At 40.3% G+C, this 72089-nt stretch overlaps 1 protein-coding gene across 2 annotated transcripts; it reads left to right on the forward strand.

Moving 5' to 3' along the window:
• The first annotated feature begins 23976 nt into the window (after positions 1 to 23976).
• Positions 23977 to 53921, forward strand: LOC131335994 (probable serine/threonine protein kinase IREH1). Of its 2 annotated transcripts, XM_058371597.1 has the most exons (18): positions 23977 to 24847; positions 26501 to 26571; positions 26686 to 26868; positions 26965 to 28359; positions 31426 to 31598; positions 32229 to 32475; positions 40025 to 40117; positions 40190 to 40330; positions 40411 to 40503; positions 42746 to 42950; positions 43227 to 43312; positions 50098 to 50186; positions 50338 to 50389; positions 50495 to 50551; positions 52655 to 52825; positions 52934 to 53011; positions 53350 to 53530; positions 53619 to 53921. In XM_058371597.1, exons 1-17 carry the CDS (start codon positions 24115 to 24117, stop codon positions 53431 to 53433), a joined length of 3951 nt encoding a protein of 1316 aa, XP_058227580.1. In that variant the 5' UTR covers positions 23977 to 24114; the 3' UTR covers positions 53434 to 53530; positions 53619 to 53921. The 2 variants fall into 2 exon arrangements, with proteins under 2 accessions (XP_058227580.1, XP_058227581.1); XM_058371598.1 differs by lacking the exons at positions 53350 to 53530; positions 53619 to 53921 and having other exon boundaries at positions 23983 to 24847; positions 52638 to 52825; positions 52934 to 53017.
• Positions 53922 to 72089: the final 18168 nt, after the last annotated feature.

Raw genomic sequence — 72089 nt, forward strand, 5'->3', positions numbered from 1 at the left:
TGTTAATCTGCCCTCCGGTTAGCAAACTTTCGGCCGCTCCCCTAGTAATGTCAAGACTTGACTGTAGGAGCTTTGGTATATTTTTCCTATAAGGCGGCACGACGATCACGCTCGAGGCGACTCCCTTGAGGTATACTTGGAATTTCTCCACAGTTGGGCACAGCTCATTGACCCCAAACCTGAACACGTAAACCTCTGGGTCCCAGAATTGTAGGGCTGCCCTCAGAAATTCGGGACGGACCCTCACATTGCGGAGAAAACGGAAGGCGGCTAGCCCGTGGGACCGGAATGACAACCAATCCCCAGCAACAAAGACCGTTAACCACGGGCTAATCAAGACCGGAAGATTGTTTGCCATTCTGGTTTGTGTGAAAGTTTCAACTGTGGAAGGAATGCCTCTCATTTGCAGGATGCTGGACTCTTTATAGCAAGGATGCAAAAAAAATCCTCCTTTCCCAGGGGAAACGGCCAAACAACGTGGCATTTTCTCGTTCAAAGCAAAGGTATCTGCAGACTGCCCCTAAAGTACTCTGATTGTTTAAGGACGATGACAAGGCTCGTTGGTCTTAAAGATTTGAAGGGGTCAAATGAAGGTGGCCTGGCACCGGCCGACCATCGCGCGATGATCTCATTCCATCGTGTGAGGGAGCAGTATCCACTCCATCGCGCGATTGTCCCACTTCGTCGCGCAATGATCCAGTCTGCAGTTTGTCAGATTACACCAGCTACTGTCCATTTTTGGTCATTCTTGGTTTCAAGGGTTCCTTTGCAGTTCTGATGGTTCCAACAAGTCACTATGAGCATATGTGACTGTACCCAAGCATCGGATTCAAGATATCGCGTTTATCGAAGATTTTGGACCCTCAGCGGCCCGTTTCAAGTTCAAATGGCCGTTTCGGGAAGTCAAAATTAATTTCAAAGGATTACATTCCTCTCTCTCATGCCGCACAGGTCATGACAGCCTTATATGACTGTACAGAGGTGTCGGTTTCAGTTCGGGACATAATAGAGTCATATTTTCCATCTTGTGTCCTTTCTAGCACTTTTCGGTCTAATTTGTATCTTAGGGTGTGTTTCTTGGTTCCGTTGACTCGTATAGGCCGTTTTGCACATACTTGATTTTATGGGAGCGTCAGTCTTATCCAGATTAGAATCTTTTGAGTTTTGGCTTATGAATGCCCGAAATTTCGTCACATTCCTCTGTGTCCTCGTATTCTGGATGTGTCCTAAGGTACATTCTTGTTTTTCTTCTGAGCGCGTCGCGTCTGTACTTATATGCGTGTCCGTAAGCAGTCTCAGTACGTTATCAATGCAAGTATGGTATTTGTGGTGAACTTTTGTCTACTCTAGTCCATTACAAGAGTAAATAAACTATGAAAATGCAAATTTTATTGCTAAACCATGATCTATCCATGTCAAAATGAAGAAGACTACTGTGCGTGCAGCACTTCGGCCAATCGAAAATCATCATGTCTACTGGGGCACATTCGCCCACCAAGTCAAAAGGGCACACAGGCCTCAAAAACATGTATCAAGTATCAACTAAGGCGCTCTGGCCTTCGATCTATCTACGCGGGCACGCAGGCCCAAGAGCAAAAATCAAAAGTGCAGAAAGTGAGATGAGGCTTCTTAGCAACCCTCAGTCTTCCCCGAACCAATCGCCATCTCCATCGTCATCGTCGTCGTCCCTCTTTCTGGGATCCTGTCTAAAACCAGGATCGTCTGCTGAGTCGTCAGAACCGCTACTGTCAGACGCCTCCTTGTCTTTTTCTCCCTCTTCTTCTTCCTCTTCCTCCTTCCTCCTCGGAGTCCTCGGGCAGAGTCAGCCCCTTCTTGCGGACCGGCTCATCTTGCGAGGGCCTTTGGCGCATCTTCAATTGGTACCTCTCCTCAGCGCGCGCAATGGCCTCTCGGGCTGCCTCCTCACTCGCGGCAAGTGGCTGTACGCCTTGCGTCTGTGGTCTAGTAGTGGGTGGAGGAGCAGGAGTCCTAGCTACTAGCTTCTTTTGTGGAGGTTCTCTGGCGCTTTTCCTCCTAGGAGCCGCCCGTCCCTGTGCCTGCATTGTAAATTTTTGTACATTTAGTATACATTCTACGTATTATATGTTTGCAAGCAGGTAAGATCAATTTCAAAGTCAACGACAATTAAAGTATACTATGTATCGAGCAAAGCGTGCATATGTCAAGTATCGAATGCAGGAATGTATCGTTTTTCTGAAAGATATACCTGGGGTCTCTGAGCCGCTAGTGGTGGGTAGCGCAAGTCCAAAGGCAAGCCACTTGCCGCTCTCCTTATCACATTCTCCAGTGCAAGCATGCGCCGAACAGCCTCGTTCACCCACTTATTGGGCACCTGCAAGAATAATTTGAACATAAGCAATTGGGCAATGTTTCAAATTTTATGGAAGTACAGTAATAAAGGCTACAATGTCTTATCGGCACAGTAACGGGCGCTGGCTCAACTATGGCAGGGGCTAGGTGTAGCTCAGCTGGATTGCCCTGAGAGTCTACCACTGCTATCTGCCACGTCAATTCTGGTGGCCCACCTCTCACTGGTCCACTCGGACCCTGTCTCACGCTACTCTCACCACTACTCTACTTCCCAATAATGGCTCTCCTCTCCTCAGCAGCTCCACGAGCCTGACTCCGGACCTCTCTGAACTCTCGCACTCTCAACGGCCCCGCCAAACACTTTCTTTGGTAAACTGCATAGTCCATGCCAGGACGCAGGTGGCGTGTCAGGTCAGTGTCAGGCCGCGTAAAGATCTCTAACTCGGCCAGCGTGTATTCCCCTATGTGTGAGGCCCGTGGTGGAAGCGGTCCGAGCACCTGGAACCCTGCATAGCCAAGTGATTGGCGTGTCACTCGGTCACCCAAGTACCACTGCCAACCAAAAGCCGACTCCAGCAACACCTTGCTCGCCGTCACAACCCTGCTCCTGGCCAGGTATTCAGGCTCTGGTTCTGCCACCCTCCAAGGATCCCACTCTATCTGCACAAGCAAGCAATGCAAGTATCGGTCAGCGACAGCATTAAAGCAATAAAAAGGGATGCATATTTTCGTTTGATAAAGTCATGTCATACTTGTGAGGGTCGGAGCTTGTCTAGGTATATCCTGAAGCCATTCAGGTCACATCTCCCTCTCTTCCTTCCCATGTTCTTCTTGCTTCAGATATGAGCACGCGGGAGGATCCCCAAGTCTAGGCTCTTCGTCACTGGACGACACATGTTCAAAACCTCATAGGCCTAGAGCTGCATAGTTATCAAGAGATCAAATCGTCAGCACAACGCAGAAATATTATTGAGCAGGTTATGTACTCAAATGGATAAGTGTACATTGGAAATGTGCTTTACTCTATTACAATCATACCTCCCAAATCCGCCAGTACCTAGCAGTGCTCATATCTGTCCTCGACGAGTCCCTCATAAAGCCATAAGCTGCGCCAAGTGCAGCTCCTCCCCAGTCAAAGCGTGAGGCTGTCCTCAGATTTCTCAGTGCAGGCAAGTACGATAGGTGAACCTTGCTACGCCTGTTCGGGTACAGGGTAGTGCCAAAAAGATACAACAGGTACGCCCGGGCCATATGCTCCGCCTCCCGCTCCGTCGTCACCTCCTTTTTGAGGTATCTGGTGAACTGTCCATATCTCGCCATCCCCTCCTCAACCTTGGGCACCTCTCCCAAGAACCACTCCAGGGCTGCCTCGTCCTCCTGAATGCCCGAATCAAACGGGATAGGATCGCCTTTAACCCTCAAGCCGGTGATCGCCGCAAAGTCAGTAGGCGTCACCGTCATCTCCCCGGGCGGTAGGTGAAAGGTGTTGGTGGTATCCCTCCACCTCTCTGCAAGTGCAACCAGGACAGCATGGTCATTTCTAACCGGGGTAAGGGTCTGTACGAACTCCCCGAAGCCTGCCTCATCCACCAACTGCTTCACCCTTTCAGGCAAACTCTGGTACAACACCAAAGAGCTACACGCGCCCCCGAAACCTCGAATGTCTCTCTGCCTCGCTTTCTCCTGCATCAGACATGAGAACAAGCAACAAGAAACAAATCAACATACAAAACTTTCATTTTCAAGTTCTAGGTAATCAATGCAGCCCGACAACAGATGGTTGGTTCAAGTTATCATGTTTCATGCATGACATTCAACGTGAAGCTATGGTATCGCCATTCGAGTCTACTTCAAGGATTACCTTACATCTTTCGGTATTCGAATACAGACATTGTATTTAACTTTGTAATCGCAAAAGGTAAAAAGGGATTTTCGAAAATTTACCTCAGACCAACTGCTCGAAATATGGGTCTCAGGGTCTCTCAGGACAAGCTCAGAGTCGTACTCCGCCTGCCGTGGCCTATATGCTGCAAGACCCGACGGTACAAACAAGTGTGGAACAGGTGGCTTGTACCCTTCCACTAAAAACGAAACGTGAGCCAAACCCTCTGCCTCAGACATCGCTGTCACCCTAGGCCCGTGTACCCTGGCTCCAACCCTCTCCTCGGTCTCTGCATCCCTCAGAGCTTCCTCCTCAGTGGCTCTCGCCCTCTCGGCCCTCGCCGCGACCTCTGAAGCAGCTATCTCCCGCTCTCGCTCCTCTCGAGCCTCTAACACGGCAGCCCCAATCATGGGATCCTCCTCGAGGAGCCGGGCTAATCTCTTGTCGCTCAAAAACTCCGTGAGATCCTGTCTCGTGATCGGTCTATGGCCTAACGATGTCGCTGCTGGCCGGAACAACACCTCCTCCTCAGGAACCTCTGTGGTACCCTCCTCCTCAGTTGATATACCCTTGCCTCTCGCCGGATCCCTCGGCCGAGTCTCGCTCGGCCCGACACCGCCACCCTCGGCACCTCTACTGCCCGTGCCCTCGGAACTACTACCAACCACCACTGAACCGCTCACGGCCACAATCGGGTCTAATGGTTCGACTCCAGAGCTCACGGCCCCGGCTTCCTCCATCGCGCGACAATCTGGTTCCGTCGCGCGATGCTCGACGCCGCCATTAACCTCCTGCATGTGCCCCTGGACGCCATCGCCGCCACCTACTCTTACTGCACCTGGGCCTTCGTTAACCCCCACCGGCTGCTGATCCTTTATTTCGATCTCCATTGGCCCTCCTTGGTTCGCCAGAGTATCAACAACTTCGCCTCTGCCACCACCGTCGCCGTGCTCCACCATGGGTCTCGATATGCATGTGGGTTCTTTGATTTTGGTCAGAAATCAAGGGCTTGAATTGATTTTTGAGAGAGTTTGAGAGTGAAAGGGGGTTCCAGGAGTTTGAAACCGCTGTGAACTGCTTCTGTAGCGTCCCCGGGAAGTTTAAAGCTGTCAATCGAGTATGGGCCCAGTCTGGGCTCGTTTCAGATCCAAACCCTAACCGGAAACCCTCGCACGATGGTGTGGCTTCCTCGCACGATGGACCAATTGGGCCTTTGACCAGGTTTAGCCTCTGGCTCGGCCCGATCTTATGTATCGCCTTAATAATGGCCTAGGAATCTTACTCAGGCCTTGCAATTGATTTCGGGATCCCTTCAAGATGTCCTTGATCAAAGGTACTTTATATCCCTAGCGATGATCCATCCGTCCAAATTCAAATCAGCGACGATCCATCCGTCCCATCTCAAATCAGCAACGATCCATCCGTCCAAATTCAAATCAGCGACGATTCATCCGTCCCATTTCAAATCAGCGACGATCTATCCGTCCAAATTCAAATCAGCGACGATCCATCCGTCCCATCTTAAATCAGCGACGATCCATCCGTCCCATCTAAAATCAGCAACGATCCATCCGTCCAAATTCAAATCAGCGACGATCCATCCGTCCCATTTCAAATCAGCGACGATCTATCCGTCCAAATTCAAATCAGCGACGATCCATCCGTCCAAATTCAAATTAGCGATCGATCTGCTCTCCGATCCCTTGGTGCACGGTATTTGTATATACTTGCTTGCACTTTTCGTTTAATCGGCTTTTGGGTGAATTGGATGGGTGTCTAGAAACCTTTGACGTTACCCGTACCAGCTAATGGTGCTCCGCATGTCGTCAAAGAGGGACTACTGTAGACACCCCAATTTGATTTCCTGATCGTTTTACTTTGTTTTTCGATTTCTTGTTTCCCCAATGATGATTCAGGTTGAAAACAGTCTTGAGAAAATGAAATGGCTTAAGCTGGGAGTGTGTATAACCCATCTTTAACCCTGAAAACCGTTGAGTTTGAGCCCTGACCTCAGTTTTTACCGTCGTGCGATCCACTGGGTCTCTCGCGCGATGATTTACTTGCCAGGTGGTGGTCAAAGTCAAAGTTTTGACTGTTGACCGTCGCGGGGCTAGTTGAACACTCGCGCGATGAAGCCACTCCCTCGCGCGATGGTTAACACCTGTCATTTTCACCTATTTCCAGCTAGATTGTGTGATAATCAGGGGGCTACAGGCCTGTGTAACCCCGTTGCGTCGACTGGACAGCGTTCTGCAGGGCTGCCCTTGCACCACCCTACCCCACTCTCCCATCACCTTTGACACCCCACTTCTCCACCAAGTAACTGCAACCAGCCTTGTTGGCTGGTTGTATTGCCTTGTTTAGCCACCAACCAACACCTCTCTCTTTTCTATAAGTACCCCCCATGGTCCATCTTCCAAAGGGTTACCAAAATTTTCAAAGGAAGAGAAAGAGACACAAGTCTAAGCACTTCTTCCATTCAAATCACTCCCACATACTCACTTTTCGATCTACACCACCTTATTCAAGCCACTTTCAAGACACTCAAGCAAATGTATAATCCTTACTATTTACTGTTTTGATCCCTGAGGGGGGCTGGCAAGGCCAAGGCTGGTAATCAATACCAGTCGTGGTCCTAAAGCCAGCAAAGTTACAAGTTGCCTCGGATCAACTTTCCCACGCGCGAGTGACCCACATCATCGCGCGACTATTCCAGTCAGCACGACATGGTCCTTGTGGGGATGGGATCCTGGTCCTTCTTATTTATAGGATTTTTCTTCCCTTTCGTGAAATATATTCAAAGTTGTCTCATTGTTTAGCATGCTAAAACTAATCAGCTTAGCTTACTTCATTTCTTTATTTGCTTTGGAATGCCCCTGGGTTGCTTCTGAATATGTCTCAGAGCCTAGGCATGCAAAGCAACTCCTGGAAGTCCAGTCAGGACACTCGCGGGATGATCTGACTCCATCACGCGATGATCACTCTATTTCCAGTTGTTGCCCTTGCATGGGCAATTAGGTTCTTGGCCCTGGTTTTAATATCCCCCACTGTTTAGGGGTTACATCTATTCCTGTTAATCCTGTTTGTAATAATTATTTGCTTTCAGTACATATAAAACTGCTTGGTTTGGCCTGGGTATGCACTGGTCCATTCCAGAGCCCAGAAGGGGGTGAAATTCAACCTGTTGGTGGGATACCAACACTCGCGCGATGGAGTGGGTTCGACGCGCGATGGTCGACTACATGCTGGCAAACCCATGCATGCAAGTTGGCCATTGTTCGTATCAAACCCATACACATACGCTGTTTTGGTATCTAATCTCAGTGTTAGACTTCATCTCATTTGTTTCTCGCCATTTCATCCATCCATGCTATTATCTATCACATCCTGCAAAATGTTACAGTTTTAAATCCCGATTAACTGTTCCCCCGCCCTAATTGGCTAAAAATTGATTAATAAAACAGAATCGCAAACAAACATCTTTCGCAAATGCCTTAGTAGAGACCAATCTCCGGATTGGGCGAGAGCGGTGCCATAAAATCATTCCCCTCTCGTAACCTGGCTCCCGAACCCAGATATGGCTATGACGGACTGGTTCCTTAACTTTTTCAAAATAAACAGCGCGGCAAGTGCTTCGAAATACGGTTCCTTGGGTGTCGGACCTTCAAACCCGAGTGGCGACTCTGTATTTTGCGAGCGCTTATTGTCCAGCTTAAAGCGCTCCCGCGAACCGGCAATTCCTCTTCAGGAAGGGAACGAAATCCTTTCCCGGAGAAGGAAAAGGGCACGCTGCCCACAGACTAGAAGTGTAGTATGGAAAACGATTGAGCTCTTTCATTCTCTTGGCAAACACGAACCGAGACATCGCTCTGGAACCACGTGAGCAAGCACATGATCACTGGAGATTAACATCCGCAAGTTTTGTTACATAAAAGCGAACCTTTCCCATTTTCCATACCAAACCTCAAGTATTTAGTTGAGAAAGGCAAGATAACCTTAAGTCACATGGCGTTAATCACCCTTTGACCGAGCCTAATCGACTACTCACACATATTGAAAAGACTAGAAAGCTTGCTAATTATTGAAAACATGTTTAACCAATAGAACCGAAAATAAACTTGATTTATGTGAAGATCCAACAAGTAGCTACAACTTTAATGCTTGGAAAATTAACAAACAACTTAAACTTACATGTGTTCTTGGAAGAAATAGCTTAAGAAAGCTTGGAAAGCTATGGAGGAGTTTCTAGATCTAAAAAATTTAAGTAATTTTGTATCTAGGTAATGAATGAGAGAGAGAGAGAGAGTGTGTGTGTGTGTGTGTGTGTGTGATATTTATACAACCCAACCCTTCTCTCACAATAAATATCCTAGAACTTGCCAAAAGTGGCAAGTATTTCATAAATGGAAAGTTGAAAAAGTAAACAAAACGTGGAAAATTTATGCAGGCAGTACCGGTACTGGCCGACATCCAGTACTGGTACTGGGTCTTCAATTTGCTCCCAAATGTAACTTCTGGAGAGTGGGTACCAGTATTGGCCAATTCCCAGTACCGGTATTGGGTTGGCAGAAAACTACTTTTGGCCTCACCTTGGTCGGAACGGCCCGACAATGACCAGATGCCCACTCGCCACTCATTTAATCACTCGATGGGACTTGGTGGGGAGCCGCCACACGGCCTTGGACACTTGGATGCTTCCGAGAGCGATCCTTGACGATAAAAACTGCCTTTAGTCCACGTTCTACCTGAAACTTAACAAAAACAACCTTCCGCACAAAATCAAATAAAAACGAAAACTTAAATACTAAAACGCTACAAAGTGGAGACTTTAAGCGCCAAGATTATGCAATCTTGGCCACTTATCACCTACACGACCTTTGTTGAGTTTTATTGCAAAGGTTTAGGCCTTACCATACTTTCCCCAAATATTAGCCATGAATCTGGGCCATGCTCTACATAAAGAATGGGCTAACAATCGCTTTGGGCTTGAGCTAGTGCCTCTTTTAATTTCTAACACTGACCTTTAGCACCTTTGTTGGCGTAAAAAACCATTTCCTTATTTTGGCCAAAATTGGGTGTAAACAACATGCCATTCTTGTTTGGGTTTTGGAAACAGATCTAATTGTTCTCTTTGCTTGTGTATCTTGACCAACAGGTTCTATCGAAGCTCTTCTTCTTTTTTGTCCTTTGTTTGGAGCTTTTTGTCTTATCCTTCTTTGGGACATCTCGTCTTTTTGTGTTTTCTTTTCAGAAGGTGAAAAAGTGTCTTCCTTCATGCTATCATCTTAAATTTTTTCTTCTTTCCCTTTAAAAGGTGATTTTTTTTTTGATAAGTACTGTCCTTTTATAATGCTCAAAACTCATATACAATATCTAAGGGGCATCCCCCCACAAAATAGAGCATCTGAGACAAATCTCAGAGTACCACAAGAGGAAAAAAAGCAACCCGAAGACACAAGCAAAGAAAGTAGCTCTATAAAATGTTCACCTAAACTATTAGTGTGGACCAAAAATTCTATTCGAGAGGCCCCAACTACAACACAACTCATTGTTCCTATGGGAGTGCTTTACATTTCTTTTCGAGTGCATCAAATCCCTAACAACATTTACAGTTTTAAGATTAGTTTTAAGAATAGCCTAATCATGGGATAAAGCCTTTTGTTGAGAAACCTTTTAATTCCTTTTCCCACCAGATGTTATAAACACAAGCAGCTAACACAGTCATCAAACTCCAACTCTTGAAACTAGATCCTTTCACATGCTGGATAAACCATTCAACCACATCAGGCAAAGAGTAGGGGATTTGACCATTCGAAGACTTCTGCTATACTGCCCTCCAAACGGATTGAGAGAAAGCACATTGAAAAAATAAGTGTACATGAGACTCTTGCCCATTAGCACATAACAAACAACCATCCTCCACAATCATACCCTAGTTCAATAACCTATCTTTTGTACTTAATTTCTACCGCACTGCTAACCACAACATAAAAGATCAGCGAGGAACATTTCTGCCATACCAAACTACCTTTGACCAAGGCTGGATAGGTGCTTAAACTTGATGGCCTCCCAAACAGAATGAACATAAAAACCAGCAAGATGAGGGAGCCACACAACTGAATCTAGTGAACCACCAACTGGTTTGAAGTCAAGAGGGGTATGATCCATTATAATCTGAGGGACCCTAATCCTTTGTCTAGGCCACCTCCACTCCCCTTCGTGTATAATCAAGGAAACCTTAGAATTCAAAGATCTACCAAGATTATAGACTACACACTCACCAAATTTATTAAAAAGAGGGCCAAGTGGATGCTAGTTTTCAAGCCACAGAAAAGTACCTTATCCATTGCCAATCACATACTTAATCAGAGGTTGAGCCACACTTTTGAGGTTCAATAGCTTTCTCATAGTCCATGAAGCATCACTTGGAATGTCCATGGACCACAAACATTACCCCTTGATAAAGTAGGTGTGAATCCACTTTATCCAAAGGGTATCTGCTTTGTGACAAAGGTCTCAAAGATGCCGAAGCATTCCTTAAGCCTCTTAAAACCCAAACCCCCTTCATTCTTTGGACTACAAACATGATTCCATCTCACTTTAGCAACAGAATGCTTCATCTCAAAACCTGACCGCAAAAAAGCCATCAAAGTAATTATGGACACCCTAATTTGGCCTAACAATTATTTCAAATCCCATCTTAGGGACCATCCCGATGATGAATGGATAATGTGATTGTTGATTGCTTCTTGTAAACCCGAGGATTTTGGTAAGTACTTTTAGCCACTTAGAGGACCCAATTCAGAGCCAAATAGTTTTTCAGACAAAAATACAACATCCTAGGAAAATACATCTGTCGGCTGCAAGATCTATCTCATGGCCTTAACTTCTTTCTTTCACCTATGAAATATGGTGTTTGAAATTCTCCTAGAGAGATCGATTCCTCACCCGTGAGATACATTCCTCGACCGACAGATCATCTCTTTCCAGAATTTTGGAATGTTCCGTCTTCATTTGATCGACGCACCAAAACCCTAGCAGCCTTTCTCCGATTCTTTAGGGCTACAAAAAGAGATTTTGAGAAGAGATCTTGTGATTACATACTTTCCATTTAATTCGTGCATTGTGATTGGTCGGATTGAGTCATCCCATGCCTATATAAAGGGGCCTTAGTGTGACGCCCCCAATTTCTGGGTACCTTAATAAGGCATTTTATTACATAAATAAAGAGAGTTTTGGCTCATTACATCATAATTCTCACAATAGTACATTTATTCAATAAGGGAGGGAACTAGGGTTCCTAACTACAGCTCTGCTTGCTCCTCCATTCTAGCCAGCTCCTTAGCACCAAAGGCCTCCAAGGTGTACAACTTATATTGATCATCTACAAAGTCTGATACATTATACCATCGTCGCCACCAGTATAATATGTCGGGGTCACCAAAGGTAACACCATGAGCTACAAGAGCTCAATAGAATAATCCATACCCACTAACCTTTAACTTACAAGTAGCAGGTCATAAAACTGACAATTTCACATAGATCATGCATACATAACAAAACGGTTAATAATGACACATTCACAGTCAATATTCAACTAGCGTTGGTGTCCAAGATTCTCTGAGTTTCTCCTACGCGACTCGTCGTGGACCGTGTCTCCATTTTCCACTTTTCTTTTACCATATCATCATTTCCAAAATCATTTTTTTTACACACCCAACCTCGGTTCCGCCGTTCCGGTCTCCCGAGTATTCTCACAATGGTTCCGCCGCACCGGGTTTCCATTGGCACACAATTGCATTGGCTCCTCTCCGTGGATAACCAAGCCATTCCTCACCATGGTTCCACCGTTCCGGGTTCCCATGGGAACGCATACAACCTCACAATGGTTCCGCTGATCCGGATTCCTATTGGAACACACACAAGTCTCACAATGGTTCCGTTATTCTAGATTTCCATTGGAACACACACACACATTCCCACAATGGGCAAGTCCGGCCACATTGGGGTTTCAAAACTTTTTCTCCTTTTTCAAAACACATCTTATCATTAACACACCTTAGGTGTTATGCTTCTAACTTTTTTGATTTCTGTGTCTCGTTTTCATGCATAGACTCCGCGGTAGAACTTTTCACATACGTAATCATAAATCATTCATTGTAATCTTGAAACTAAACTAGCAAGATCATCCAATTCTATATTAGTAATCATGGTCCTAAAGATCAAAATACGAATGCTTTTATCAACGATAAGTCTAATCTTTCGAAAGCCGTTCTTTCTTCCTTTTTGGCAAGTTCTAAACAAAACATGTTTATTGAGGTAAAAGTTCATTATTCAACACGTTCATACCACCACTAGCAAAACGAGTTTGTTAATCATCATGCATTCTAAATATTTTAAGCGATAGATAACCTTATCTACTTAAATATACTTCAAGTTATACTTTGAACTAAAGAGTAAGGACATTCTACTTTCTAACATACGGTTCTATGTATAGAGTTGGTGAACAAGGAATCCTACATATACTTAGGATTTAGAAGATCGGGAAAATCTACCATTCTTCTTGGCGGTAGTGACTTCCTACGAAATGTAAGTTGACAATCGGACGGAGTGACTTCCTACGATAGGCTTCCGGTAGTTTTGAAAGAGAAAGGTTTTCTCTTGAAACTAGATCTTGACTAAATTACTTAAACTTTTTGGATCGAGAGGGTGGTCGGGTGGCGGTTTAGGATGAGTTTCTTGAAGAACTTCAACAAAAACTCAAGAAACTTGAACTTTGGAACAAAAGAAGCTTAGAAATTCTAGAGAGAAGTTGGAGCAAGGAGTGAAGGTGTGAGTTTAAGCTTGAATGAGCTTGGTATTTATAGGCCAAGCATGCCCTCTCTCTCCCTCTCACCCGAATCTCCCTCCCTCCCTCCTATCTTTGATTTTTGTCATGCTTTGATTGAAAGATCAAGGGTTTTCTTGCACTTCTCTACCTAGTTCTAGGCTTACATGGCTAGATTTGGTACTTTGGATTTGATTTTGAAAGATTTGATGGAGAAAGAGTGATAGTTCAAAGATTGTGTGAATAGGTAAATATATAAGGACAATGGATGATATATTTTTGCTTGAAAGAGTATATAACCCTAGATTGAAAGGATGTAAGAAGATCATGGAAGATCAAGGCAAGGTACAACCAAATCTCTTCCTCGGCCATCTCTCTCTCTCCTCTCTCTCTCTCTCTCTCTCTCTCTCTCTCTTGTACAATGTATATATATATCTAACTAAGTATATATAAAAGTACATAGGTACTATGTGATCTACTAGATTTTAAGTCAAGATTTTTCTATTAAATTATTCTAATAAACACATGTGTACTAAGTAATAAGTATATACATATATATATAAGTCCAAGTACATATATATATATATATATATATATATATATATATACAGTCAGGTTCCGGTGAGGGATCCCTTACTTTTTTAAAATGCGGGACTTTCCTTCCCGATTGAATTTCGATGATCCGAGCCGCTCAAAGTGATCAGAACGTGATTTTAAGGGTCCCCGCGAGAAATCAGCAAAAAAAAAGACCGGGAAGGGCTTCATCCGAGCAGTTTTCATTGAACGGTTCAAAAAAAACTGCTCGGATGAAGCCCTTCCCGGTCATTTTTTTTGCTGATTTCTCGCGGGGACCCTTAAAATCACGTTCTGCACACATTGAACGGTTCGGATTTTCAAAATTTGATCGGGAAATGAAAGTCCCTCATTTTAAAAAAATGAGGGATCCCTCACTTGATAATTTGTGTATATATATATATATATATATATATATATATATAAAGGTGTGTACCATGCAATCTAGATAGATTTCCCAATATTCAATAAAAAATTATAGGATCAAAATCCCTCATTAAAATAGTCCAAATTGGCACATGTTTCATTATAAAATTAGATTATGTATTTTAAAATCTAGGGTATTAAATCTACTAGGTACATACACACACACACACACACACACACACACACACACATATATATATATATATAAGTATATCATCACATGGGAAATCTAGAAAAATATTTTATTTAATAAACCCTAGTGCTTGTTGGCAAGACTAATGCTATTATCCAATGGGTAATAATTTCCCTAGCGGTTAATGACCAATGGATAAAAGGGTGATGTACTATATACATTAGAAAAATACCATATGTCCTTTAGGCATATGTATATATACCTATATATAACTATATATTTGTACTTATCAATCTAGCATAGATATCTTTTTTTTTATGGAAAGTCTATTGTCCAATGGATAAAAATTTCCTTAACTTTTATCGTCCAATGGGTAAAGATCCAAGATGACAAGTATGACTTGATTGACTAGTCATATATATATATATATATATATATATATATATATATATATATATATATATATATATATATATATATATATATATATATATATATATATATATATATATATGTGTGTGTGTGTGTGTGTGTGTGTGTACGTATATGTATATAATAACCTAGGTCCAAAAGGTTTCATTAGGGTTTGAAAGGTTCAAAGGCTCATCTAGGGTTAGGAAAATGTAACGAGATGAATTGGTAATTAGGTTCCTCTAACTAATTGGTTAGAAACTAACTATATTGGCTAAGTAGGGCTTTTAATCAAGAAATGAATCTAATTATGACGGATTTTTAGAAATTAAAAAGGAATTTTTGGAAGCGAATCCAAGTATTAAAATAAAATTCAAATTTTTAACGAAATTTTTACTTACTAAAAATCAGGGTCTTTACACTTAGGGTTCCGAAATTAACAACTGAATACACTTTTTCTGGCCACGAGTCTTTGCAAAAATACTCTCTCATACCTCCTTTACAAAAGCCCTAACTCCTCGTGAATACCCGCATCCTGAGCAATCAAACCCCGAAATACAAACCCTAATCCTAGGGTTTCGAGAAGAAGATCAATCAATCACCCTCAATCCGAAGCAAACGTGCACTGAGGGATTAAGGTGGTGAGGCCCAGGGGCCTGTGGTTTGTTTGTACTTCTAGTTCGTAGCATGCTGTAACTCTTTGATTTTCTGTTAAACTGTACGTTCTGATGTGAGGAAGAACATTGGTTGGAACATCGTTCCCGCGGCCGGTATATAAATCCAGTAGGATCCCACGGCGATGACATCCATTCACCGGCCGTGGAATCCATTTACTGGGACAGCTTGTTATTTCTTGCTTATTCTAATGCATGTGTTTCCTTATTGTCCTGGCTCACCTTATTAACTGTTTAAAAGCTAATAATCAGATTACTTGTTTAGAATTAAATAAAGCAAGCGCTAATTGTATGTTGAATGATTATGGGTCGGTTTTCACGATCGGACAAAGAGGAGTGCCTAACATCTTCCCTTTATTATACTTTTGGCTCCCGTACCCGGAATCTCTGCCTTTTTTCGTAGTTTTAATAAACTAAGTGGCAACTCTTTGAGTATAGTTTGTCATCATGTGGGGATATTTCTAGCCGTGGGAATATCCATGATTTCAAACAAATTGGAAAGGAAATAAGTGTTAGAGGACATTTGTATCGCAACCCGTTTGGGAGGTGTCTATAGTAATCTCTATGTCTTTGATTATTTTGCTAGGAATGATAAAAATTGAACTCCAGTAGACCTGAATACTAAAGAGGACTGACTGGATTAATTAAGCCCTACCCCCATAAGCCAGCTAGTTGTCTCTCAGACTAAGCATTAATTCTCTTCAAGATCTTCTCTTTAAGGACCAAACAATTAGAAGCCTTCAACCTGGTAGAAATTAGGGGCACACCCAAGTATCGGACATGACTAAAAGGTGAGTTGGTTCTATTATATCTATAGGTTGAGCATATGTTGCCTTTTTCTATTCAGAATCAGATACACAAATATAAATCAATCTAACTATAGATACACCAATATTCTAACAGATACAAAGATACCAACAAACTTACATGGTTCCAAACTCCAAAAACCAAACGGATAAACCAACATGCTGGCATATATAGAGATACCATCAAACTTACATGGTTGCAAACTACAAAATCAACACACTCGCACAATTTGAAACTACAAAAATAACAGATATACCAACAAACTTGCATGGTATAGATAAATACCACCAGTGGAGCCTGGATTTTGTTTGGGGGGGGGGGGGCGACTTATTATAAGTAGCTTATACATGAATAATTTTCAAAATCAGATATATACAAAATAAATATTTTAAACCTCGAGGTCAGGGTTGGGGGTCGGGGCCCCCTAGGCCCAAACATAGCTCTGCCCTTGAATACCACTACACATGCACGATTTGAAAAGTACGAAACCAATAAATATACCAACAGATTTGCAATGTTTGAAACTACAAAATTAACAGATAGACCAACATAAAATATATACAAAAAAGAACATGTAACGCCCCGAATTTTGGGTACGTTAAATAAGACAATTTCATTAAAAACCTCAAAATAGAGTCTGGCTCATATTACAACAATACTCCCACAAGAGTTTAATATTTACACAAATGGAAAGGGTTCTAGGGTTCCTAACTACAGCTCCTCCTGCTCCTCCATTCTTGCCAGCTCCTCAGCTTCAAAAGCCTCCACGGTGATCTGCTTATCCTGATTATCTACAAAATCTGACACATTATACCAGCGTCACCACCGATATAATATGTCAGGGTCACCAAAAAGGCAACACCGTGAGCTACAAAGCTTAGCAGAGTATCCCGTACCCGCTAACCCATAACTTATAAACAAAGCTATAATACAACATCAATTTCCACATGATAAGTATATACACAGTTAATCAATGACACATCCACATTCATTAATCATCTATCGTTGGTGTCCAAGATTTTCGGGTTTCTCCTACGCGACTCATCGTAGACTGTGTCAACATTTTCATTTACAAAACAATCTTTCAAAAGACATTTGTTTAACACACCCAACATTTCAAAATCATTTGCATTGGCTCCTGTAGACACCCTATTTTGGATTTTCCAAATTAGTTTACTTACGGTATTTGATTCCCCGATGATGAAATAGATCAAGAACACCCCGGAAACGTTAGTATGTTTGAGCTTTGAGCATTCCAAAACCCTTTCAGATCCTTTCAAATTCTCTAAACCAAAACCAAAAGGCCTCAACAAAACCCAACTTGCATACGCTGGTAATCAACTGGCGTGCGCCGATCCTCTGCCACATGTCAGTCATCGGTCAACTTTGACCGTTGACCAAGCCCGAACTGGAGTACGCCAGTCAAACTTCCGGTCAAACTTGTGTTTTTAAGCATGCAGAAGCCATGGGTAGGGGTCTACAGCACTTGGGAACCTTCCAATCCATTGAAAAAGCATTCTCCGCCGGGGGACATTTCTTACACCCCCATCCCATCACCTTTTCCTCTCATCCAATGAGAAGCAAACCTTAAGGGCTAAGGCACCAGTCCCTTTGACTGGCCTTAGCCCCTCTCTCTCCCTTTCCTTCTATATATTCCCCCTTTCTTCATCCTTGCAAGGGGTTACCAAAAACAAAAAGAGAGTTCCTAAGTCTCTTCCTCTATCTCTCTCCTTTGGTTTCTTGCTTTTTCTTCTTCCACCACTTGAAAGAGTAAGCAAGCAGCCCCTTTCATACATCATCCAAGCCCAAACATTTATCATCCATCCCTCAAACCTCAAGCTCAAGCTCAAAACACACCATCAAACTCAAAAGCAAAAGGTATACACCTTTGAACTGTTTTCCTGTTCTGATTTCTGAGGGGAGCTGATAGGGTCAAGGCAGGTAATCAATACCAGTCCTGGCCCTAACGCTGTCAAGGCTTCAAAAACAAAAAAATCGTTTCTGACTAGAATCGGCGTGCGCCGGTAATAAGCCCGCGTACGCCGGTTCGTGGCAGAACGTACAGTTTTAAATTTGATCTGTTTGGAGTCTGTCTGGAACTGGCGTACTCTAGTTCCAAGCCCTCCAGAACTGGCGTACTCCAGTTGTGAAATGGGGTCTAGATCTTTGTTTTATGCTTTATTTCCTGTCTATTCATCACCTTATTGCATGCTAAAAACTAGTCTACTGCTTTTTGTATTTAGAACTGTTTAGTTGTAATTATCAATATTTGTCCATATCGGTTTTAGAAAGCCTCTGGGATGCTTTCTGGTCATGTTCCAGAACCCAGATGATGCAAAGCCAAGCAGTGGGTAAGGGGTGTAACTGGCGTATGGTCTCATACGATTGGCGTACGGCAGTTATGCCAAGATCCAGTGGCTGGCCCTTGCATCTTAGCTTAGTCTTGGCCTCTCTTAGGTTCCCACACTGTTTTTGGGGTGTTCTGTTTATTTTCATGGCTTAAAGCCGTTTCATCTGTCTGTAATTATATAACTGCTGATATATTGACTGCGTGGTTTGTCCTGGGTGTGCGCTGGTCCATTCCAGAGCCTAGAGGGTTGCAAACAAAGACTGTGAGTTCATGGTAAGTGGAGTACGCCAGCGATGAGGTGGCGTGCGCAGGTTGCGTTAGTATGCAGTGGCCTGGCCGGTGCATACTGGTGCAATACCTGCTCACATCCCTTCAGAGCAGCATACTCCACCTTACTCAAACTGCTCTCGGTGCTTGTTCTCAATCTATGATTATTATTGCAAGCAAATCACCCATAAAGCATTTTGTCACATAAATTGCAACTTGTTACCGTTTTAATCCCCATTAACTGCTCCCCCGCCCTAACTGGCTAAAAAAGATGATCAAATGAGAGAAAAATGCAAAAGTTTTATAAAAATGCCTGAGTAGAGACCGATCTCCGGATTGGGCGAGAGGGGTGCCATAAAACCCTTCCCCTCTCGTAACCTGGCTCCCGAACCTCAGATATCGAAGGTGACGACGAACCAGTCTACAAGCCTTTTTCAAAAATCAAACAAACGTGGCAAACGTTTTCGAGTTCGGTTCCTTAGGTGTTTTCACCGCTAAAACCCGAGTGGCGACTCTGAATCGAGGCGTTTCGCCGCGCTTTTCCAACAAAAAGGGCCGCACCCAATTTTACAAATAAAATTTCTGGGGAGCGTGCCCACAGCTTCGTACCGCGGATAACCAAGCTACACACCCAACCTTGGTTCCGCCGCGTCGGGTTCCCAAGTATCCTCACAATGGTTCCGCCGCGCCGGGTTCCCATTGGCACACAAAAATATTTGCATTGGCTCCGTACCGCGGATAACCAAGCTACACACCCAACCTTGGTTCCGCCGCGCCGGGTTCCCAAGTATCCTCACAATGGTTCCGCCGCGCCGGGTTCCCATTGGCACACAAAAATATTTGCATTGGCTCCGTACCGCGGATAACCAAGCTACACACCCAACCTTGGTTCCGCCGCGCCGGGTTCCCAAGTATCCTCACAATGGTTCCGCCGCGCCAGGTTTCCATTGGCACACAAAACTTGCATTGGCTCCTCTCCACGGATAACCAAGCCCTATTACCAATGAGGCTACCACGTCCGGCCGCATTGGCAATCTTCACAATGGGCTACCAAGTCCGGCCACATTGTGGTTTTCACAATCCGCGCAATGGGATACCAAGTCCGGCCACATTACGAGTTTTCATACACACAACGAGCTATCAAGTCCGGCCACGTTGCGATTTTCATAATCCACACGATGGGCTACCACGTCCGACCACATCGTGGGTTTCCATACACACAATGGGCTACCAAGTCCAGCCACATTGCGGTTTCAAAACACATCACCCTTTTCAAATGTTTCTTTTACACACGCACACAACTCACATAATGCCACCCAAAACCGGTCATTATGTACTTTCAAAATATTTTCTTCCTCGAAAAATATTTCCTTTCATTAACCACACCCTAGGTGTCATGTTTCTACTTTCTCGGTTCTCGTGTCTCGTTACATGCAAAGACCACGCGGTAGGACAAGACCATCCAATTCTATATTATTTATCACACTCAATCACTACTTATAACATAACGCCACATGTACGGACGCCTTTGGAGTGTATCACTTATGCTTTATTCAAAGCACAACGCCACATGTACGGACGTCTTTGGAGTGAAATCATTTATGCTTTATCACACCACAAGTAATACAAGCAAATCATATACGCATACTCATAATCATCTTAAAGATCAAAATACAATATTTCTAAACAAACGATAAGTACGTAAATAAAGATAACCTACTTTATATTTGAGTAAGTAAATAAGTAAATGGGAAGTAAGTAAATGGGAAGTAAGTAAGGATTTCCTTACCTATACTTAGAGATAGTGGACAAGGGATTCTACCTTACTTCTTGGCGGTAGTCGGCTACGGAAGGTTAGTCGGCTACGGAAAGTACGTCGGTGGTCGGGCGGAGTAACTTCCTACGGTGGTCTCCGGTAGCTTCGAAAGAGAAAGGTTTCTCTCGAAACTTCTTCTAGACTAACACTACTCTACTTTATAGATCGAAGGGTGGTCGAGTGGCGGTTTAGTGGTGGTCTTGGATGAGTTTCTTGAAGAACTCAAGAACAACTCAAGAACAAAGAAGAACTAACAAGAACAAAGAAAGAACAAGATTTTTCTAGAGAGAGAAGTTGCTAGGTGAAGGTGTGAGTTGAATGAGAAGCATGGGGTGCTATTTATAGGCAAAACCTTGGCTCCCTCTCCCTCTCTAATGGCCGGCCCTCTCTCTCTCTAAATCCTCCATGGATTTGCTCCATTAAGTCATCAAATCAACCTTTCAACCAAGTCATAGCCCTTTCTCCAATCTTAGGCCAAATCTTAGGTGTAAGGCTATAAGATCATTAGGCTTTCTAGGTAATTAAAACCTAGGTCTAGCTTGTAGTCAAAATCTTAGGCTAACAAAGGCTAGGATAATGGCCATCATAGGTTGTCATTAGACAAAATAGACTTAGGCCTAATAAGGTAGCTTGCAAGGCTAGGTTAGTCCTTGGATTGGACTATAGGAGATTTGTTTGGAAAGAAGGAGATAATGGTACAAGATTTGGGTACTAAACAATCCTAGAAGTACAATGGGGAGTTAGTTTTGGCTAGGAAGAAGATTCACCAAGGATTTGAAAAGATGAGAAAGATCAAGGAAGTACAACAAAAATCTCTCCCTCTCTCTCTCTCGGCCCATCTCTCTCTCTCTCGGCCCATCTCTCTCTCTCTCTCTCGGCCTCTCTCTCTCTCGGCAATTTCTCTCTCTCTCTCTCTCAAGTACACTACATATATATATACTACTAAGGTACAAAGTACAAGATTTACAAAATCAAATACCTAAATAAAGAATTACAATTAGGCACATGATAAATAAACTAGTGTACTAATGTACTCTAGGAAGATCAACTCCCAAATAAGTTAATCCAATTGGGTACAAAACCCCAATATAAAATAATATAAAAGTACTTAGAAGAATCTTAGGCCTTAAAGGCTACTAGGGCTACTAAGTACTTTTATAATAAAATAATGTGTACTTTCATCACATGGGGTTTAAGAAAATATTAGTTTAATGAGCCCATGTACTAGTTGAAAGAATAAACCTTTTAACTATTGAGTAATAAATCCCCTAACTTTTATTGTCCAAGAGATGATAGTTAAAATGAAATTTTTATATTAAAATAATCAAAATTGTACTTTTAAAGCATGTGACAAAAGTCCTATATTAAATATAGGTGTGGTACCAAGTACCCCAATTAAATAAAAAGGCTAGGATTCTCCCCATTAGTTTTTAATAGAGTACAAGTACTAGAAAATCTAGGGTTTAGATATACCCCAACAGTTTAATGCATAAAAGTACATGGGAATCCAAATCTTGATTTTTAAAATGAAACTTTGTACTTGGTAGGAAGATTTGGGCTATTACCCAATGGATAATAATTTCCCTAGCGGTTAATAACCAAAGGATAATAGAAGTACAAGTACTTTTATACTTAAAATAAGATTTTGAAAAGACTACATGTACTTTAAACAAAATATAATAATGAAAAGCTTATTGTCCAATGGACAAAAATTACCCTAATCACTATGGACCAAACGGTAAAGGCAAAAGGTTCAAAAGTTTCAAAAGGTCCAAAAGGTCCATCTAGTAACTAGGTGAGTTGGTTACTTGGTTCCTCCAAGTAGTCGGTTGGAAATTAACTAAATTGGTCACGTAGGGTTTCTAGTTGAGACCAAAATTTAACTACGACGAAAATTAACAAGAAATCACATAGCTCCTCTCCAATTCACAGAGAATTGGAGGATCCTCCAATTCCAATTTAATGGTCAAGATTACCCTAATAACTCAAGCCCCAAAGCTCCTATGGTATTCTATGGGCACCCAATTACTCCCCCAATATTTCTCAATTGCATAAGCATCTTCCCTCCCCATTTTTTGAACGGCGAAAAAAATTCATTAATCTTCGCAGTTGTTACAAAAAATTTAATTCTTTTTAAACGGCGTCTTCTCTCCTCATTAAACCTGTCTATGAAAAAAAAAATTATACTCATGAGGATTTTTTTCGACCCATAGCATATAGCTCATGAGAATTTTTTTACTAATATCATATTAGTATTTTTTTTTTCTTTCAGCATGGTTTTTTTCGTTGATATTATCTTATTATGTAACTCATGAGAATTTTTTATTGATACAAGTGTATTTTCACATGTGCTTCACATTGTGTTGTGTACTCATTGATGTAGTTGTTCTTATATGTAAGAAAGTTAAAATTAAGATTCAGCTATGAAAATTAGAAAGAAATCGTAAGAGTAAGTAATTGAACGTAAAATAATTTTTACAGAAAAAAATATTTTAGAAGAAATGCAAAAGGAGTTTTTTGATTAACGTGTGAATCTACACATGTTATTAAAGTTACGAAGAATCTGGTAAATTGCTCCTTGAAATATGATAAATGATAATTGAGAAATATTTTGGGAGTAATTATTGAGTGCCCGTAGAATACTATATGTGTTTTGGATTGAAAATACTTAGGTAATATTGACTATTGAATTAGAATCGGAGGATCCTCAAATTATCTATGAATTGGACGGGAGCTGAGCTCAAACCGAACATGTGGGCTTAGGCCCCGTTCTGGAAACTTTTTTAAAAAATAAGTATTTATTTTGCCACTTCTCATTAAAAAATAAGAAAGGTCATTTCACAAAACCCAAATAAAAAGTTCCTTTCACATTTTTCAAACTCAAAAATCATGTAAATGAAAAAAAAAATCAATTTTTTTGCACTGTATTAAAGATCTCAATGAGATCTATCAAACAAGATCCATAGTGATAGGAAAATTATTTGCGTAAACACATGATTTTAGAGCTTGAAGTTGCCTTATACAAAAAATAAGACTGTTGCTATGATAATGAGCGCCGGCGGAGGGAAATCGTACCGGCGGCCGCGTCGGGCTGTCTCCGACCACCGGACGGCCGATCCGAGCCGTCCAAAAATTCTAGAAAAAAAAACCGAGGGGGCCTTCGCGGGAATCAATGGCATCCAAGGTGTGTAGGGTGCTTGATCCGATTGCCCCGCCGGGCTGTGTCCGACAATCGGATCAAGCACCCTACACGCCTCGGATGCTGTTGATTCCCGCGAAGGCCCCCTCGGTTTTTTTTTCTAGAATTTTTGAACGGCTCGGATCAGCCGTCCGGTGGCCGGAGACAGCCCGGCGCGGCCACCGGTATAATTTTCCTCCGCCGGCGCCCATTAGTTCCTATATAAATTCTGAAAAATAAGCACGTTCTTCTTATTTTTTGGAAACAAGCCTTCTTATTCAACAAAAAATAAGTTCCTATTTGGGCACTTTTGTCCTGCTGTTACTTCTTCCAAGAGATGTGTTGCAGTAAAGGGCAGCCCTGGTGTATCTGGTGGGCGGGCGACCAATTCCATTCCGTATGCTGGGAAAGCGTAGAAAGGAAGAGTTAGCAGAGGAAAATGGTGTTCAAAGGCAGGTTCTTCTCATCGAAGAAATCGGACCCATCTAGCCCAGAAGGATCGAATAGCCCTCGATCGCTGGGCTCCAACTCCCCCAGTACCAGATCTGAGAAGAAGAAGGTCAAATCCACCAAAAACGATCCGCCGCCGATCAATTCTACTACTAATAGTACTAGTACTAGTACCAGTACTGCCGTTAGGTTCGGTGCCAAACAACAACAGCAACAACAATCATCATCATCAGTAAAGAAGAAGGATAATAATAAGGATGTGAAGGGCAAAGAGTCGTTTGAGGAGACTACTAGTCAAGGTCCAGCTCCTCATTCCGGTTTGAAAGTGTCACCGATTGTGGCGTCGTCGCTGGGACTGAATCGCATCAAGACGCGGTCGGGGCCTCTGCCTCAGGAGAGCTTTTTCGTGTTTAGTAAGGGCCAGGGTGGGTCTAGTAATCTTTCCAAGCCTCCTGTTGCTTCTGGTGCTGGCGATGACGCCACCGTCGCGTGGTCGTCTTCGTCTTTGGGTTCTGGTTCGGGGGTTAGTCGAAAAAAAAAGATGGGTTCTGAAGAGGAGAAAGATGTTAAATTTGGGGGATGTAGTGTTATTGATCATAATAACAATGGAAGCAATTCACACAGAATGTCTTCGGAGAGTGGACCAACGTCTACAGACCATAGTCCCCTTATTCAGACCAGGTCTAGGCTCCGCGATGCTGAATCTTCCTCAGAAGCTGCTGGTAAGTACCGATCATCAACCATGGTTCACAATGGTTTAATTATGTGGGTGAAACTTAATCGAACATAAGCCGTGAAGATTGCTTTTGCCCAGAATCCTTGACAAGGCAACTGGCTTGTGTTTTGTTTTCCTGCATCATTATCAGTATTGAGTTCCAATAAAAGTGGTATCTGCAGTTAGGGTTCATGTTTTTATTGACGCAAAAACTGTGTTAAACATGATTGAATGGAGATGAGGCAAAAACAAGTTGATACTTTGTATGTGAATTGGGCAAGCCTTGATTTACTCAGGAAGTGGACGCATATGCAAGCAAATTGGGCAAGTGTAATGATGAAACTAGTGGTAATCTTGCATTTACAGGCAGTTGCTTGTACAGTATCACATTTTTGGATTTAGTATTTGTACCAAGGGGCTAATGTCGTCATGGGTTTGTTTGGAAAATTGGTTTTTGTCACTTTTATCTGACATCGCTTTCCTAAACAAAATGATATGGCGAATTTTGAATTTTTATGCCAATGCGGGATGTCTTTGTAAAGCGTGTTGGGGTCACCTCCCCCGTCTTACCTCGGAAGTCTACATTGGTGATCTTAAGATAAATAAGTACAGGTGTTGAATCTAATTCTCAGCCACTTTAGCTAGCCCTATGTGATTCTCGTGGTTGTCTTTACGTTTACGGTTGGATCTTTTCCTTGACTGAGTGCACAGCCCCCGAGCCCACACTCAGGTACGTGGGTTTGCTCTTGTATCAAAAAGAATGACGGCGGGAATTACCCTAAAAGGCTAGCCAATGAGGTTGACAAATTTGTGGGACGAGGTGTTAAATAAGTAACAAAAGAAGATTTGTAAAGCAAAGGATGCCGATAGCCCGATACAATTTTGTCGACACCATTGAGCATTACATTCATGTTTAAATGAAAGAAACAAAAGACGTTGCTGGTGCAATTTGATTTAGACACAACGCAAGCCTAGGATAGGAGTCGAAGATTCTTATTTTTTGGTTAGGACAAAGATAAGCAGTCGAATTCCTTTTCTATTGGCAAAGAGTCAAAGTCTTTTTCTATTGGAAATTATTATCATTAGTGCACAAGCCTTTGGGCTACTTGAAGAAAGTAGATATCTTTTCTATGCATGATTCATTGCCTCTAAAACATCATCCCCATGCAAGGAGTCATGAACTGCAACTGTTAATGTGAGATGATTGTTTCATGCTGGAAGGACGAAAAAACCTACTAGGGTGTTGGTCCATATCCGACACATGTTAAACAATGTCATTTGCCGAAACCAAGTTGATGGCGTGTACTTGTTGCACCATGATGGGGTATTATATTGCTGTAAAGTTTCTAATTACTATGATGTCTAGGAGACATTGACAAAAAGGTACTATTTTTTTTTTCCCAGACAGCTAGTTTCTCAGCTTAAGTTTTGGTGAGAATGAAGAGGCTAAAGAGTATAAGGCTAAAAAAAATCTGAATTGTTATTTGCGCACAAGGTTCACAACTCTTTTGATACATTTAGTGTTGGTGGGTAGCACCTTTCGTATAGATTAAACTTTGGCCTCTGAAATGGTACCGGTTAAAGATTTTGATACTTTTAACTCGTAACTAGTTGGCAGTTTGTATTTATTCCTTGCTTGGATTTCCTGAATTACCCTCAGGGCAACGCAACTCATCTTGGCGCCATTCTGGAGGCTTGAGAAGTTCAGATTTTTGTACTCCTGAGATGAAGGTGATTTTATTTGCTGCTAACAGTGCATTCACGTAGTATAAATTGCTGCACTTTTGCTAATTTATCATTTATGTCTTATGTGTGTCTTATGGTTGGAATATGAATGTTTACTAGGCATCATATGATTGTGAAAATCCCAAGGAGTCTGAATCTCCTCGGTTTCAAGCTATACTTCGTGTCACAAGTGCACCTAGAAAGAGATTTCCTGGTGACATAAAAAGTTTCTCCCATGAATTGAATTCCAAAGGTGTACGGCCATTCCCATTTTGGAAGCCTCGAGGTTTAAACAATTTGGAGGTATTTAAGTTCTGGTGATATTTTTGTTTCCTTGCTACTGTCATATGTCGCGTTTATTAGTGCCACTTTTCTTGATTAGTATGCTTTATTATACAGGAAGTTTTGGTAATGATAAGGGCTAAATTTGACAAAGCAAAGGAAGAAGTGGACTCTGATCTGCACGTATTTGCAGCAGATCTGGTTGGGATTCTGGAGAAGAATACAGAAAATAATCCTGAATGGCAAGAGAACTTAGAAGATTTACTAGTTTTGGCTCGCAATTGTGCTATGACATCTCCTGGAGAGTTTTGGCTTCAGTGTGAAGGCATAGTTCAAGAATTGGATGATAGGCGTCAAGAACTCCCCATGGGTATGCTGAAGCAGCTTCATACTCGTATGCTTTTCATTCTCACAAGGTGTACGAGGTTGTTGCAGTTCCACAAGGAAAGTGGGTTTCCTGAGGATGAAAATGTTTTTCCGCTCCGTCAATCTCTGCATTCTGTTGGTAATAAGCAAATTCCTCATGGCATCACAAGGGATGGGAAAAGTGACAGTGCTGCAAAGACTTCAAAAGTGCCATCAACAAGGAAATTTTTCAGCCAGGAACAACATGGATTAGATTGGAAAAGAGACCATGATGTTATGCAGCCTGGAAAGTCGCTCTCTCCAGCTTCTGCTGCTGATACATCAAAGAATTTGGACTCTCCTTCTGGCAGGGATCGGATGGCTTCATGGAAAAAACTCCCATCGCCTGCTGGAAAGAGCACAAAAGAAGCTGCTCCGGTGAAAGGGGAGAAGAATGGCATTAGAGTGGAATCGAAGATTCTTAAAAACAGGAGAGGAGCTTCAGATGAGGATTTGGCTATTTCTAAGTCTCCGGAGCTTGCTCCCGTTAAAGATTCTCATGTGCATTCAATAATTCCTTCTAAGCACCAGCACAAAGTATCTTGGGGTTACTGGGGAGATCAACCTAATGTATCTGATGACAGTTCAATAATTTGTCGTATATGTGAGGAAGAGGTTCCCACATTGCACGTGGAAGAACACTCGAGAATCTGTGCAATTGCCGATCGATGTGATCAGAAAGGTCTACGTGTCAATGAGCGCCTTGTTAGAATTGCTGAAACTCTTGACAAGCTGGTCGAGTCTTTTTCACAGAAGGATTTCCAACATGTCGTAGGAAGCCCAGATGGTGCTAAGGTAGCAAACTCTAGTGTTACAGAAGAGTCTGATCTTGCATCTCCCAAATTCAGCGATTGGTCCCGCCGAGGCTCAGTGGACATGCTTGATTTTTGCCCTGAAGCTGATAATTCTGTTTTCATGGATGATGCCAAGGGGTTACCGTCCATGTCATGTAGAACCCGTTTTGGTCCGAAGTCTGATCAAGGAATGACAACTTCTTCTGCGGGTAGCATAACTCCTAGGTCTCCGTTATTGACCCCGAGGACCAGCCAGATAGACTTACTATTGGCGGGGAAAGGTGCCTACTCTGAGCATGATGATATTCCTCAGGTAGTTTTATGTCTCATCTATTAAAAGTCTTGCTCTTCTTCCCCTCCGTTGTTTCCATGTTTCTTGTTTTGGTCTTAATCAATCTTTCACCCGACGGTGTCGATATGCACAAGGGGACAACATGACATTATTGGATTTTGAATGAAGAAGCGAAGTAATGAGTAAATCTGGGCCTAGGGCTGCCCTTTTTGATGCTTTCCGGTTTTGGTTCGGGGGCATGGTTATATTGTATAACGTTCCTGAGTGCCTCGAATTTCAGAGTTATTGGGGAGCCTCTACTTTTGTGGCAAAACTTTCTGAGAGGAGTCACTTTGTGAGTATATTGTCAGAGGTTAGGTTTGTCTCCGGTCCTTCCCGCCCATACCCCCTTCAATTTTGGATTTGTTATTGTGTTGACATGAATTCCGAAGAAGGTAGGACATTGATAGTGAAACACAGTAAAATACATGTACATCTCCTAGCAAATTATAACATAAATACTGCTTAATATTGTTAAGTTTGGAAAGTAAGACGCCGAACATATCATGTGTTTAGTGTCCTACTCCCTAATAATCTTCTTACCACATACATACATACATGTATATATATAGATGTATTTTTTTATTTCAATAATCTTTTCCTATATGGTACGGAGTGTAGGGCTACTAAGAATCAACAGGCAAGTCAGATTGAGTGTAGCAGAAATGAGACTAATGAGATGGAATTAGAATCGAAAACCTTCATAGGATGGCAGGGGTAGCACTGATAGAAGATAAGATGAGAATAGATTAAGGTGGTTTGGACATGTTTAGTCTTAGATCGGTCAATGCGGTGGCTAGGAGTGATATGGCTCCTGTAGATGGTAGCATTAAGGGGGAGGGGTGGACCAAAATTGATTTTAGAGGCGGTAGTTTTGGAAAATCTAGGTTTCTTGGATATTGCGGAGCAATATGCCCTCAATAGAACTCAATGGAGACAACATATTCATGTATCCGACCCCAATAGATTGGGACTTGAAGCTCAGTTTGGTTTGGTTTACTTGTCCATTTCATGTGTTACTTTATTCATGAGTATGATGTAATTTCTCTGATCATTGTGGAACATATTTAGATGGTGTAAGTTGCATTGCCACGGATGATGGATGTTGGCCACATAGATTGTGTTGGGAGGGGTCCAGTAGTGTCACCAAAGATTCCTAGAATTTCGATCATATTGTTAATTGGCGTAGCCAATAGAAGTTATGAGTGCTCGTGCAACTAATGTTTCCAGCAGTGCTGAATTTCGATTTCAAGTCTTACACGTGTGTTATTTGTTGTAATTAGCGTCCCACTTATGTATAATACGGAGTAGATAGGTAAAGGGGTTCTAGTTTTTGAAAATCACTGAAAGGATGCAATCTTGTGCATTAACATAAACACAAAATATGTACCAATAACGTAAAGGAGAAAGCTTTTTGTCACCTTTATGTGAAAATCTCTGCAGCAAAAGCAGTTGGGATAAAGGATCTCTTTGAATAGGGAATGTATCGCTCACTTCACATTAGGGTTTTCCACTTCCTTGGAGTTGTATACGCCTATTCTACTTCAGCTTTAGGCACCGATGTGCTAAGAAGCACGAACTGATCTACCTGCCTCATGTATTCGTGTTGAACATGACACTCTAGACACGTGTTGGGTGCCCAGTTTTTTGTTTTATATCATTTACTTGGAGATGTCGTTTACACTCTAGGACAGTTTTGGATATTCTTGGGACACGTTAAGGACACATTAGGAGGTTAAAATGCAACTCTTAAAACTTGGCCCTTAGTTAAAAAATTTCCTTGTTAGTTTGATTCATGAATACTTATGCGGTGACTGTTGATTTGTATCTTCTATAGGTTCATACCATATTTGATTCTTCATTATGTTTATAGTATTTGTGGTTTTATCTTAACTTGTATAGAAGTAAAGTTTTTGACTTATGAATTCGTAAGATGCCTCTAGAATATGAATGGTTCCATATCAGACGTCACGACGTGTACCCAACCTGTATGTACCCTAATCGAAATGCAGTGCCCCTGTCTATCGCGTATCCATATTCGTGCTTCTTAGCCACCAAGAATACAATGGTGACACCTGTTGAACTGTATATTGTTTTTTACTCCTGCATCTCGTGTAACTTTAGGTCTTTCCCGTGCCCTAGCAGTTCCATTAACATTAAACTTATCACTATTGTTGACTATTGCTTCTACTGGTCAAGATCTTCTCACAAACTGTTCATGGAGCACTGCTCAAAACTTTTTCTTCTTCTTCTTCCTCTTTTTTTTTTTTTTTTTGGAAGCTGGCCATATCAGCGACCCTCTATATCCCCTTTAAAGCATACTACTGTACTGTATAGGAACCTAGGAAAAGCGACTTGTGGCATGATCTAAGCTTGCGTTGGTCTCTTAATCTTCCAAAACTACTTCTCTGTGAGTCATCGTTACATAACTTATTTGTGAACGGCAAGAGCTGTATACTATATGCTACCAAATTTGATTAGTGTCGTTGAGAGCCTGGTTCGAACTTAACAGCAAAAGCCTCCTTCAGCCTAGACACATAGGGCAAATTGTGTGCCTGATTGATGTAAATGATTTCTCGACAATGGATCATATTTGTGTGCCTGATTGATGTAAATGATTTCTCGACAATGGATCATATTTAATAATCTATATATAGTAAAAAAGCAAGCAAGACAGATATTTGCATGCTAAATTTTTGGAATCTTCCACGGTTATGTTGGTCTGCTATATTATGATGAAATTTAAATCTTTGTAGGCCAGATTTCAAATTATTGCTAAAATGACCCATGTTCAGGCTAAATTACCTTAATCTTCAATTTTCATATCTCAGGGAAATTTTCTTGGTCATTAATTGTGTGAAATAAGTAGTGTACGTCTCGTTATGCCTTTTATTGGTGCAGTGTGATTTCTTTTTTTAAGTTTCTATCTCTTTTTTTTTTTTGGCTGTGTAAGTTTCTATGTCTTTTATGTGCAATATACGACCATTTCTTGTTCAAGGTTTCGTATTGTTGCCGTCAATCTTTTATAACTTTTGCTGATGATTGTAGATGAATGAACTTGCCGATATTGCTCGATGTGTGGCAAATACGCCCTTGGATGATGATCGCTCTTTATCATACTTACTGTCTTGTCTTGAGGACTTGAGGGTTGTTATTGATAGAAGAAAGTTGGATGCACTTACAGTTGAGACTTTTGGAGCTCGTATAGAGAAGCTGATTCGGTGAGTCTAATCAGCAAGATGAGTAATAGCCTTTAACTTTTACTGGACAATTTTCTTTTGATGCTTCCATAATACTTCTGCTTTGTTTGTTTTTGGAAACAAGGACGGGAGGGAATATTTTACTTTTTCTTCTATATACATTTAGAATTTAAAAATGAAATAATGATATAGAGCCGCTTTGAGGTCCCTATGAAATGAGGCATGGAAGGGAGCCACTACGAAGAAGTTCCTATAAATGAAGGGTTTATTGTGTTTATTTTTCTTTTTGCTCTCTTTGGCTAGGTTTGGGGGAAAAAGGATGTATGACATATTGAGGGACAAATGTGACTTACCTTGAAATTGTGAGCAATCTGTTTTATCTTCTTTCTCTTAATCCTTCTCCCGTAAACCAAACAAACAAAGTCCTTTGTAAATGTTTAATATCGTTTTTCATCTTCTTCTACCTTGAAAATCTAACACCGTATAAATACACTTTCTTGTCGTTTCGTGTTCCCTTTTTTTGTTTGTCATTTCCCTGTGACTGTTCTAAGGAACAAGTTGGTTATAAATTTATAATTGAATGGAACATATTCCCAAGTCCTTGCACTTCCTGTACTTCAGTCAAAAAAATAACAAGCAGTTATTCTTTAGGGAGAAGTACCTACAGCTTTGTGAGCTTGTTGACGATGAGAAGGTTGATATAACAAGTACCGTCATTGATGAAGATGCACCTATGGAAGATGATGTTGTACGGAGCTTGAGAACCAGCCCAGTTCATTCTTCTAAGGACAGAACATCTATAGATGACTTTGAAATCATAAAACCTATTAGTCGTGGGGCATTTGGCCGAGTTTTTTTGGCCAAGAAGAGAACAACCGGGGACCTTTTTGCTATAAAGGTACCTTCTTCATAGCGATCTCTCTTCTTTTCTGAGGTGACTTTTGCTATCTATACTTGGTATTAAACATAATTTTCCAACTTAGTTACACCTCTCAAACATGATTTAAGTCGGTCCAGTTTCCAAATTCGTTGGCGTTGCTTAATGAACAGATACTTTTGTTTTATTGATGTTGTGATGCTCTTTTTCTGTGTCAATTACTATGATTACTATGTCCTATTCTTTTTCTGTGTCAATTACTATGATTACTATGTGATATTCTTGTTTCTTTGAGAAATTTTCTTGCCTGTAGCATGTGCAATAAAGAAGTCGGATTATTTAGGTGGAAGTTTCTTGAAACTTCTGTGTTGACTCTGTCCATTTCATTTACAGTAAATGTTATTACCGGCATAAGACATATTTGCATTAAGGGACTCATGATTTGGATGCTCTAGATCTGAGTTTATTGGTTGCAGTAACTCAGTCATGTGTTATAGGAGTATGTGCTTCCATTTTCTTCACCGCTCAGCTTGATTATTTCAAATCTTAGTACTTCTCAATTCAAAGTTTGCATCATCTAATTGTAGCTTGGCCTGTAAAATGTTGACATTATGCTTAGATTGAGTGGTTATAATCACCTAACAGAATGTACCCGATCACTTTTAGACCTTGAAATTCATTCATCTTCTTGAGATCTAGTTAGTCGGGATACTCGAAATTGTTAGACTAGCTACATAACTTGTACACTAGTCAAAATCAATTCGACATGGATATCCTCAACCTATGGTATGAACCTACAAACTTAATTTCATCATCTGATCTGGTGCATGGATACCCTCAATGTTGCAAATCTACCCCTCTCCCAAATCTCCTTGTCTCTCCACCCACCCTCTTTCTCTCTCCCCTTTCTCCCATCCTATCCACCACCAGAGAGTGGGCAACAACAGTGGAGGGAGGGGTTTCAAAGGGATGCCGAAGTTGAGAGTTTTGAAGAAGAGTTTTTCTGTATTGTTTTGTAAAGGTGGGTGGGCATTGGGGTTTCAGGGTAGCAGCTACAGGATGGGAATGGGATGCCATGAGAGAAGTTGGGGATCGTGTCAAAGGGCCGTGGAGGGCAGGGCATAGGCATAAGGTAGGGGGGGTGAAGGGGTTGGTGGGTGGTCTGAATTTTTTTAGTTTTCAGGTTGAGAAGTGTTTAGTCGTTAATTTAATTACGAACGGGCGTAATGGTAGTGAAAACTTTCATTTTCGACCAGAGAGAAGAGGTGGATTTGTTTTCATAGATACTTGCACATTATAGACAATGTTCTAAAAGTCGCTCGGTGCTAGTCAGGCGGTCAGCCACCTTCGAGCGATTAATCGGACTAAGCGGCAATTAATCGGCGCATATTAATTTGTACTCGGTGATTAATCGTTAGTCGGACCTAATCGGATAGGCTCCGCCAACGATAAATCGGTGGTTAATCGCCGATTAATTCCTTGTTTTAGAACACTGATTATAGAGGTGAATGTAGCCTTGTGTGGACACTTGCATTGTAACACCCCGCCCTAGGAGGATTAGCTTAACCAGTCCAAAATAAATTAAATAAATTACCTGATATATCAAAGATATCTCCACAAACACAAAACAAGATCAACTAAGTAAATTACAACCAGCTTCTAAGACAAAATAAACAAAAGAGAGCTATACAAGATGCGTTATGCGTCCACAAAAATATATCACATTATGTACTAGGCCAAAAGAACACCAAGTCAACTCCTATCTCAACTTTTAAAGCCTGTAAGACGAGTAGGGGACCAAACCTCTACATCATTCACCTGAAATGGTATTGTGAGAACCCACTAGGAAAAACCAAGTCCCACATCGGGAAACTTAGAAAGTGTTGAATGATATAAAATTGATTTAGACCGGTTACTGTATAACCTGAGGTTAACCTTTTGAGCCACATGGTTAGGCTAAGGGTAAGTAGGTTAGTCATAGGTGGTATAAGAGTTATGGCATGCTCTTGAAATAAAAAATATTTCAAGCAACTTGATCCATATCCACAATCATCAAAACATTTCAGCATAATATTGGCTAGTCACTCCAAAAACTTTTTGGTTGACTTTGCGCTACTTTCGGCCATTCTTGAATCACTTTTACTTTATCAATAGTAACTTTTACTAATTCTGGGTATTTGGTTCGGTTCTTTGATTTGCTAAAAAAGATAAAATAACGAATAGAAAAGAATAACGGCTTGGATCGGGCCTAGAAACTCCTTTTCACTTACCAACTTCCTTTCACCCACCTCAGCCCAACACATTGGAGTCCTGCACTTCCAGCCATACAAAGCCTCATATAGTGCCATGCCAATGCTGGACTGATAACTATTGTTATAAGCAAATTCAGCAAGAGGCAAATACTGATCCCAACTACCTTGAAAATTGAGTACACAAGCTCGCAACGTATCCTCAAAAGTTTGGATTGTACGTTCGGATTGTCCATCAGTTTGTGGATGAAACGCTGTATTGAATTTCAGAGAAGTACCCATAGCATTTTGAAGACTAGGCCAAAATCATGAAGTAAATCTGGGACCTCTGTGGAGATTCGCAAAGAAGGGTGAGTTAAGTCCAAGATATATCGGGCCTTATGAGATTGTAGAACGGGTGGGCTCAACAGCGTATTAGCTAGATTTACCTTCAGAATTGGCTAAGATACACAATGTTTTTCATGTGTCCATGCTTCGTAAATGCAAAGGAGATTCATCTCATGTGGTTCCTCAATCAGTGGAATTGAAAGATGATATGACCTACATGGGAAAACCCGTTCAAATTTTGGATCATAAGGAACAAGTCTTTCGTAACAAATTAATACCGCTAGTGAAGGTATTGTGGAGAAGTCGCTCAACAGAATATGCAACGTGGGAAACGGAGAATAGTATGCGGAAACAATACCCTCATCTATTTGGACAAGGTAAGTCAATTTCGAGGACGAAATTTTATTAGGAGGGGAGAATTGTAACACCCATCCCTAGCATGCACGTGCATCGCATTTGACACTTAAGTTCATGCTATTTGATACACGTGTCTTGTTAGTGATATAATTAAATTTGATGGTCTAATTAAGTTAATGAAAAAGATTGGTCTTAGCAGGTGGAACGAAGGGTAAAGATATATAATGGTCCATTTGAACCCATACACTTAACCACATGGGATAATTTTTCCCTAATAGACATTCTACGTTATCCTCCACCACCGTTCGTCCACTGATTATTGTATAACGAGAGAGAGAGGGGCTTAAAGGTGGCAACAATGTTCCATTATTTTTGGAGGTTTGGAGAGTTTGAACGCTTCTTTTGTGGCCTTGATTCTGAAAAAAAGAGGCGCGTAGGACATCAAGGACTTCAGACCTATCAGTTTGCTTGGGGGAGCATATAAGTTGTTGGCTAAAGTGATGGCAATTCGTTTGAAGAAGACGGTAGGGAAGGTAGTGTGCGAAGCCCAAAATGCTTTTGTCGAAGGTAGGCAAATTCTTGATGCATCCTTGGTTGCTGATGAGTGTGTGGATTTGAGATTAAAGAGCGGAATTCTTGGTATCTTGTGCAAGTTGGATATTGAGAAAGCTTATGATCATGTTAACTGGGACTTTTGATCTATATTATGCAACGGATGGGGTTTGGAGAGCGGTGGAGGAAATGGATAAAATTTTGTATCTCATCTGTTAGCATGTCAGTCTTGGTGAATAGTTCTCTAGCCGGTTTCTTTCAGACTTCTAGAGGATTGGATCAAGGCGATTCCCTTTCCTCCCTCCTTTTCATTTTGGTCATGGAGGTGATTAGCAGGATGATTCGGAAAGCAGTTCTAGAGGGATTCTTGAAGGGTGTTAAAGTTGGGAGGGCAGACGGTACGGGGTTGATGGTCTCTCATATTCTTTATGCCGATGATACGCTCGTGTTTTGCAATGCGAAGGCAACACAAGTGGGTTATCTCAGATGTGTTCTTTTATCCTTTGAGGCTGTGTCAGGCCTTAAGGTGAATTTGGGGAAATCAGAAATGATTCCGATTGGAGCGGTTGAGGATATTGGTGTTCTCGCTCAGATTTTGAGTTGTAGGGTGACGTCTCTCTCATCGGTGTATCTTGGTTTGCCTTTGGGATCATCTTTCAAATCTAAGTCTGCGTGGGATTCGGTTATAGAAAGATTTGAGAAGAGAATGGCGGGTTGGAATTGCCAAGATATGACAAAAGGAGGTAAAGTTACTTTGATTAAAAGATCCCTTTCAAATCTGCCCGCTTATATTATGTCATTGTTTACCATTCCGGTTTTGGTGGTGAGGAGGTTAGAAAAGATTCAAAGAGACTTCCTTTGGAACGGCGTGGGGGATGAGGTCAAATATCACCTCGTTGACTGGGATACAGTTTGTGCTTCCATTAGAGAGGGAGGTTTGGGTGTGAGGCGCTTAAAGTCTTTCAATCACGCTTTGTTGGGTAAATGGCTTTGGAGATTTGCGAGTGAAAGGGAGTGATGGTGGAGGAAAGTAGTTGCTGCGAAATATGGTTCCGGATGGGGAGATTGGTCGTCCTTAGGTGTGAGATCACCTTATGGGGTGTCGTTGTGGAAGGGGATTATGAATGAGTGGGATGCCTTCGTAAAGAATACCCATTTTTTGGTTAGTGATGGGAGAAGGGTAAAGTTTTGGGAGCATGTGTGGTGTGGGGAAGTGACCTTGCGGGAAGAATTCCTGAGTATTTATAGTTTGGCTAGCGACACAGATGTTAATGTTTCCGAGTATCTCCATCTTCATGGAGGAGTTGCGGTTTGGGACATCCATTTGCGAATGGATGTGAATGAGTGGGAGGAAAAGGCTTTGATGGTGTTGCTTTTTAGAGTGTATGGTCTCCAAAGACTAGGAGGAGGAGAGGATGAAATTCGGTGGAATTTATCCAAAGATGGCTCCTTTCGGGTGAAATCCTATTATGAATCTTTTTTTGGAAGGGGTACTTCTTTTCCTTGGAAAACAATTTGGAAGACGAAGGCGCCTTTAAATGTGAGTTTTTTGTTTGGTGTGCGGCTCAAGGCAAGATTCTTACCATTGATAATTTGATCCGAAGGCGGAGAATCATTGTCAATTGGCGTTGTATGTGCAAAAGAGATGTGGAGTCGGTCGATCATCTCCTCATTCATTGCCAGGTGGCTTGGGAGCTTTGGACTATGGTTCTTTCTTGGTTTGCTATGCAATGGGTCATGTCGAGGAGTGTGATGGAACTCTTAATCGCTTGGAGTGGTGAAAAGTTGGAAAGAGGCGGAAGCAAGTTTGGTTTTTGATCCCTTTTTGTCTAATGTGGATCATTTGGCGGGAAAGAAATTCGAGATGCTTTGATGGGGTGGAAAAACAGTTTTTTTGGTGAATAGTTTGTTTAGTTGGGATGAGAGAGAATGTGATCCTTCTCTTCACCAATTTTTAGATTGGTTTGAGCTTTTCTTTTCTCTTGGAAGTGTATAGGGCCTTTTTGTCTTGTGGCCTTTTTGTATATGGGCGGCATTCCCTTAATGCCTTCATCTATATAATTATTTACTTATCAAAAAAAAAAAAAAGGTGGCGACAATGGGTTTAATCCACATCGATATCTTGGAGTAGCATGAGGCATAACAACAGTTATAAAAGTATATGGATGTGTTAGGGTTTTAATTAACCCTAACACGACTACTATTTATATTATGTCATTATTCATTACAAGATTACATTTACCAATGTGGGACAAAACATTGTCAACCAATAATACTACCAACAATACTCTTAACACTCCCCTTCAAGCTCGAGAATAGATATCACAGAGTCCCAGCTTGTTACATAACAATCCTAACTGTGGCTTGAACAACGCCTTAGTAAACATGTTAGCCAATTGAGCGCCCGTAGACACAATGGAGTAGCTATCACACCGCCAGCTAACTTCTCACGCACCAGATGACAATCAACTTCAATATGCTTAGTCCGTTCATGATGCAAATTCTTGCTTGATCATCACGGTACAAATTCGTAGGCAATTGCACACTAAATCCTATCTCCTCGAGAAAAGATCCTAACCATACAAGTACACTTGCCGTGTGAGCCATGGCTCTATACTCTGCTTCTGCACTAGACCGCGCAACCACTGTTTGCTTCGTACTCTTCTAATTGATGATATTTGCACTACGAAGACACAATATCCAATAGTGGATCTCTTGTCTGATGGTCCTCCTGCCCAATCAAAATCAGTGAAAGCCTCAACACGTAGGTGTCCACTGGCTTGATAAAATAGATGTCATCTTGGATGTGATTTGAGATACTTCACAATTCAAAGAACAACCTCCCTATGTGGAAGATCGAGGAGTAGACACTCCTTGTCTCAACAAGTCTAGTCCCCAACAAACCAGTCTCCTTAAGAATATCTAGTACATACTTTCTTTAAGATAAGCTAATACCATCTTTAGATCATGCCACCTTAATGCCCTAGAAATATCGTAGTTTTCCCAAATCCTTGGTATGAAGCTGTTGATGGAGGTAAGTTTTCAACTCATAAATACCTCGCTGATCATCATCCGTAATGATAATGTTGTCAACATAGAAAATCTACAATACTTTCCCCTCAGTCCGATGTGAGTGAGAATTCAAAATTATCCCTGATTGACTATGATGCATGCCAAACCTCAATGATGTATCATTGAACTTGCCAAACCTTGCCGTAGGGGACTGCTTAAGCCCATAGAGTGCTTTGCGAAGATGGCACACCTGATTATGCTCTCCCTGAGCAACAAACCCCGATGGTTGCTCCATATAGAATTCTTCCTGAAGATCCCCATGAAGGCATGCATTTTTAACATCCAACTGAAACAATGGCCAACCAAGATTGGCCGCAAGAGAAATAAGTACCAAAACTAAAGAAGAAAGAAACCATTCTAACTCGGGGCTATTAAAATAATGAGGTTGATAAAAATTAAAATTTCCTTTCGAAGCAATCTCCTTAGTGAGGGCATTGGAGTCGTTGGTCCAAACAATAGGGAACAAGCTAATTGAATTGGGAATAGAAAGAATAGTTAGGAAAAGAAGAAGTAAACAAAATACTACTAGGGTGTAGGAAAGGAGGAGGTAGCAAAAGTCACCAAGAGGGGAGGGAAGGTGCAAGCCTCTTGATCATCAGACTGTGTATATGTTGCACAAGAGGATTTTAGTGATGCTATCTCTTTTAATAGTACTATAACTTGAGAAGGGGGAAAAAAAAAAAGGAGTAGGGTGACCAAAAGATGAGGAGAGAGTAAGGGTGAATGGTGCAGGACAAGCTCACAGAAAGTGGCACTACGGTAATTAAATGTTGTCCCTTCGTGTGATTGTTTATCTCTTGGAGCCATAATCTCCCAATCAAGCTTATAATATTCGTTCAGAGCTTTGTCTTGTTAGCGTCTTGTCTTGCCCAATGGGTATCCATTGCTATATGTTTCTGTTTCCCTCCATATTACCATTTGTGGTTTGTCGGGCTATATTCAAATTTTAAATTTTTGTGCAGCCAAGGAGAATAAATTCTAATCATATTGCATATGAATGATAAATTCTGCAGGTTCTGAAAAAGGCAGATATGATTCGTAAAAATGCTGTGGAGAGTATTTTGGCAGAACGTGACATTCTTATATCAGTTCGCAATCCTTTTGTGGTAAGCAGTTTAGCTAGTAAACATCACACACCAATGGTTATCTTATGTTAACTTCATTGTGCAATGTATCAGGTTCGCTTCTTCTACTCGTTCACTTGTCGTGAAAATTTGTATCTTGTGATGGAGTACTTGAATGGAGGAGATTTGTATTCACTGTTGAGAAATCTAGGCTGCTTAGATGAAGATGTTGCTCGAGTATATATTGCTGAAGTTGTAAGATTTGTTGGCTCTTTGTATGTGGTTTTACCTATTCCAATATCCTTGCTGTTAATCTGAGATTTTATGATAAGCAGGTGCTTGCTTTGGACTATTTACATTCACTCCGGGTGGTTCATCGTGATCTAAAGCCTGACAATTTGTTAATTGCACATGATGGTCATATCAAGGTGAACATGTTTTGCCTCCCTTTCATTGTCATTTGAATGAGTCAAGAAATTGAGACACTTTTTAAGGGGGGCTAAGGCCCATATCAGTGTCCGACAAGTTTTGCACATGTGTCCGAAAGGCAATGTTCTAAAAGTCGCTAGGCGCTAGTTAGGCGATCAACCACCTTCGAGCGATTAATCGGATTAATCGGCGATTAATCATTAGTCGGACCTAATAGTATAGGCCCTGTCAGCGATTAATTGCCGATTAATTCCTTGTTTTAGAACACTGACACTGCTTAAGCAAGCTAAGCTTCTCAAGGCCGTGAAGCCAAAAGACCCTCTCGCGGCCAAAGGCTCCGCGACACGTTGGAGAGTTTTTAGATCCATTTAAGCATGGCACTCCTGTGAGACAGTTAACCCAAGGCCTATTCCGAATTCAGCACGATTCATCACCCAACTTACTTAAAGCTTCATGTCAGATGTGTCCTATTTAGTTCAACTTGAACACTTGTTGAACATTAATAGGGCAATTCCCACACAAAATTAAGGGAGCCATTGCAAAGTCGTGTCTCTTTGGTCAATAAGAATAAGATCCAAAAGATTCATCGATCGTTATTTGGTGCATCTCTTAATGGGAAGTCCTGCATTCTTATGTATCAAAAACTGAGAAGGGACCCAACACTTTCTTGGAAAAAAAGGTCACCTTTCTCCAAAATAGTTGGAACATTTTAACAAGATTACATTATGTGGACCGATTAGGAGAACGCAAGATGTGCAATGGACTTCTGTAATTGGGTTTACTTGTGGTAAGAGTTTGGATTATGTAAGTGAAAAGTTTTCAGCTTCTTCTTTCACATTTTGCATCTATTAGTATAGGTACGTCGATTATATGTCATTAATATACATTCACGTCCTTTCCATGTTTGTGTTGTTGACTGGTGTGAACATCTCCATATCGTATTCTGTCCACGTCCCATTTCCATGCTTGACAGAGCAGAATTAACAAAGAGATTAGTTGCGTACTAATCGAACGTATGATAAACTCGAGTCCACGAGAGAAAAAGACAAAGTCTGAATATTATTGATCAAAGCTGCATAAACATTAGGTTACAACCCCTTTCATAGGAAAAATACATAACCCTAGCAAAACCCTAACTCAAAAACGAAAATTCCCAAAATTTGGGGAAAATAATAAAATTGGAAAAATGAAAGAAAAACATGACTTTTCCAAAAAGAATCAACTTCTACGGAATTATACGTTAAAAGTTATTAACGAAACAAATATTTCCTAAAATGGCAAAAATGTCCAATTGGATGCCTAAACGAAAGACTTAGGCCGAAAAACACCATCGATCATCAACCTAGGGCAGTGCAAAAATAAGTCAGCCCACCAAGTTTGGGCCCGATCCGAGCTCGTCCTAAAGTTGCCAAATTGGGTAAAATTTGCAATTAAACAACGTTTGGGCGTCCGAGGCTTCGACTGGTCCAATTGGTCATAAAATTGGGCTTGCATGTGTTCTACATCAGTCCCCTCTGCTTCGAAAGAACTCGACCCCGAGTTCAAATTTGGATAAAGTGGCTTCTCAGCATGGTACTTAAATAGATCAGCCACATTGAAAACCTTGGAAATCTTCAGAGTCTCAGGCAGATCAATCACATAAGCATTGTCACCAATTTTTATGGACCATACTTCCTCGGTTTCAACGTATTGTAGGTTCCCACGGGAAAACTCTCCTTTCGCAAAAAGTCCATAACAAAATCACCCTCCTGAAACAATTTCTCACGCCTGAATAGATTTTTAGAATACTTCAACTCGCTTGGGACTTATCTTCCAAAAATCATTCAATGAAAAGTATTCATGCAATGATCTTCTCTCTTCATGCTTCAATTTGTTGACAAGATGTACTAGACGAACGCTAGGAACCCAATCAAATTGTTGCACTCCGAGAAAATCTAATACACGAGCATTATGTTGATGTTGCAATTTGTCTTGGCCTTGATTTAGTTCTGATTCCTTTGATGTCCCTGAACTAAGTGGAACGTCACCTTTGCAGTCGGCTATATAAGGGTCAGAACTTGCTAGATTAAAAACAGATGTCTATTCTACATATCTCAGTAATTTTAGCTTTTCTGGTAACCTCGGTAAAGAACAAATGATTTTTAGTTTCTGAAACCACGAGGCGACTGCATTTTACCGAAACATCAGGGGAGGTGATTGTCATGTGGTTTAGCTTACAAGGCATTTGTGTTTTATGCACAGTTAACAGATTTTGGGCTTTCAAAGGTTGGTCTCATCAACAGCACAGATGATTTATCTGGTCCAGCAGCTAGTGGGACTACGCTACTGGGAGAAGATGAAACTCAGTTATCTATATCTGAGCATCAACGAGACAGGCAAAAGAAACGATCTGCTGTCGGAACACCTGACTATTTGGCACCTGAGATTCTATTGGGGACAGGACATGGTTCGTTTGGCTCTTTTTCTCAGTAGTGGTGCTATAATTGCAAAAATCCATTCATTTGCTCGTGCAGAGCTTAGTATATATTATGAGTTCAATCTTATTTAGTGTTGCTGTTACTACCACTATGAGTCGACAGTTTGGGGCTAATATGTGGAGTGATAATCCAACATAACCTTTTTTCATTGTCTTCTTTACATTATTTGACTAGGGTTTTTCTTTGTTCTTTGTCAAGTGATAATTGGTAGGACTCACCATGATGTACTGTGCCATTTTCCTCAGGCGCATCTGCGGATTGGTGGTCAGTAGGTGTGATTCTATTTGAGTTGATTGTTGGTATTCCGCCTTTCAATGCGGAGCATCCTCAGGTTACAATCTCTCACCTATTTCAGTTAACTTTGGTTTGTTCTATTGTCTGTTAAAAAGTGTAATTTGACAGTTAATAGATTTTGAGTCAAGACCTCTGATAGGTTGTTTTGCTCACCGTAAAAAAAGCAGTATTCTGAACAAAGTTATCAATCTCGTACTGGCCTTATGAGGTTATGTTGGATAGTTTATTGCCTTATGAGGTTAAGAGAGAGAGGACAGAGAAAATGGGTGTCTTAAATGGTTTTGCACAGGTGTCGAGTTATGAGAAACTTCGGCTCCTGTACCTGTTTCATGGGAAACTTTCTCCAGAGTCATCGTGGTTCAATACAGTATCGTTCATCACAGAGTCATCATTCTCAAAGAAACCCAGCCTTTCGGGAAAAAAACCTAACCTACCACGAACCTCAATCCACGATTGGAGCCCCAAATAACCTCTGACCCATCACTAAAAACCCTGAATCACAGCCTATACATACCAAATCAAATCGGTAGAAGAGCAAAAACATTCCGAGGAGCCCAAATTGAAGAACGTGAAGATGAAGCCGAAACTGAAGAAGGTGAAATCGCAGCTTTTTCTCCCTTATTTTCGTTTTGATCAAAGCTATTTGGGAAGACCCAGTGGAAGCTTTTCTCCTTTGAAGTTTTTTTTCCCATCTCTGTGTTCTGTTTGCTGGAACTGTGTAACGGGGTGTAATGGCCCTTACACCCCGATTCCCGTTACGTAACGGCCGTTTCTCCTGTGATTTATTCGTTCCCGTAACCGTACCGGGCCTTCCCAAATCTGTTACCTAACGGCCGTTTTTTAGAACCATGGGCGGCAGTAACTTAAGCGTTCGGTGGTACCACATAAGTCAATTTCGTTGGCCGTTCCAATTTGCTGCGACTTCCTCCATTAAAGAGAGGTCAACCCAGATCAAAGAAAGCTCGATGTTGTTTCTGTACTGTCAGAACTACGGAACAGGACCGAAATATGCCGGAATCACCTGGAATAGCCAAAACAGTCCAAAAAATGCCGAAAATTTTCCTGCGACAGAACAGAGTGTCTACTATCTCGTTTTCTTGCCAGAACGGGATGTACCGGCCAGTATGGTATGAGATCAATAACTCTGGTTCTAAAAGTCGCTAGGCGCTAGTCGGATGACCGGGCACCGCCTAGGCCGATTAATTAATCGGCACTTAGAGATTAGTCGATTTTTTAAAATATTCTCCACCCCCTCCCCAAAATGACAGTGATAACAAGAATAATACTGAGCACTTTAATTTGGTGCAAGAAAAAAGAGAGTAGAAATATGTTTTTTTTTGGTTTTGAAAATGCATGAATTCCCATAGGGGACATTTAAAGTGGGACGGAGGGAGCAAGTGTTATGCAATATTATTGGTGAAAGCATAATCCATAATGTAATCCAATACAACCTGTCTTAACCTCAAATAAGATGCAGAACTTAGTTAAGAGTTCCTTTTTTTCAATACATTGATCAAATCGATTAGGCTTTGATCAATATATATATATTTTTTGAACACATGGATCGACGAGAATACGTATATATGTTATAAACTATACTCTAACCCTTATTGTACATTAACCGAACTAACTCCCTCAAATCAGAAAAGTTTTGCACCCTCAATTAATATCGATTAATTCCGCCTGGGGGCCAATTAATCGGCCTGGCACCTAGATCAATGCCTAGGGCACCAGGCGAGGCGGCGGGATACCGCCTAGGCGCTGATTAATGGATGCCTAGGCTGTTTTTAAGAACACTGAAAATAAGTGATGGAACCAAAACATCTCAATTCAAACAAGATATTGGTTTGAATCCAGATATTATTCCGCCGGGATCAATAGGCTAAGTTATTGTATTCTCAAGGCTAATTCTCAAACATTAGAGTGAAATATTATCAAACTCATGTTAAATCGAACAATGACTATCTAAAGTGATTAGGGTTTCAAGGTGAAGAAGACTTTGGTTGAATCCACTCTACCCTTGAACTATAAAATTGCATTAGTTTAAGGATTTTAAGGGTTAATTAATTATTAATGCGCGATGGCTACAAAGAACTATTAGTGTCATCTAGAGCAATGGTGTAAATATGAATCAATGGAATTCATCTTCGATTTTGACCAATCATTCTAGATATCTTTGGAACTTGGCTTCTTTAAGCATTACTTAATGAATTTTTTAATTACGACGACAATGAAAGTGATTTTATTATTATATGTTAGAAAGCACCGAAACAGAACATGTTCAATGGAGAGGAAATGTCGATTCGCATATAAAGGTCCGAAAGTCTCAATGTAATGCAATTATAAATCAATGGTAGAACTCTCTAAAACACGTACAAACTAAAAGTTACTCGTGGGGGTTTCGTCAATGCCCAATGTTATTTTTACTGCTCCTGGGGCAGATAAGATCCAAAATTCTTGGTGGAATCTCCATAGAAAAAGCTTCAAGATCTCCTTGTTCTTCTTTTCTCTTGCCTCTTTCTACCTCTACCAAAGTTTGAAAAACAAATTAAGACTTCCTTTTTTTATCGCTCTGTCAAATCCCCTTTGAAAAGATTAAAAACAGGGCTTATTGTGTATCTCGAGTAGAAATTACACTCATCCTGAACTTCAACAAGGTCAGATTGGTCCACAGGCTTCCAGAACCTTCACTTTGGTCCCCAAACTCACTTTTTTAACCTTTTGAAGTAGGCTAAAGCCGCTGAACAAGTAGGCACATTTCCAGCAAAATGACTTATAACTGTAGGTGGGAGGGCGTTGGTATGCATATTACAGTACTTATGACAACTTACACTTTGCTCGGAACAAAGACCCCTCTCTATCTCAGACCTTTCTTTGTACACATTTTTCTCTCCTATTACGCCTCCTCCCTGCCTCCTTCCTCCCCTTTGAAATTTCTCTCCCTGATCTCTCTCTCTCTCTCCATTTGGTTTTGTTCTTTCTAGTTCCGATATTCCTGTTTCTGAAAGGTGTTTTGGGGGTTGCTATGGTGCAACGGCTAAGGATGGCAATGGGTTGGGTATGGATTGGGGGGACCCTATTCCATATCCAATCCCCAATTGGAGGGTCATTCACCATTCACCATCCCTGTCCCGATCCCCACAGGGGATATTAAATAAAGAACCAAACTCGCCTCCTGATAAGGATCAGGGTTTCCTCGAGTATTCCCATATCCAAACAAAAAAATATAAGAAGTCAAGAATGAAACTAATTTGATATCTCTATTTATAAATATAATCTCAATTGATATTCTTAGAGCATCCGTAGTGGACTAATCAAAATCAAAATATTGCTAAGATTAGCAATGTTTGCTCAAAAAAGTGTTCACATTGGAATAATCAAACTTAGCAACCTCTTAACAACTAACCAAATTTTGGCCCTTGGATAACCAAAACTAGCAACCTTTTGCCAGTAATCAAATTTAGTGGACCCTTATTTTCCAATCAAGTACACTCATCATTACATAAAAATCACTCTCTGTTCGTTTTCAAGTTAAACTTTGTTTTCTAATCATTACCCTATTTCTTTCTTTAATCATTGCCATATTTCTTCAATTATTACTTTCATTTCTCTCTTATCTCTCTTTATTCATTACCCCTCTCTCCAATCATTACCCTATTTTTCTCTCCACCCACTACCAAAACTAAAATACCCAAAGATGAAAACCAAACAAAGGCCATATCTCTCCTCCATTTTCACTCTCCCTCTCTTTCTTTTTCAACCATATTGTCAAAAAATTACTTTAAAAAATAATTTAAAAAAAAATAGTTTTTAGCCATAATTGTTTGTTATTTTTTTGGGAAAAAACAGTTTTTCTTGAATAATGAAAACTTTTTTTTTTTTCAAAAAATGGTTTTGTATTTCTAATAAATAATTTTTATTAGTTTAAAAACTTTTGAAAAAATATTTTCTATATTAATAGTTTTTAGCTTTTTGTCGTTTGAAAATGTGATGTGGCAAGTTTTGGTTATCCAATTTTGATTATGCCATTGTGGACCTCAACATTGCTAATGTTAGCAACCCCTTGAATGGATAATCAAAAGGCGATGTGGCAAGGTTTGGTTATACAATTTTGATTAGCCCACTAAAAATGCTCTTAGGATATTAAATAGTCTATAATAGGTAGCAATTGATTAAATTTGCTAATTAAAGAGGTAATTATTTAAGGGCAAATTTCACTCAGATCCCCTGAGGTATCTGACAATGACAGAAAGTACCCCTCAGTTTTCAAAAATGACAGAAACCTCCCCTATTTCATAGTTTGGGTTTCATTCCGTTAGTTCCGTTAGTGAAATGGACGGAAAACGTACGGATTCTACAGCGATCTTAGGGCTCTTATTGAACGTCCTAGAGCAAAAAATTAATTATGACCATTTTGGATAAAATGATCAGAAAAATAAGATCTTCGCACCGATTCAAACGGATTAAAAATTGGAACACTTAAGTATCTTCTCTTCATTTGGTTCTATGGCTCTCTCAGGGCTCTCATTGAAAGCCTTGGGGCCAAAAATTAATTATAATCATTTAGGATAAAATGATAAAAAAATAAAAATCTTTGCACCGATTCAAACGAATTAAAAATTGGAACACTTAAGTATCTCCTTTTCGTTTAGTTCTACGGCTATCTTAAGGCTCTCATTGAAAATCTTAGAACTAAATTAATTATTGCACTTTAGGATAAAATAATCAGAAAAATAAGATTTTCGCACCGATTCAAATGGATTGAAAATTTGAGCACTTTAAGTATTTGCTCTTCATTGAAAGCCCTAAAATCAAATAAAGAGCAAAATTTTAAATGCTCCAAATTTTAATTCGTTTGAATCGGTACAAAGATTTTATTTTTTAAATTATTTTATCCTAAATGATCATAATTAATTTTTGGCTCTAGGACTTTCAATGAGAGCCCTAAGATAGCTGTAGAACTAAATAAAATTGAAGATTTCATTTTCTGTACATTTTCGTGCATTTTCCGTCCATTTTACTAACGGAACTAACGGAATGAAACCCAAACTGTGAAATAGGGGAGGTTTCTGTCATTTTTGAAAACTGAGGGGTACTTTCTGTCATTGTCAGATACCTCAGGGGGTCTGAGTGAAATTTGCCCATTATTTAAATATGCATATATACTCATACCTATGTACATATACATATATGATATAGTGTATGTAGTATGTATAGTTGGGTTCGGGACAGGTATGGCGCGGGTACGGGTATTCAGGGGTGGGGATTACAAAATCATACCCGCTCCATATCCGAGCGGGTTTTCTTTCAATCCCACCATACCCGCTACTATTGGGGAAATTTTTTGGGTAAACCCTGCCTCCATATGGGCAGGGCGGGCATCGATTGGATATGGGGAAATTGCCATCCCTAGCAGCAGCGCTTTGAGGTTTCGATTGAGGGCTTTGGGGACTGCAATATTGGTGCTGGATAGGTGTTTTGTGGGGTTTTGAAGGGTTCGGTTGAGGGGTTTTGGGGCTTGTGGTTTGAGGGATTTGATTGAGAAGGGGGGTGCGATTTGGTGCTAGATAGGTGTTTTTAGGGGCTTGGAGGGGGGTTCTGGGGCCAGTAAATCGGGTGATTTAATGGCTTTTGGGTTGAGGAGCTCAATTTTGGGGTTTTGGGGATTTGATAGAGGCGTTTATGTGCTGCAGCGGTGGCTGTGGTTTAGGGTGTAGTGGCTACCATGGCGTAGTTTCCAGCTACAAAGGTGATTTCTGCCGACAAATCGTGCAGGGGTTTTTCTGGCAACACATTTTCTGGCGAACTGCAGGGGTTTTGGTGACTTTGGTGGGCGCACCTATCTTATTGGAAAGGGGCTAATTTATCAGTTAGTGCACCTATTTTTCTGAGACAGTGTGCAAATTTAAAGTGGACATGGGAATGTCTGATCAGCTTTGTATTTATTGGCACCTTGTCTACAATGTTGTGTTTATTTCCTTTTGTTCTGTTTTAAAAATAAAAAATCGAATGGCTAGGAGGTAGGTTAAGGTTTTTTTAGTAGCAGGCTAGCAGCAGTAGAACTTTGGACTCTTTGATGCTCTCTCAATGCATTTCTTTTCACGTTTTACTGATTTCATCTTTTGATCTTTATGATTAATGAAATTTCCTTTGGTGTTTTAAAAAAAAAAAACTTTCACTTGCCAGATCTTGAGAGAAAGGGCAAAGGGCAAATGAAGACAAGGATAAAGGAAATTAAATTAAATTAAGATAGGCCTCTTTCGTAGGATTATTGATTAAACTTAACATGCCCAACAAGCCTTTTAAACCCCTAGGCGGCCCTAATAGGACAAGTCAAGTTTAGTGAAAGTTTCCAGTGATGATACCTACAAACATCAAGAACACTGAACCACAAGTTTAATTTGTGTACATCATCCAATAGACCTGATTGGTAGCATCTGGAAAATTAGGTGTGCCATCTATTTGAAAACTTCAACTTTGCACTACAAAATTCAGGTCAATTAGCACGGGTGTCAGGTTATGGTTAACTTTCTTGCCTCATTGCCCATTATGCATGGTACGTAGGTATTGATGGAGAAGTTTTGGTGGATAGATGGCAGTTTCATGTTTTTAGGAAGAATATCTTTAGTTGTCTCATAAAACTTAATTAGGACGCTGTTATTAGGCACTAGTAGTGGTTGTGTGTATATCCTCTGAATTAGTTCTTTCATATTCCAAAATGATGCATCTTGCAGAAATATTTAGATTAATGTTATTTCTTGGTAATGTTCATTATTATTTTCATTAAGTTCCCTCATATGGTCTTCTTCGTTTCTGCTGTAGTCAATATTTGATAATATTCTCAACCGAAAAATACCTTGGCCGCGGGTTCCTGAAGAAATGAGCTATGAAGCACAGGACCTTATTGATCAGTAAGAAAACTCTTTTGGTTGCATGAATCACGGTATTTGAAATAGTCATTTTAGGTGTTTATTGTAAGAGAATTGTTGGGTTTTTTGTTATGCCATTATAGGCAATTATATATAGGGTACTTAAGTGTTTGCCGATGCATTTGTTTTCTAGGTTATTGACAGAAGATCCTCAGCAGAGGCTAGGAGCAAGAGGTGCATCAGAGGTGATATTGATTCTTCATACAGCTTGATTATCTTTAACTTCATCGTCTGGTAGACTTGGTCTAATTTTGATATGGGTGTTATTTGGGACAAAAATTCTTATCCAGGTAAAACAACATCCATTTTTCCGAGATATTAACTGGGACACCCTTGCGAGGCAGAAGGTATGTTGTCTTTGTCGTAAATTTAGATTCTGGTTGAGTGAAGAAATAGAGAATATATTCCAATTTCTTTGACCCTTAGAAAGACACTTTGGAGTTCAAGATTCAGCTGAAAGAAAAGGAAACTAAGAAAGGAAACACGAATAAAGAAAGAGATGTGAATAATTGAAGTATATTAATAAGGAGAATGCTAACAGGCATGTTGGGTGTCCGTTAATTGCATCCAGTTTCCGTCTTTTTCTGTGCAGTTTGTTAGTTTCATTAATAAAAAGCAATTTTACACCATTTGATGACGTTGCTGCCAGCTTTTATACTTTTAGCACAAAATTGCCCTCAAATCACATCTCCTCCTCTGCCCCTCTCTCTCTCTCTCTCTGTAATTGACTCACTCTCTCCAATCACCCATCAAACCCTATTTCTCTCTCTTCTCTGTAATTTTGCACACTCAATTCAATCTCCCTTCTTCGCAGACATCATTGAATGGGATTTCAGCCTCCGAGCATTCTAAACCCTAGCTTGAGTTCTGCCCTTTCCCTTTCAATCAATTGAATCATCACTCCGAGGTGGGCACACCATAACTGAAGGTTTAAAAAGCTGAAGGGCTTTGATGGCCGAAAGCAGAGAGATTGTTAATGAGACATCTGAAGGTTCTTAGTGGTCTGAGTTGAGTCCCGATGTCCCATCGAGTGTTAGGGGTTCAATGATGAGAGTTAACTTGTTTCCAATTTATAGATCTAGTTATGCAGGAATTTTTTTAAATGGTTCATATTGTATGAATTCTACGTTTACATTTTTTTTATTAATCCTTGAAAATGTTCCAAAGATTAAAAGGACAAATGATGACATCAAATCCTAAGCAAAGCTAAGAACTATCATCTGCCCACCCAAGACCCAAATCCTAGGTTGGCAAGAAATCAAACCTAGGAAACACCAATTGGGCCAAGCCTAGAAACCTATGGGCCTCAAACCCAGATTTAAAACAGCCCCACACCTATCACCCTAACCCTAAGCAGATCAGTCGCTGCTGAAACACCCAACAACCGGAGAAAACACTCCCGGCAGCCAAACCACCACCGAAAAACCCCATGGCCTTGAACCCAATCCACCAGACGATGAGAGCCACGCTGTCGCGATCCTCACGCATTTCCAGACCCTCTAAATGTCCGCTGAGCAACTGCCGATTCAGCCCTCACAAACGGACAGAGAATCCAGCAACCCCGCAACGTCATCTCCCACAAAAGCACGAGCCATTGCCGTCCCAAGATGCATGCTGTTATGTCTCCGCTTGCCGTTAGGCCAGACCGAAATACACCCCGGAGTGCAGAAATTGGTGGGAGAACATCACAAACCTTGCCCCAACAACCGCCAACCCACACTTCGCAGTTAGGCTGAACTAGCGACACCAAGGAAAGAAGCCAGCGGGCTATCAGGGAGAGAGGCAAGGCAGGAGGAGAAACCGGCAGGAGTGAGGCGACGGAGAAAAGACCTGCAAAAAAAGGAAAGAGAGAAGAAAAAAGAAGTGGCGGGAGAATAGCAACTCCCAGGGGGGAGGAGGGCTGGAGAGCCGCCCCCCCACCCCCACAGCAGGCAAAACCCTAGCTGAAGAGAAGAGATGAGAGGGAGGTGAAAGGGTCAGAGAGAGAGAGAGAAAGGAGGAGCTGTTGGTACTACCCACCTTGAAGGTGCTAATTCTACGTATACATGGTTTCACACTATAACAAAGGAAGGATGGCCAGCAGTGATAAAAATTGGTTGTGGATGTTGTACTGGAGAATGAGGGGGAAGAGAGAAAAAAGGCTAAAGAGGAGGAACAAGTGAGAGGGAGAGGTGAAAGGGTAGAACTGCCATTTAAAAATTAAGATAGGACAATGAACAAGAAGTTTTGTTTTTATTTTGAAAAGGAAATTATATTAAAAATTACAAAAGTATTTATCACGTCAGTCCACGTTGAGGGAAGATGAGCAAAAAAAATTGTTGGCGCACTAGGTAGACAAACAATATTAATAATAACATTTGTGAGACTATATATTGCATTATGCAGATCCGTAGCGCACTAAAAGTTGGTTGGGATCACTGATGCAATTTGTAGTTATTCTTTTCTCCCAGGCTGCATTTGTTCCTTCCTCAGAAAGTGTTCTTGACACCAGCTACTTTACAAGTCGCTTCTCGTGGAATCCTTCAGATGAACATGTTTATGCAGCCAGTGAGTATGATGACAGTGAGAGTGGTTCCACAAGCGGTAGCAGTAGTTGCTTAAGCAACCGACATGATGAACTGGTACTATACTGCAGAATTTTACCAGTTTTACAAAACCATGAGAGGGCTTTTAAATTGGTTATTTTTAATACATTGAGTTATTTTATTTTTTGATGAAATAATGATCAGGGAGATGAATGTCGGGGTCTTGCAGAATTCGATTCTGGCTCTTCTGTCAACTACTCCTTTAGCAATTTCTCCTTTAAGGTATCTTTGAACAGAGTTGGCTGGACAAGCGTCTAGTATTTTGTCTTGTTTGCACTGTAGTTACACCAGCTATTCTTCGACTGTGGCACAATGCTGAGAGATTTTTAATTTCTGTTTTCCCTTTATACCCTCGGGTTTTGTTGTTATTGTCACTTGTTGAACGGAAAAACTGGCAAATTTATAGTTGCTATGCTTGGAACAAACTCATTCAATTGGATCAGCAGTATAGCTGTTTGCTTTTACCAGTTACTGGCTATTACTTTTCTCCGAACAAAATTTTGTTTGACAAAAACTATTGTTTTCTATTTTGCTCTGATTCTGTTGCTTGTCCTCTTCAGAATCTATCCCAGCTTGCATCAATCAACTATGATTTGCTGAGTAAAGGTTGGAGGGATGATCCTCCGTCAAATCATAATGTATAACTACCCTGACAGAACGCAAGATTGGGTTTTTGCAATTTCTCAACGTCACCTTATCAAGGAGTCAATCACCGGATTGATTTTTGTACACCCTGTAAATGTATGTTCCTAATGTTCCTTGCCTTGATTGTTTTCAAATATCGGGTAAAACACTGGAACTAACTTGGCTCTGTTTACTGACGTTGCAGATGTAACAGATGAAAGCTTGAGCTTGAAAATGCCCATAATGTACTCTTAGTTCGTCTGGCAACAGCCCCACAATCTGGGGTTAAAGTTTTATGATTCAGTAATTTCTGCATCTTTAATGTAACTGTTCTCTTTACTGAGCCAAAAAAGGGTAGGAAGAGGCAAAAGAGCTCGTACCCCCTCTAGGGAGTTGGAGAAGAGGGGCTAACATATGTATCCTTGATTTGAATGCCTAGTTGTATGAGGTTGGTTGTATACTGCTTCTTTCTTTTTCATAAGAAATGGAGAAACATGTCTTTGTCTCAGATGCTCAATTTGTTGGGTGATACTTTTCGAGTATCCATACCCTGAAAAGGCATCGTAGCGGTGATGTGTTTGTTCGGCGTGAATCCTGACAGCCAAGATGTCAGAATATACCCCAAGCTTCCAACGGAACTCAGTTTACATAGAGTCGTCGGGTAAGTTCCACTGACCTCTCTTATAAAAGCAAGCAGGGTCTGACTTTTCCGACATTATCAAACATACCTCCTTTGGTTAATTTGTCTGTCTGTAAACGGTGTTTACTTTGTAGTTTAAGTCTGTAAAGTAATGAATGCATGTAAGGTAAAGTCATGCCTGTGAAGGAAAGTCTTAGGGTAGTAAATACCCTGATCAAAAGTCTTAGGTGCAGTAGAAAAATGACGGGCACCAATTATGTACCCTTCTGTAAAGCCCGCTTACTCCATCTATAAAAGGAGAGCTTCACTTCTGTAAAAATCAAGTTAATGAAAGCCAGTGTCTTCTTAATATATTCTGTGTCTTGTATTCTCTTTGATCCTAACCTACTTAGTGTTTGTACCCACTTCGTGTCTGTAAACTTATCCTGTGTCTTGTATTCTCTTTGATCCTAACCTACTTAGTGTTTGTACCCACTTCGTGTCTGTAAACATACGTTTGCCCTTCTATCTCTATTTGCCTCTGCCCCTTCTCTTGTTTTATTTTTTATTCTTCTCACTTTCTAGTGTTGCCTCATGCCTGTTTGCTCGTACAATTTGCCTCCACCACAATCATTGATCTACTGGCAGCTGCCGATTTGATGGTAGCACTTAGAGGTGTCAATCTCAATTCATATTTTTTAACCCGTCCAAATTCGTCAACTTATAACCCAACTCAATCCATCCATATTTTCATGGGTTTAGATGGGTTAAAAATGGGTTGGAATCAAAAGACCCATAAGAGTGAACTGTATACCTTTTGTGTCGGGCTTGCCTTCTGTTGATTTCGTGTTACTGCCTGCCATAATTGTATGAATGGGGCCCCATAGGAATTATCCTTGAACGAAACGAACTCTAATTATAGATCAGGTTTAGATTCAATCAACTAAACTCGTGCTTTAATTTGATATTTGTGAATCGTGACTTGTAATTCATGTTGGATAACATTGTTGTAAGCATTATGCGATGCAGCAATACTACCGAACCTGGGGTGGTGCTGTGCAATCTCAATTGTCCAAAAGTGTTTTGAATGGTCCAAATTTTAAAATTCGGATCATTGATTGTTGAGATGGACAGTTTGAATTGTGCACAACAATGGTCCGAATTTTAAAAAAATCTCTTCCAGGGAAGTTAATAAAAATTCAGCAAAGACAAACAAAACACAAAAAAAGTAGAAAAAAAAAGTTTACAAGAATGAAATCTTTTTATCAAAGCACGAGAAATCAACAACAATCTATATAATAATCAAGTTCATTATTTTTCGTATACCAAATATTGAATTCTTTAAGCACGAATATGCGCTAGTATTCAATAAACAATACCTATTCAATAAACAATACCAATTGGAATCGCGATAAAAGAAAATACTATGTCGAATGGAGAGGAAATGATAAATCAATCAAATCAAATCAAGAGTAAAATTCTGACATTCAGTTCATCCATTGGCTACTGAAAGTTCATAATACGATTATTTGAATCAAATGAACATAAAATAGCGGGGAGAGAGAGAGAGAGAGAGAGAGAGAGAGAGAGAGAGAGAGAGAGAGAAGCCGATGGCTTGGTTGAAATGCTTTTTATTTATTTATTATTCCTTCCGTCCCTTTTTAAGTGTCCTGCTTCGTAACTCCAACTTATTAAAAAGACGTCATCATTACACCTTTCACATCAACTTTTTCCTCTACTTTCCCTACTTACCCATCATCATTACACTTTTACTCACTAACTTTTCAAAATAAAATTTACTTTTAGGGACAAAATAGACAATACATCAACTTTTACCTCCCTAACTTTACAAAATGGACACTTATTAAGGGACAGCCCAAAATGGAATAGTGGACACAAAAAAAGGGACGAAGGGAGTATTATTATCTGCTGGGTTATATTTGAAAATGGAGAAAAAGAAGGAAGACAGGTTTGTGTATTAACCCATATTTAACCTGACCCATTTCAAGCCGTCTAGTTTTACCTATATTCGACCCGCTCATTTTCAACACACAATCCATTTTAACATGCACAAATCCACCCGTTTACCACATCTAGTATTACTTGTAGCCACATGGCCCACATAGTTAGCTGGTGCTAACTAGGAGGAGAAAATAAAGCCGTGAGAGACTGAGAGTTTCCAAAGCGAGCTACCAAAGGAAGGTCAACTAGACGATCACGTAAGGTCGAACAAATGCTCGGCACAGAATTGTTGATATACCAGATAAGCTGACCGATGAAATGAACACTCTGTCGGACCGCGAAGTGCAGTTCCGATCGTCACCAAATTCAGGTCGATACTATAAAAACGCATGCCGGCCACCTTCCATTAAGGGAATGTGCATGCTAATGATCTTGTGAAGTCAAATCAATCACTCTGGTGAGAAAAATCAGCACTCGAATAAAGGGTGACGCTTCATCCAAAAACTTAATGTTGGGAAAAACCACATGACACTCCATGAATATTTTTCCCTCTTTGTGCAAATAGAGAATAGGCTAAATATTGCAAATCACAGCAAACAATCAACAAGCAACCTAGGAGTCGAAAATAAAATAAGCAATAAGCAAGCAAACACTGATTTGTTACGTGGTTTCTCCTAAATTAGAGGTATATTCACGGGAGCGTAATCGCTACCAAATCTTCCACTATAATGATAATGGGATTACGAGATTTCTTCCCTAGCAAGCAACTAGAGGCATACAAATATTACCATTTCAACAAACTACAAGTTTAGGTCACACCAAATATGGATATCCCAAACTCTTAGATGCCGAGAGAAACTACACAATCCGCACCGATCAACACGTAGAACTCGACGAAGGGAAAGAACATACCAGAATCTCATCAAAATCATACTTCAAATGTGTACCCGATCATGGATCAGCTTGGACCAGAACCCTTAGCCCCTTTTCTGCGTTTCTGGAACTCTGTTTTTCTCTCGAAAATCAGATGCAGCAACAACTTGGAATTGCAAAATAACCCCATATCTTCTTGGACCAACAAACGAGTCCCATGTGGAATCCCCCATTTAAGGAGGGACCCACCCAACACTTAGAGACAGGAGCCGAGCCTGGAATTGAAAATGGAGGCGGCACCAAGAAGGTTATTATATTGAATACTGGGAAAAATATGCACGTGTTCTAACATTAACCATATATCAGTATTCTAAAAAATACATGTTTTCATAGGTTATCGTCCTTTAATAAAGTAACAAAAATAGTTTAAAAATATATATTGAAATCTATGGAATGTGGACATCATGGCATGAATCAACAAAAAATAATTTGTGCAAAAGAATAAAAATAGTCTTGGATTTAGGGCATTTTTCGATCTCCACTCAAATAAACACAAATCTTTGATACTCCTAGAAACTATGGTTTGTATGATAAAAAAATCTGTCGGGTGTGATTTTTGAAGAATAAATAATAATGATAGAAGTATGAAAATCAAAATATTTGTGAATTCACTCTATATGTCTATTCACACTCACTATAAACTGTAATGAAACATGTAGTAATAATATTAAATTTGTGAAAAAAAATTATGTACAGTAAAATACTTAACTTGCGAAAGATCAACTTAATGTCCAAATGGGTCATGTTCCTCTCCAATTGGTGAAAAAAAATCAATTTTTGTGAAAATTCATGTGCAGAGAGAGAGAGAGAGAGAGAGAGAGAGAGAAGGAGTTGGGGATTCAAAGAAGCAGTTGGGTTTAGTGTGCCTGTTTTGTGAAAATTGAAAAATAGATGGAGGAGAATGAGAGTGCTTGGGATTCAAACTCCCACACGGGGGGATAGGTAAGCCGCAAGGCATTCAACTTGTCCAGCAAACCAAAGCATTACTTTGGTAGAGGTTGCCTCACAGATAATATTTATAACCACTCTGTGTAATTTTTATTTTTTGGAATGGGATTGGCACGTGCCACACCCCTCACTACACACCTCCGCCCCTGTTTACAGAGTCCATGCAAGACAGAAGTTGTGGTAATAGCTCATACCAAAACATTAGTATTGTTCTTAGGAAAAAAAAAAAAAAAACCTTTAGTATTGTAATAATAGTTAGATTAGCACATTGGAATAGAAGTTGAACCCATGTCCTCCTTTCTCCTAACACCCAAGTGAATTGTTGATGTTGTTAGGCCAAAGGCTTCTTGGCACCGATAATATTATTGGTGGATGACGCCACCTTGTGCTCGGCAGACCTAATTGGCCCCGTTCCGGAACGTGAAATAAATACTTATTTTTTGAGAAGACAATTTCAAGCTAAAAAATGATGGGCTTATTGAAATCTAAAAATAGACAATATGGATCTTGTTTGAAAGAACTCATTGATATCTTTAATACGGTGCAAAAAAAAATCAAAAAATTATTTTCCATTTACATTATTTTTTAGTTTAAAAATATGAAATAAGTACTTATGGCTCATTGCTCCAAAATGAATTAAGAGGTCAAGCACTAACGGTCGGAGTTCTTGTGACTGGTTGCCCTTCTTCCCACAAAGAAGGGATAACAGGTCAAGGCTCCAACAACACGTGGCGTAGTTGGAATTTGGCCTGCTTCAATTGGTGGCCATAGTGGAAGATTGTAAGTGATTGCCATGGAGGTTGAGGAACCCCACCCTAAGAGTTATGTACTTTCCTCTCCTTCTACAAAGGACGGACTTAGCCATCAAAGTGCCTCTCAGTCGTCACCAGTTGGTCAGGTGTTGATGGTGGTTCTCTGCCTTGCAGTCCTAGGTCAAAGATGGGGCCCAGGTCCAAATCTGAACCGGAGATCTATTTGAGAGAACCTGGTCAAACACCACCCTGCAGTTGGCAACTCAGCTAAGGAACTACCACAGTTTAATCTCTTCCATTCATCATCGGAACTGGAATTTCCGATCGTGAACCACGAAGGCGGCGATGGTCTAAGCGGTACCTTAACTGCGTACCTTAATTGCCACACACTGCAACGGCCTGTGCAAACCACCATAGACTATGGTGGAAGCTCTTCCAAAACCGAATCCGAACCGTGTCTGAAGGTTCTAACTATGAGCAAAACTAACAAGTGTAGATCCAACTTTTGGAGAAACGCCTTGACGAGTAGGAGGCCTATCAAAGCCATCCAAGAGGAGATCCTAGCGCTAGACGCTCTGGTCTAGCTGACCACAACGTCACGCTTCGGAGGAACTCATTGGCAAAGGGAACAAACTCCGCCACCGGTTGAAGGCCGATATTAACATTGGAAGGACCACAAGAAAAGGATCCCGACCAAGGAGAGCCTCAGTCCTCTACACGCTGGTGAGTGGTGACTAAACCTACATGCTGAATCGAAGCATTAATTTAACGCTTTCTCGGTGGAGAAACAAACCTGCATTCCCGTCCACCAGTGGCTGGCCGAACCAAAGCCTTTTGACACTTATTCGATGAAGTTGACCTTTGGATCTTTGAGAATTCCAACTAAGGTTTAGGCTAATCTTCTAGCATGATGAACTCCAAAATGAAGCATAATATTATCCAGAGTTTCCTAATCAAATCCGCGATTCGTATACATGCACATACGCGCTCACACACACACACACTCTCTCTCTCTCTCTCTCTCTCACACACACACACACACATAAGATATGCATTTATAAACTTACCATCATATAAATATATTTGAGGGAAGGTGAATTTGTATCTGCAATCTCCAAATGCAGAATTTATAGCTTGGATACCGTGGAAGATATGGAATGCAATCAAAAGTTATCAGAGAAATCTGTCCATGGGGTAATTTGGTGGCTCGGTGAAGGTGTATGTCCATGTAATGGTAGTGATGAACGTGGGGCTAATTGTCAGTGTTTTTAGAATATATGACTTACCATTGCATTGTTTACACTCTCCATTAATCTGAGAGAAATATTGACGTTTCCACTTTATTTGCAAGTTCGAGGGATGTGTTTGTCTAGTAATGGAGGTGTTTGTCTAGTAATGGAGTAGAATGGCTAGCATATGCTTTCCTTAGTTTCTGAAGCTGCTCCTTTGTAGCTCTAGCTGAACCTGTAAGACGCGTTAACTAAAGCTTCTATTGGCACAAAACTGCATTCGCGCCTTTATTGAACGGGGCTAGATTGATTCGGATCTCGTTTCTGAGATATGGGGCAAGGATCGATATACAAATTGAAGTGCCAAGAACACATGGACACCTTTTTTTTATTAGCGTTTCCAACCCAATTCTGGGAGCTAAATTGCTGGGGGAGACCGACCAAGTCATTTCAATATATAATACTATGCGAAAGCTGCTAACAATACTTGTTCGGATCTTAAAAAAAGTGCCCCGTACACTCAAGAAGGCAGGTTCAACTCCTGCTCGTCTCAGGCCCCCATCGAACATTTACTAATCCTGATCCTAGTTTCGAGAGTTGCACGGTATCACATATATTAAGGTATCTCTCTTCTCGAGTTAAAGACGATCAAAGTGCAGGGAATGTAAGTGAAAGTTCCCCAAATATCTCACCAATATAATCCGCGGCATGGCGGGTAAAAATAAAGCAGATACCTTTAAAACTCGTTTCCTTATCAGAGCGGAAAAAACCGATTGAATCGTGGTGATGAGGTCTGGGGCAGGAATGGGATGGAGGCGGGTAAAAATAAAGCAGATACCTTTAAAACTCGTTTCCTTATCAGAGCGGAAAAAACCGATTGAATCGTGGTGATGAGGTCTGGGGCAGGAATGGGATGGAGGAAATTGACATGCATAAATGCAATTACAATTTAAATTTGAGTTAAAGGTGTGTTTTTAGAGATATGATCTTCATTCTGGCCCAAATGTCGTGTCTTATGTTTACACTTCTACGTGAATTGTATAGTTTTAGTCTCCTGTATTTTGAAAGTGTTATCTCTTTCTGTAAATACTTTTAGAAGTACTTATTTCTAAATTAGATTGCAACTTTGCTTTATGTTGAATAAAAAGCCAACCATCATTCCCCCGATCTAGTCCACTTCTAAAGTTCTTAACTCCTCTAATCCACTGGCTTAATAAAACAATATTTATGACTAAAATACCCATCCTATATAACCACACGTAAAGTTCTTAACTCCTCTAATCCACTGGCTTAATAAAACAATATTTATGACTAAAATACCCATCCTATATAACCACACGTAAAGAGGGAAATCCTAAAAAAAAATTCTAGATCTGGAGACAGCTCCCTCCCTCCCTCCCCCTCCCTCTCCCTCTCTCTCTCCAATTACTTGCTGCAGGTGCACCCCTCCCGCCTTGCTGCCGGTGCACCCATCTTCCTCATCGGCGCCACCCTTCGTCGTGTCGTTCCACAGGAGCAGTCCAGGGCCAGCGATGGGGGAGCGGGTTATTATCAGGCCGAGGACGGTGCCGGACTTGCTTGCAGGTGGGAGGGGAACGAGCGGTGTGGCGATGGAGGAGCGACGGCCGAGACTGACGAAGTTGCTTTTCAACGTGACGATCCAGAGGAGTCTCGGTGCTGTGCAGGTGGTGATGTCGCCGAAATCTACTGTTGGTGATTTGATCGCGGCCGCACTATGGTAGTATGCGAAGGAAGAACAGCGGATGGGGGAGAACGATTAAACCCTAGACTGCTAGACGCTTGTTCACGTCTCACTGTTCACGTCTCGCTGTTCACGCCGCCCTTTGTCGCCCTTAAGGGTCATCATTTAGCCCGAAGGCCCATGACTCGTTCGAAGCCTGCCCGACCCATCAGGCTATTGCCTGGCCCGATCCCGTCCAACGGGCGGGCTAGACCAGCCCGATGTTTTGATGGGCTGGACTTGGGCCTATGAATTTTTACTTAGCCCACCCGTCGGCCCGCCCGCGATACCCACCCGCAGGACCCGACCGATAGCCCAAAAATCAGTGGCCTTGGGAGCATACCCAATCTTTCCTTATGTTGTTGAAGACTAAGCATATGCAACTTTACTGCATGCCATTCCCATCTAAATGTTCCAAGGCAAAAAAAAAAAAAAAGAAGAAGAATGTTTGAATTTTTTTATTTATTATTTAATCATTGTCCTTTTTTGCTCGGGGACAATAATTTAGGGGTAAGTATTTACCAAAAAAAATTAGGGGTTAGTTTTTTCACACAAACTTTTTAAGTTTCCTTTTTTTCGCCATTCTTTTCAAAATTTGTGTAGCTCGGCCCGTGAGCCCGCCCGAACTTTGGCCCACTAGCCCGGCAATTGGGCTAGCCTATGGGCGGGCTTGGGCTTCAACTTAAGAAACTTAGCCCGACTCACAAAAAGAAAAAAGCCCGCTCAGCCCAGCCCGCGAGCGGGCTTGGATAGTGACTTGGTGGGCCGGGCCGGTCCGATGATGACCCTTAGTCGCCCCCCATGGCCGAGTTCCTGCTCTCCATCGTCGCTACCGCCGCCGCCGACACCTTCATCATCATATATCCGTTCAAAACATCAAGTGCCCTTCCAAACTGTAACAAATCACTCGATCTCCATCGCCGTCATGTCCCTTGGTATGGTTCTTTGCATTTGAAGAGCTTATACACCGGTAAAAGCATAAGAATCCTTCTCTTACTTTCTTTATCTTTCTCTGTGAATATGTAACGTTATATGTCAATTTGTTATAGTTTGGTTAGGTTTTGGCTTGGTCAGATATGGTTATTTATCAATTTCGTTACGTGGTTAGTGTTTGTCCTAGTCAGGGTTTTGTTTTTTGTACTTTTGTTTAGCTGTTGTTGGGTAACATATATGGTTATATGTTCAGTTCTATTAGGCCGCTGCGCGGACCAATTCATATAAGGTTGTTTATAGTTATATATGGTTATGTTTGTATATTTATGCATATATATGTTCAAGTTTGAACATGCTTTATTATTCTTTCATAGGGTTATATGTCCAAGTTTGATCATGCTTTATTATTGTATATATGGTTATATGTCCTAACTTCAACATGCTTTATTATTTTGATAGATGTGATTTTCTTTCATTTATATAACCATGGCATGACTAGAGTCGTTTGAAGAGGAGTTAGGTGCTTTATTAATGACTTTTTATTTCAGTAATGGTAGTCCAATTGTATTGAAACAGTTTTTTTTGCTAGCTTTGGAATGTTTTTTGTACTTTTGTTTAATTGTTGTTAGGTGACATATATGGTTATATGTTCAGATCTGTTAGGCCGCTGCACAGACCAATTCATATAGGGTTGTCTACTTTTATATATAGTTATGATTACATATACGGTTATATTTGAATGCTAGTGTTTAGGTTATACATGATTCTTGAATCTACTTTATTACAATGCAAGAACATATAATGGTATATGTTTGCATCTGTTTAACTCTGTGTATCTGTGCAAGAATGACAAAACCAAAACAGAAAGGTAAAAAGTTGTACCTGTGGAACGAACATATAATGTCTGGCCAATAGCAAGGATAGTCCCTCCAGCATGAATGAAATAGTGAGATGGTGATAGAGAAGGATTGAGATGGTGTCCTTGGGACAATTTTTATTTTATTTTTTTATTTTTTGTGGGGGTTTGAACAAATTTTGTCTTCAATGGTCTGAACATTAATGATGTTTCATTTTGAACAAGTTTTGACTTGGCCACTGACTTAGGTGGTACATTTTGGATATATTCAAATTGATGGCATGTTACGTTTTGGTACTGCATTGTATAATATTCATGACAACGAATTGCACATATAATCATATATGTACCAATCTGGTCGCTGTATACATAGTTAAATGTCAGCATGTGTAATAAGTAACCTTAAAAGGAAAACATATAACGTTATCTATGATTTGAACATATAACTATATAACCATATTGTTCCTTACTTGTTATAACTATATAACCCTATAACCCTATAAAAGAATAATAAACCATAACCATAGACAACCTTATATGAATTGGTCCGTACAGCGGCCTAACAAACCTGAACATATAATGTTATTTGTACAGTGGTAGAGTGGGTGAGATCTAGAATGTAGAGAGAGTTGTCAAAATTCCAAAACGGAAAAAACAAAAAAAAAACAAAAAACGGCAAGGGCATTTTTGTCTTGTATAATTACTTTTTGGCTTGGCAAGGGCCCAATTTGGCAACACAAAAAATGAAAAAGAATAAAAAAAAAATTTTGACTTAGTCAAACAAGGCCCTTGTCTGAGTGGACCTTATGGGTTATAAACTTGAGAGATAAACTTGATGTGTTACAAACATGTTATAGTAGACTCTAGACCAATTTTTTACAAATTAAACAGGAATTGTATAGATTTGGCCTAACTTTATTATTATTGAACTATCTTTCATAAAGATACACCCATTGTGGTGTTCACAAAAGTGTGTTGATCTTCGATCTTTCATTTCACTTGAACAACGTTCCTCGATCAATTTAGGACATCCATTGTGGCATGTCTAATCGCTGATGCCCATTGCAGCATAACACATCAAAAGTGCCCATTGCAGTGTAGCCCCCATAATTTTAGGAACTAAGAAATTGTTTACACCCATTTTTGACGCTTTTGGAAAGAGCCGATGATTGAGTGCCACATGGCAAGTGGGCCCGAACTCATGGTCAACAAAGAGTCAAAATAAAGTGGGCCCACTTGGTTGGTCAACGGGAAAGTCTATGTCGATCAAGTCTAAATCGAAAAAGATCAATGGTTGATGAACGAATCTCAAAATGACAAAGGTACACTAGATGTAATTACCCTACCCTATCATTCAGCAACAAAATCCTACATTTCAGTGTAGTTGAGATTTTTCAAGGTCTAATTACATTCATAGGCATATTCTTAGAAAATATTCCTTACATTCCCTTGAATTTTAAGTATTAAAAAGGCTAAATACACTAGGATAAGTCATGAATGCCACGTGACACTTAATGAAACACGTTCCAGTTGAATATGGTTAGTAAAAAGAGCAAAATTAGGAAATAAAAAAATATGAGTTTTTGCTAGTTTTCGACTTATTTAAAGGGCCACATGATATGGGGAGTTCGGTTTTCAATTAACGTCTACAATCAATTTGAGCATCTAGAAATAAAAAGGAAGTGGTTTGGAGACATGACACGTGTCGCATTCTTAGAGATATTCCTCCACTATATATAACGCCTACAATGAGCATGAGTAAGCCATGTTTATAGCAAAAATAGTTCCACAACCCTCTCACATACATGTGGGTCCCTAGCGGGTCCCTAGCATATATTGTGGAATTCCCTCACATGCATGTAAGAGAAGTGTGGTTGGGATGTGACACATTGATGTGTCCCTAGCATTCCCCTTGTGTGCATGCTTGAAAATAGGAAAAGACAATAAAATAGGATTTGTCACTTTTTGGCCGATTCAAAGGGCCACATGTCATCAATCAAGGGAGTTACTATCAATATAATGGTGGTATGTGTTTTTAGTTTTTTTTTTTTTTTAAAGTGAGTGGTTTTTGTAGAGGAAGCTTATAAAATTTTCACCAAGTTTGTTTCTTCCCAATAGGAAGCTTATTGTAGCAGTGATTTATAGATTTTGAACACAATGGTTTTTTTTTTTAGCAAAAAGATCATTCCAGCTATCTCAATGATACGGTATAAGTTTGTTTAGGTTACGCTTACCACTATATATGAAAATACTTACCACTAAGTGTTATCTCAATTAGTTGTAATTCTTAGTAAGATGTTTTTTACAATTTGTTATAGTCCCACTTATGATACTATATGGCATTATATATCACTATTTAAGTTACTCTGCAAAATGCATTGTGCCAGAGTACATTTTATAGCATACTTACCACCATAACATTACGCTATTATCTTTTGGTGCGATCATACCACGATTTTTGCTACTACCACAATGTAATGAGTATTCAGTTTCAAAATGTAATTGTGACCTTTGTTCGTAATTAGTAAGGTCCTTTTTATACATAAATGCAACCTTTATTTGTAGCAAGTAAGGTCAATGTCATAGGAAGAAAGTCTATCTTGTGGAAAGAAATTGTGAGGGGTCTATGTCCTTCAAGTGCTATGAATTTATTTATTTTAATGTCTTTGTTAAGTATGTCCAGTTTGAAGTCAATACATCCAGTATTCGTGGTAAGTATATTTATCGATATGGTAAGTAGCTTCAGTTGCCAAGAATTTTCTTCCTAATGTATGTCCAAGTTCAAGTAAATGCATCCAGTATTCGCGGTAAGTATGTTCACTGACAAGGTAAGTACCTCAAATATATGGCATACCCACCGAGATGGTAGGGTATCTCTCCATTTATCAACACTAACAACTATTAATAGTTAGCGGCAGTAAACACACCAACAAGCCCAACTAAGGCAAAAAATTCATCAAAACAAAGAAGAGTTTTCAAGGCATCGCATTTACCAAAATTGGTCAAACATAGAGAGCCGGTGAGGCATGGAATCTGTTAACAAAAAGAGCCACCAAGGCCAGATGAGCAAAAAGGATCAAGTCACAAGGGGTGAAATCTACATGATCCAGATTACCAACAAGGTGGGTGCAATTTACATCCATCAACAATACAACAAAATTCGCCACAATGTCATTAGTTTTTCCTTCCAGTGTCATAATATTTCTGTTGGGCCTTCTCAATAACCCCTTCCCTGTACTTATTTTGGTAAAAAATGATCAAGTCTAAAATCAAGCCGATCCTACCTTTTTCAGAATTGAACTTTAGTTACATTTTTCTAAAAAAAAAAAATCATAATTTAGGTCTATGAACTGGTAACCACAAGATCAAATCGAAATCAAAGTTTGTTATCTTGGTCGATTCCTCTTCATTAAATTGCTTCAAAACAAAGTACTTGGCAGTGTGTACACCACAATCATCACTACCTGAGTCTTTCAATGAGCGGTCGAATGTTGCACATGTTGCCCATGTATCTTTATATAAGAATTGGATATATTTCTTTGAATTTCGAGAACCCTATGAATGATTTGCAAAAAAACTTACTTTTGGGGTTATTGTAATGACGATGAGTACTTTTTCGATTTCAAAATAGGGCAACTTTTAAACTGAAATTTTAGTCCCTGAGCTATACAGAGAGAGCCCCATCTAAGAGCAACTCCAATGGAGATGTATTTTTGCATCCGGATGGATAGTTATTTTAGATGAAAAAAAGTGGTTCAAAGTTAGTTGGATGTAAAATAGAACCCATCCCTCTCCAATAGTGAGACGTAAAAAAAGGATGGATAATTAACTAACTTTCCCTTCGCCTTAATTTTTTCGAACTTTATCAACCCTAGTTCAAGTACTACTTCCGTTAAAAAATAATTATGGTATCCGGTAATCCCGCAAAAAAAAAAAAAAAAAATTACTTCTGTCCAAATTTTTTTTTACTTCGCATCCACTTCAATTACACTATTTACTTCATCAATTTACTCCCATCAACTCTTAACCACATCATTTACTTTAGTCATTTACTCCTCACTCTCAACTACACCATTTATTCAGTCATTTACTCTCATTCACTCTCAACTACACCATTTATTTCAGTCATTTACTCTTATCCACTCTCAACTACACCATTTATTTTAGTTATTTACTCTCATCCACTCTAACTACACCATTTACTTAAGCCATCTATATATAGACCTATCCTCCCCATTATCCATTCTCACACTCAAATTTATATACGGTATTCTCTTTCAAAAAAAATTCATCATGAGCAGTTTAACCCAAAGAATATTACTGGGAGAATTTGACGGATCTTCTTTCGATGACGAGGAGATTGCAATGGCACAACTGATCATGACCAGGCAGTACGAAGACGCCAACAAGGAAGTTATGTTGGTTTAACAAGCGGTCGAGCCTGGATCCCCTGTGACAAAGTTGTTGCTTTTTTTATCTTCAATAGTTTTGCCTTTGATGCCTAACATCCAAGAGGCCTCTTTCTTGGAGGCTGAACACTACCTCCACTCGTAAGATTGCTATCTTCCAATGTAGTTGCTGTGTTTGGAATTTGAGAGAAATTAGGAGACTTTATGTTTGTAATTTGAGAGAAATCAGGAGATAGAGTGACCGAACTCGTATCCATTTGTGAAGATCTTGGGTTAGACCAAGCAGGGGTTAAATCCGCCCACTTCATACTGTGTTCTAAGATTGCCCAACAACAATCCAAATTGGCGAAAGGTTTCTTCTCAGTTTCTTTGTAATGTTTCTTCGCTAGATCAATCTATACACATGATAACAAAATAATTTTATTAATTATCAAAACAATAATATTAACAAATTATTATCAAACTAACAATAATAATAATATCCTCTGTTTGTTACCTCATTTTGTTCTGTCATTCCACTTTGATGTTGTCTTTGAATTTGCCTTAAATATCCACGATATTTGTTGCAAGCCTACTGGATGACTTGTCATCGAGACTTGATAGAAGCATCCATTCGTACATCGCCTTTTGTGAATTCGGTGTATTTTGTTGCAACCCGATCCCATAATTTTGATCATGCTTGGTTGGTACCGACAATCGAGTCTTGACTAACGCACAAGTAAGCATGACAAATTGCTTCATCTTGATCGAAATTGAACGATTTTTCTTTCGACTATGATTTTCATCTGCCATAATTGATACACTAATTTTTTAGAGGGTGTTTGTGGAGAAGGGAGATAAAAAACACACACATTTACAGGTAGGGGAAAAAATGACCGTTGCTATTTTTTTTGATCATCAAAAGATTAGTTGGGAAACGGTCAAAACCGGATCAAAAAAAATAAAAAACCAACGGTCGGATCAAAAGACTCGTTGGCTAAGAACACCATTCCAACTTTACTCTTTCTCTTTCTCTTTCTCTCTCTCTCTCTCTCTCTCTACGAATAGAAGAAACCAGACGGTCCAGAGCCCCCCTCTCTCTCTCTCGCTCTCGCTCTCTGTTCGATATGATCAAGAAAAAAAGGAGCGATTGAAACCCTAACTCCCCCATATCTCTCACCTGACTGTTTCCGTTGATCTCTATTTCAGATTCGCCGGCAAGATCCCTTTGTCACCTCTCTCTCTCTCTCTCTCTCTCTCTCTCTCTCTCTCTGTAACGACCCTGATTTTTGGTAAATAATAATTTCATTAAATATTTGAATTTTTTTTTACTTGGATTGCTTTTAAAATTCCTTTTTAATTTTAATAATCCGTCATAATTAAATTTGAGACTTATAAAATTATATCTTTTCGCACCAGACAATCTAGTCATTTTCTAAAGACAAGTATGCTTATAGAAGCACTTGTATATTTTCCTAGTGGGTAAATAAAATCTTTAAATTGTATTTCTTGGCTAGAAATCCTACTTGGCAAGTAGGATTAGCTTCCAACCGATTAGTTAGGAAAACCTAACTACCATTTCACTTAGTTATCTTCCCTTAACCTTAGGTGAACCTTATGAATCTTTCCAACCCTACTTGAACCTTTTAGACCTAGAGAAGTAATCATTATAGTCATATCAAGCCATACCTATCATCATTTCCCCTTTAACCATTGGACAATAACTACTAGGGAAAATTTTATCCCTTGGGTAATAGAAGTTAGTCTTGCCAATGAAAACCTAGATTTGACAAGACAAGTCATATAAGAATCTTTGGACCATAGGAAGCCATTATTTTGCTTCCAAAAGAAGTAAACCTAGTCTTAACCATTTTTCTTTTCATTAAGTTGTCACTTGAAAGCCCATAATCCTTACTCTTTTCCTAGACCTAGTAAGCTAGACCTCTTAGTCTTTGGTGTACTTATATGGACTTATACATATGTATTTAGTACTTGGAGAGAGAGAGAGAGAGAGAGAGAGAGAGAGAGAGAGTGTGTGTGTGTGTGCGCGCGCGCGCATGTGATTTGTACACTCCAACAAGCTACCTATTAAACCAACTTCACACTTAAGCTTGACAACCCATTCCGAGGCTACTTTTAACATAATCCTAGCCATTCATTTTGTTCTTTCTTGTAAGCAAACCATCATAGGACAAGACAAGGCCAAAAACCCTTCATGATAACCTCGATTTTGAACCTAAAATTAAATGACAAGTCATGGCATGCCTAAAGATGTGATTTGACTACACAATGGAGCAAATCCATGGGATAATTGGAGAGAGAGAGGGCCGGCCAAGAGAGGGAGGGAGAGAGCTCAATGTTTTGCTATAAATAGGACCCCTCACTTGCCATTCCACTCACACCTTCCATCCTTCAACTTCTCTCTCTAGAAATCCTTGTGTTCTTACTTTGTTCTTTCTTGTTCTTGGTGTTCTTGAGTTTCTTTTTGAGTTCTTCAAGAAACTCATCCAAGACCGCCACTAGACCGCTACCCAACCACCCTTCAATCCATAAAAGTTTAGTAGTGTAGTCAAGATTTAGTTTCGAGAGAAACCTTTCTCTTTCGAAACTACCGCAAGCTTTTCGTAGGAAGTTACTCCGTCCGATAGCCAACTTACTTCCATAGCCGCCCTACTGCCAAGAAGAACGGTAGATTTTCCATCCTCATTATCTCTAAGTATACGTAGAGTCCCATATACGCTATCTCTAAGTATAAATGTATATATTGTTGTTTTGTTTGAAATGTATGAGAACTTGAAAAGTGTTTTACTAAAGGCTTGAAAAGAAATACGACGATGTTGAATATATCGACCTTATTTTTTGGAAAAACATATGTTGTTTTGAACTTCCCTAAAAGAAAGAAAGAACGGATTTTGGAAATATAAACTTGATTGAAAGTATTCGTATTTTGATCTTAAGGATGGTTATAAGCATGTATATGTGATTACTTGAATTACTTATGTGATAAAGCATAAGTGGTATCCACTCCAAAGGCGGGTACATGTGGCGTTATGCTTTAAGTTGTGATATGAGCATGATCAAGTAATATAGAGTTGGATGATCTTGCTAATTTAGTTTCAAGATTATCATGACTGATTTATGATTACATCTGTGAAAGGCCCTACCGCGGAGTCTTTGCATGAAAACGAGACATAGAAATCGAGAAAGTAGAGACATGACACCTAGGGTGTGTTAATGACAAGACATGTTTGAAACCGCAATGTGGCCGGACTAGGTAGCCCATTGTGTGTATGGAAACCGCGATGTGGCCGGACTTGGTAGCCCATTGTGTGTATGAAAATCGCGATGTGGCCGGACTTGATAGCCCATCGTGTGGATTGCGAAAACCGCAATGTGGCCGGACTTGGTAGCCCATTGTGAAGATTGCCAATGGGGCCGGACGTGGTAGCCTCATTGGTAATATGGCTTGGTTATCCGCGGAGAGGAGCCAATGCAAATTTTGTGTGCCAATGGGAACCCGACGTGGCGGAATCATTGTGAGGATACTCGGGAGACCAGAACGGCGGAACCGAGGTTGGGTGTGTTAAAACGAATTTTGAAAATGTTGAATTGGTAAATGAAAAGTGAAACCAGTGACACGGTCTACGAAATGACGCGTAGGAGAAACTCAGAAATCATGGACACCAACGATAGTTGAATAGTGAATGTGGATGTGTCATTGTTAATTATTTTTGTTAGATATACATGTACTATGTAGAAATCGTTAATATTATCATCTAATGTGTGTAAGTTAAAGGGTTAGTGGATATGGATTATTCTATTGAGCTCCTGTAGCTCATGGTGTTTCCTTTAGTGTCCCTGACATATTTTACTGGGGGCGACACTGTTATAATGTGTCATATTTTGTAGATGAATAGGGTGAGCTGTACACCTTGGAGGCGTTTGGAACTGAAGAGCTGGCTAGGATGGAAGAGCAGGCAGAGCTGTAGTTAGGAACCTTAGTTTCCCTCCCTTTGTGTAATTATGAGCCAGACTCTATTTAGATTTTCAATAAAATTGTCTATTTAACGTATCCAAAATTTAGGGGCGTTACACTCTCTCACTGGATTCTGACGTGTTTTGGTCACTTTAGCGCAGATTTGCAGAAACCGACAATCCATTATAAATTTCGGCTAACTTTCCGGCGAATAGAGGTAACTCTGGTCGTCCCTTTTCTGGTAATTGCAGTTGGATTTGATGATGTTTGATGACCTATCAATTATACCTGCAGCCAAAAGGGGATGGAAATATCCATCTCATTTTCCATCTCAGCCAT

Source organism: Rhododendron vialii, chromosome 8a (genome assembly GCF_030253575.1).
Source record: "Rhododendron vialii isolate Sample 1 chromosome 8a, ASM3025357v1".
In the NCBI taxonomy this organism is placed as follows: domain Eukaryota; kingdom Viridiplantae; phylum Streptophyta; class Magnoliopsida; order Ericales; family Ericaceae; genus Rhododendron; species Rhododendron vialii.

What these genes read in the sequence shown, in the direction of transcription:
- LOC131335994 (XM_058371597.1), top strand. Translation starts at nt 24,115, where the DNA reads ATGGTGTTCAAAGGCAGGTTCTTCTCATCGAAGAAATCGGACCCATCT. An exon ending in AGCATGATGATATTCCTCAG is followed by an intron (nt 28,360 to 31,425) that starts GTAGTTTTATGT and finishes TGATGATTGTAG; the next exon opens with ATGAATGAACTTGCCGATAT. An exon ending in GCACAGGACCTTATTGATCA is followed by an intron (nt 50,187 to 50,337) that starts GTAAGAAAACTC and finishes TTTGTTTTCTAG; the next exon opens with GTTATTGACAGAAGATCCTC.